General features: G+C 38.2%; 2 protein-coding genes across 2 annotated transcripts in view; one reads left to right on the plus strand and one right to left on the minus strand.

The window, feature by feature from the left end:
* Positions 1-3,794: 3,794 nt before the first annotated feature.
* GOPC (golgi associated PDZ and coiled-coil motif containing) lies at positions 3,795-49,350 on the minus strand. The gene is made up of 9 exons (XM_004613996.2): positions 48,817-49,350; positions 26,471-26,635; positions 25,058-25,081; positions 20,648-20,823; positions 19,302-19,467; positions 17,142-17,237; positions 15,806-15,970; positions 12,282-12,462; positions 3,795-8,526 (listed from the first exon to the last, which is right to left on the minus strand). Exons 1-9 carry the CDS (start codon positions 49,102-49,104, stop codon positions 8,405-8,407), a joined length of 1,383 nt encoding a protein of 460 aa, XP_004614053.1. The 5' UTR covers positions 49,105-49,350; the 3' UTR covers positions 3,795-8,404.
* A 13,677-nt stretch (positions 49,351-63,027) lies between these two features.
* The window catches only part of LOC101547878 (nephrocan-like), a 23,051-nt gene continuing 13,989 nt past the window's right edge, over positions 63,028-72,089 (plus strand). The window contains exon 1 of the mRNA XM_004613995.2: positions 63,028-63,216. Coding sequence (XP_004614052.1) covers positions 63,028-63,216 — 189 coding nt within the window. The remainder of the gene's footprint in view (positions 63,217-72,089) is intronic.

The following is a 72,089-nucleotide window of genomic DNA, read 5'->3' on the forward strand; positions in this document are numbered from 1 at the left end:
TGGGAGAATCTCCATGCAAGGCAAGCACCTTACTTACTTTACTATCTGGCCCTGAATTTTGGTTTTCAAAAACAAATTAGCTTTGGGGTGGGGGGGGGGGGGGAACAAAAAAAAAATTAGCTTTCCTTTTTTTTTTTTTTGGTAGTTCTACTCTTTTTCTGCTTTTGAGTCCTAGGGGGAGGTAAAAGTACTCTAATGTTGAGGATGTAGAAAGATGTCTTATTTACAATGGCTTTTTGAATGACAAAATATTGTTTTACCTTTCCTTCCTAAGGAATACAGGAACAACATTCATATATTTTTTAAAAGGTTCATGTGTGTATGTGGTGGGTGAGGGTAGGGCAGGGGTTTTAAATTACTTTTTTTTTTTTTTTTGGCTTTTTGGATCACACCCGGCAATGCACAGGGTTTACTCCTGGCTCTGCACTCAGGAATTGCTTCTGGCAGTGCTCAGGGGACTATATGGGATGCTGGGAATCGAACCTGGGTCAGCCGCATGCAAGGCAAACGCCCTACCCGCTGAGCTAACACTCCAGCCCCCTAAATTACTTTTTAATATAAGATATAGCTTAAATTTTAATAACCTGGCTTCTTAAACTGTGGGTCCGCAGAATGATATGGGGGTCCTGAAAAATGTCTTAGAACTTATGACTTATGTTTGTGTACCAATTTTATATTCTTAGTTCAAGTCCACACTATCATGTGACTTTAAGAGCTCCCTCATTCGAAGACAGATTCTAAGTTCTTACATTCACATACAGGAAATCATTTAATAGTGTAACTCAGATCCAGTCCAAGGAGACTTTTTTTTGGCTTCGAGCCATATCCAACTATGTTTAGGGGGGGGCTACCTCCACCGTGGTGCTCATGAGACTCCTCCTGGGAGAAACCACGTAACCAAGGGTCACACCCAGGCCTCCCACGCGCACAGCATGTGCTCCAGAACTTTGAACCTTCTCTCTAGTCCCTCAACTAAAAATTAGAAATCCAACCTGTATAAATCTTTAGCTGCGTAAAACCATGCACTATTTAAAAACAAAAGTAATAGAGGGGGTGTGGGAGAGTGTGAGAAAAAAACCTGAAAATCTAAAAAAGCCTTTTATTTTCATTTCCCTTTTCCATTTATTAAATTGTCCTATTAAAGTAGCATGAGGAGGGGAAGAAAGATGTGACCAGAGGTGGCACAGGGCAGAAGGGTTATGGGCACTTCAGTGGAAGTGATGTGTGGTTACTTTTTACTTTAAGATTATAAAGTTTCATTATATTGTACCCATATTTTCTAAACTCTAATTAAAAAAAAAATTAGAGTTAGGAAGGGTGTAAATTTGACTTTTACAATTCATTGACCCTGAAGCTTCCAGCAGCAGAGTATCACACCTGGAATCTGGTGCCCCCTGCTGTTATTTCACGAAACTGCAGTCTATCTTAAAGTATTCAAGTTTTAGTCTTTTTCCTTCAATATATTTGCTCTTTTTATATTCCATTGAACCTATATTCCTAGTTGCAAACCAAAGGCCTTTTAATACAACAAAAACTCCTTTCTAAATGACTTAAAACAGTCATGTTACTTTTGCTTGTTAAGTTTATCTTCTTTCCTGATTTCTCTCAAAGTTTTGCTTTAATTCTATACTGAGAGAGACTTTTATAATTTTCGGGGGGCCTACTGAGTCTCTTAATTGGTACACACAAGATAATAATTTAGCTGTATCTAACTTTTGATTTTGTTTGGGGCCATACCCAGAAGTGCTCAGGATTTTATTACTCCTGACAGCACTCAAAATTCTGGCATGCTCAGACCACATGGGATGCCAGGGACCCAACCTGCACAGGCCACGTGCATGGCAAGAGCCCCACCTGCTATACTATCTCTCCAAATAGCTAATTTAAGAATTGGCAACTTTATCCTTTTCCCCCCCCTTAGAATTTCTATTCTTTCTGATACAAACTTGGACAATCTCAGGTTACTTTTGGAGATGACATGGTTCTGTGTATCTTTTTCTTCTTTTTTCCTACTACAAGAAAACAAGTTTATTCAGAATATAAAGTAGAGATGTGTGCTCAGGAGAGAACATGGGCTTCTCCAAAGAGCAAAAAAGTCCAAGCACACACCCCAAGCAGGGATAAGTTGGTCACTTCCCCAGAAAGTATAAATCCTCAGGCAGATGCAGGCAGACATAAGGCCCTGTGTATCTTTATACTCTCACTTAAGAACTTTTGTGTCCTCATGTTTCAGAAAGAATATTTCTTGTAAATAACTTTTTGCTATAATTTTTTCCCTGACTTTTTTTTGGGGAGGGGGGAACACGAGTTAGTCCTTCAACACACAATCTCAAAATACAATGTCAGCATTCTTCTTTGTTCCTGCCAGTATATATTGATTCTTACACTTTCGGTGTCTACTTGCTTATCAAACCTGGGGCATCTGTAACCAGGATTTGCTAGGATTTATCTTAGTCATAAGCCTGACACCCAAGATAGTACATGGAGGCCACTCAAAAAGATAGTTTTGAGTGACAGAATGAAGTGGGAGGGAGCAGCCTCTGGCATAGTAGAATAGCAGAGGTGTCTTATTAGGGAAGGTGGGGGTGGGGGACGAGAGGGGAACTACTTCTCTGAGACCAGAGGCTGGTAAGGACTGCAGAATCAACTTCCTCATTGGGTGCTCATCCAAGCCGCTGTGCAATTTTTCAGGCTTCTAGGCTTTTCCTACCAGGTCCCCCCAACTTTAACCAAACAGATCTTGCCTACTCAAGTCTCTGAAGCTCTTATGTAAGAGACATTCAGCCTGAAGACCCAGTCTTTCAACCTTCCCACGGCAGCAAAAATGGCTTCTTCTTAAGCTCTGGTGCTCACACTTCAGCCTTAGAGCTTGATAATGGCTTTCTCCTTACTATCCTATTAGCCATCAATACAGCCTAACAGTAACCAGCCAATTCTGCTGCTCTTGTATATACTGATTCATAATTATCAAATGCCAACATCATTCAGTTCATCATTAAGTTCCATGAAGACATTTACCCAAGTTACCACTCAATCTGGGACAACCCTCAGGTTTGCAAGCTCCCTCAGGCTGAGTAACAGGCTAAAAGGATCCCCAGAAAATAAGCATTGAGCTGTACTTTAAAACTCTGGTTTGCTGGAGAAAGAACATCAAGCAGAATTGGCAAAGGAAAAGGCTTATGAGCAAAGTCCAGAGGAAACCATACATAAGCAACAAAATACTTCTCCCAAAGAGGTTATACAGGAAAAGGTTAATTCTTCCACTAGTGATGTCCCCAGGGCATCTATAAATACTGTCCACGAGGAAAACTTTACTGGCCCTCAACAAAGGAGCCCAAGACTTTTATCGAGATTAATCATGTTGCCAACTTGGCACGTACCAATACTTCAGATTCTCAGGGGAAGAAAGGAGGTATTCAACATATACGTTATACATTTTTTTAAACACAGACATTTCCAGAACAGGTAATTACCCGTATTAGTTAAGCAGTTGTGGGATCACTCCCCAAATCCAAATTATGAGACACTAGACAAGGGTGAATTTTGCAAGCAGACCTCTGTAAAGGTTGGAGCTTGCAAAATGAACTTTACTGTATAACAGAAAAGAGGTACCTAAGCTATGACCTTATGCTAAGTTGCACTCTACTCATACCACAATGTCATCATCGTTATCCTTTGGGTGAGAGGAACAGGTTCCTAATTCCAGTCTACTAAGCTGCTGCCTCAGATCTCACTGCTGGTCCACCTATGTTAGTGTTGGTCTCCAAGAAGCAGATACCAAAACCAAGAAGGAATCAGCTGAACTGAAGATTTATTAGGGGGCAATGCTGATAAGGAGGGAGCGGGGACTGGTGGGGGGCTGGGAGGCAACTAGACCTGATGCCGGCATGACCCCACATGAGTGAGAAGATGCAGGAAGGGTGGGTGAATGCACCTTAAATAAGACCAGCAGGGAACCCTGAAGTCAAAGTCCCCGAGTCAGACTCTCCCTGTGATCATCAGTCACAGAAGCTGCAGCACGTGGGAAGTGGAGCATCTGCACGGATGCAGGGCTGGATTTCAGATGACAGCAGCTGGCCTTCAGTCAGTTACGCGCCTTCCCTTCCTTCTGGAGACCTGAGAGGCACTCTCGAGGCAGCCCAAACAGTGATTTGACCTCTCAAAATAAACCTGAAAAAGATTTATTATCACACAAATATTTAGCACCAACAACATGATTCATAATACCATAATTTTTAAAAGCTAGTTATAAAACCAGATAAATACCTAACAGAATAATTAAAAATCAAAGTGCAAATCTTTTTTTTTTTTCATAAACTAAGACCCTATGGAAATAAATGCTGGGGAAAACTTTCTTGTTCGAAACTGGTTGGTAAATAAATTAGGAATTTAAAATGATACATGGCATATATTAATATTGTCAAACTGAAAGTTAATGATGAAAAGTATTTCTAAATCTTCAAGTAGTTTTCTGAAATATAATTACATCAATGTAAATATATTACAAATAATACTCAAGAATCAAGTATGATTTGTAACCACATCTTCCTGTTTGACCTCAAATACCCTTAGCAAAAATAAGGCATCCCTACAATCAACCTTGATCTTATGCTGTAGATGAATATAGAACATGAGGCAAAAGATCTACAAATATCTTTACACATCTATCTAAAAATTACTTTACACATCATTTGAAAATTTACTAAATTATATTATAAGACAGTAAGAGGGAAAGACAGAAAAATACTCTTATATAGTACCTGTTTTGTTTTTTTTTTAGAATCAAGTTCATCCTTATAGATATAATACTGGCTAATCGTGTATAAGGTTAGTTTTTGCCTTCTCAGTTTCAACAGAAAACTGGTCCCACAGTTGCTCTGTAGGTTCTTTTCCATCAATGTGTTTGTAACCAAGTTTGATTAAACAGTTAAGATCAGTTAACTCCTAACACCTGTGCCCCACCCACCGGCGTTCTACCCTAAGTAACTAGATTCAGTCTTTGTTTGTTTGGGGGTCATACCAGGCAGTGCTCAGTATTATTCCAGGCTTTGCAATCAGGGGTCACAGCTGCCAGTTAATGCTCAGGGGACCATCTGTGGTGCCAGGAATCAAACTCAGGTGGGTTGCATGCAAGCAAATACCCTGCCCAATGCACTGTCATTCCTGCACCTCAGTTTAGTCTTTATACGGACTTTAAATGACATATCAGTCTAAATAACAGAAGCTACTAGAAATAAACGAAAATACTTAACGTGAAAGAAACAAACTGTTTATTTTTTAAAAACCCAAGATCAATACTTTTCTTTAATGTAGAAGATGCCATCATTATTTACAGGCTAATAAAAATATTAAACTCAACTAGATATGTATGTCATAAATCCTACAGATTTGTGGCTGACTCTAAGCGGAAGGACTGGATAGGTGGGAAAATTGATTACATAATAATAAAGTCAAATCATGTGTAATTTCAACACAAATCAATAATTTTGCTTCTAAACATGAAAAAAAAGTCAATGTGAATTTAAAAACAGCACCAAGGACAAATTGCTAACTTTCACAATTGTTCATGTATAAGGACCAAGACTCACAAAATTTTCATCCCTAATAAATCTCTTTTAACAAGTCTCAAATAACCCATATATTGCTTTTCTGTCATATTCACATATTAATGCAGAACTTTAGAAACTAAAATGCATAGACAGAATTATCATTCTTGTGAATTTCTTATCAGCTATTCAGTATGCATTTGTGTATCTTTGTTTTTTCTTATTGTCATGGCTAGTAACGGTACTTTCTAATATGGTTCTGGAAATTTGAGTGCTATTTCTCCTATAAATGTGAAAAAATAAAAACTGCTTTTCAGTAAGCCCCTTGGGAAAAGTTTCTCATTCCAAATCCACACCTCAAAGATCATGTAATTGAAAATGAACTTTTACCTGGGGGCTTTCTGACTAGAAGCTCACCATAGCATCTGAGCAACACAGTGCTTTAATTAGGTTTGCAGACCAAAGTGAAGGAGTAGAACAGGAACTGATGTGTGCAATTTTAAACCTATACCTGCGAAGTTTACTTTATTCTATTTATGAGCCCTTAAAAGGGGATTCATATGATAACCATTTCATATCATCTTTCATATTACACAGGAAGCCAATTAAAGATTCTAAAAAATTCCTTATAGACTTTATTAGGCAGTTCTTGAAAATCAAAAGGCTTTTTTTTTGTTTTGGGGGTCACACTGGGCTGTATTCAATGCTGACTCCTGGCTCTACACTCAGGGAACACTCCTGGCAGGGCTCTGCGCAACTGTGGGGTGTCAGGGGTCAAACCCTTGAACAGGGGTTAGCTGTGTGAAAGACAAACACCCTACCCACTGTCCTATTGCTCAGCCCCAGAAGATCAAAAGGTTTTAAACAATATTTTCTAAAGATTCAAAGTAAATAAAGAATATTTTCTTTGATAAAAAATAATAATGCCTTGGTCACCCCATTCCAGGTGGTGTTAAAAAAAAAAAGAATAACGGGGCTGCAGTGATAGCACAGCAGGTAGGGCATTTGCCTTGCACGCGGCCGACCCGGGTTCGAATCCCAGCATCCCATATGGTCCCCCGAGCACCACCAGGAGTAATTCCTGAGTGCATCCGGGAGTGACCCCTGTGCATCGCCGGGTGTGACCCAAAATGCCAAAAAAAAAAAAAAAAAGAATAAAAATTTTAAGACACAACAAAATAGTGTTCAGATATCCTACAATGAAATTTTTTCCAAACTCATTTTTTTTCCAAATGCATACACTGGCTAAGATCCAGTTTACAAATTTTATGTCATGCCCAAAAGTATATATTTAAAACAGAAAATGCATAAGGAAAATAATTCTTTTTTTTTTTTAAAGACCTAGCCTGTCAGGAACAGTAATTAGCTTGCTAATTCAGTTGTACAATCAAACACTTGCTCTGCTTAGAAGCAACACAATACTACAAGGTTTTTCAACATCAATAACAATATACTCTATGAAGTGCATTTTCATTACAAACTAATGTGGTGATACACATATAAAAAAAAAACACCCAAACAAACTATAAACAAGCAATAGTTAAGACACAAAATTTATAAATAACAAAACCACCAAATAAAGTATATACATTTTACAGATTTACCTATGAACAAATATATAGTGCATCTAAGAAAGACAAAAAGTTTTATATGACATAGCATTTGTATATTAAAAATGAAGATAACCATAATATTCTAAAAGTCCTTTATGCTTTCCCCATTTAATATTCCCTTCAATCTATGTATATATCCTTTGAAACAATGATACTGGCAAATTAACACACTTTAAAATTTTTCAAACAAACACTGTCATGTAAAGTCAACCAAACCAATTACTGTATTAAAATGTCTTCAACTCATCTTGTCCACTTGTGCCTCTGCTCTACAGAAGACTGCCAAATCATTTACTTTGAAAGAAAACTGCTGTTTGAATGCACCGTACTTTGTGATAGTCATAAATTCGAGCTGCTTCTGCCAGAAAAATTTACCTTGAAGTGCCAAAATTACTACAAGACAAACTTTATGAACTCAAAGTTTATCTTTTTTGGGATCCCTGAAAAAATGTACTTAAGACTAAACATTAATAATATAATGTTCCAATACCATGCACACAGATCAACATAATTCAGAACAGATATTGTACACTCACATCTGCATTTCTTTTAAAAACCAGGAAGTACAAAGTACAGTAACTTCTCAGAAACTATTTCTAGTGCAGCATTGATTAAGGACTTCTTAAAGAAAACAATTTCATACTGCATTGAATAAAGTTGAAAGGCAAACTCATTATAATCGCCATTAAGGACTGATTTAGATATTGGGATGCACAATAAAAATGTAAAAAAAAAACACCCTGAAATCATTCTTTCAGTTTAAAAAAAAATTTAAGTCTGCATTTCTGCAATTCAAGAAAATTCTGTCCTTTGAAACACCACACTTAACATTTTGGAATATGTAACATGAATCCATTTATTCTCCTGTATTTAAAGGCTATTTCTTATAAAATTCCAGTTAACACTGTCCTACTTGAATGAAAAAGGAACCAAATTTAAACAGTGGTGCTTCGTGTGGTATTTTAAGAGCTTAGTAACATCCCCGTGGGAAACACATGCTTTGGTGCTTTTACAATTTTAAGAAAAGCAAAATCATTTTACATGCAACAGCTAATTAGGGTATACCACAGAAATCAGGAAGTTTTATGCATTTAGAATTGTTCTCACAAAGCCCTGAGGTACCCGCCTTTCATTTAGGCAATAAACAGCCTCCCTTGATATATGTATACAGTCTTTGTCACTGACTTCCCTAGTGCCCCAAATTCAGAATAGTCTCATTAGCAATCTTGTCTGGAGACAGTCAATTTAATAGGATTTTTTATGATAGAGACTGTGCAGATCGTCTAACTTAGAAGCACTGTCTTCTAGTGGAGTTTCACCTAGGTTTCCGTTTTCATGTCCATCAGTTATTGTCTTCTTATTAAATCCTGAAAAAGAGAACAAGACGATAAACTTCTAATCGAAAAAGACTTTTATAGTTTTATTGAGCAAAAACAATGGAATACCCACTATAATTAATAATGAGACAAAAATCAAAGACCCCCTATATCAGGTTTGTCAGAACTTCTGATAAAAGGAATTCTTGTATACCAGATATCAAATAAATTGTTTGTACAGTTTTTTGAATATAATCTAAAATATTTAAGGTATCTAAAAATGCTCATAAGGGCTGGCACGATAGCACAGTGGGTAGGGCAATTCCCAGCATCCCATATGGTCCCCCAGCACCATCAGGAGTAATTCCTGAGAGCACGAGCCAGGAATAACCCCTGTGAATTGCCAGGTGTGACCCAAAAAGGAGGGGGAAAAAAAAAGCTTATAAATTTCTACAAGATGTTCTTTGAAGTTTAGAACTGGTAGACAGAAATCATAAAATCTAGCCAATTGTATACAGGTAAGTAGCAATAGAACTATGAAAAGTATCTTTCTATTTTTCCTCTATGTTTTTTTGCCACATCTGTTGTTCTCAGGGCTTACCTGAGGAACCACATGTGGTACTGGAGATCAAACCAGGATTGACCACAGGTAAGGCAAAGATAAGTACTATCTCTTCAGGCCCCCTTTTTGTTGTTGTTTTGGGGGACTACACCCAGTGTGCTTAAGGGCCACACCTGGACCCTAATTACAACTGCTAACACACAAGTTTACCAAAAGGTAAATAGTTCATCTGTTCACTGTAAAGTTCTGTCAGAAGTTCTCAAACTTCCTGGTTTCAAATCTTCAATGTGCTTTTATTTACATAGATTACTATTATGTGTGTTACTATATTCTTAACCTGAGTCATTAAAACTGATTTAACCCTAAAATGACAATAAATGTTAACAAAAATTTGTTGAGTGAAATAACTTAAAAAAACAAATAAAAACATAATGTGGGACTAGAGTAATAAGGTAAGGCAGCTGCCTTGCACACAGTGAACCCAGGCTTCTGAGACGGTCTCCTAAGCCCCACCAGGAGTAAGCTCTGAGCATAGTCAGTGTAGCCCCAAAACAAAAAGTCAAACAAACAAACAAAAAAAGGTAGTGCTTTTTTTAAAAAACAATTTTGCAACTATCTTCTACATCTAGACCCTGCCATCCCACCCCCTGCCAAAAAATAAAAAATATAAAAGAACTTGATGCTCATATTTTCCTCTGCTCAATTTGGTACCAGCAATGAAAAAAGTTCCCCCACATGCACCTGTTGTTGTAAGAGGGGAAAAATGTATGTGAATGGTCTTTTCAGGAAACTGTCAATATTCTTTGTTATTAAACCAAAATTTAAAATATGGAATTTGACACTGTATCAATGAATCTTCTGCACTCTGTTATATTAAAAAAATTTTTTTAGGGCCAGAGTGATAGTATAGCAGGGAAGGCACTTGCTTTGCATGCAGCCAACCAAGATTTGATCCCCAACGTCCCATATAGTCCCCCTAGTACCACTAGGAATATTTCCTGAGTGCAGTCAGGAATAACCCCTAAACATCACTGAGTGTGCCCAAAAACTACTACTGCTACTACTAATGGACTGGAGCGATAGCACAGTGGGTAGGGCGTTTGCCATGCACGAGGTTGACCCAGGTTCCATTCCTCCATCCCTCTCAGAGAGCCCGGCAAGCTACCGAGAGTATCCCGCCCACACGGCAGAGGCTGGCATGCTACCATGGCGTATTCGATATGCCAATAACAGTAACAAGTCTCACAATGGAGATGTTACTAGTGCCCACTCAAGCAAATCGATTAACAGTGGGACGACAGTGCTACAGTGCAGTGCTACTACTACTAATAAATAATAATAATAGAAAAGGAGGAGGAGGTGAAGAAGCAGATTTAAATAAATTAAATTTCTAATCTTGTATTTTGGTCATTTGAAAAATATTACATCAGTTATATAGCAATCCCCCAAATTTACACTATTTTATTATATAAAAAATTAGATTAATGCTACCACCAATCTCATTAGAAAAATCATTTTCAGTATTGAAAAACTGTCAAACTCTTAGGTATTGATGCATGTTTTACAAAAATCTACTGTTCTCTTGAACGGGCAATAAATATTATCAGTTATGTTACTTGAAATGATGAATTCACTTTTGTTTATTTTAAGAAACTTGCCTGAATCAATCTGAATTACCCATAATCAATAATCAGTTATTCTCTCAACTGAAAACTGTCTTCCATTTAAAAAAAAAAAAAAAAAAGGTAGTTCACCTAGTAACTTAGTCACTTTAGTAGTTTTTCTCCAGGCTACCATCTTATGTGCCAGAGAGACAACCCAAACTGCAGAGCACATGTGCTTCACATGCAGAAGACTCGGCTCCATCCCTAGCATCCCTCAGTCCACCAAGTACCACAAGTGAGGCCTTTCAGCAGAGTCAGGAGTGGCCCCCAAGTATCAATGAAAGCATCTTAGTGTAGCCTGCAGACAATCACGTTCTATATATACTGCTCATCACACAGAACAGTACAAAGTACATGTACTCAAGGGCCCAACTATTTCGTCTAGAATATTTTTTGTCTTGTTTTGCTTTGGGGTGACACAACTTGCCAGTGCTCAAGGCTTTTTGCTGACTCTGTGTCCTTGGGGGAACTCTATGGAGTGTCAGGGTTCAAACCCAGGTCGGTGACATGCAAAGCAAGTGCCTTCCCCACGGCACTATCTCCCTGACACTCATAGATACTGAGAAAAACTGGCATTTCCTTCTGCTTGTTTTTTTACTGAGTATGTGACAAGAAAGAAAACAACAATGACAATGGTGTTACTTCGATGTTTCATACTGTCAACAATAGTTTTACTCCTACTACATTTGAACTATCAGTGTAAATACACCAAAAAACAAAACAAAAACAAGAAACAAAAGAGACATTGTCTTACTATTACGATAAAAAGCTTTCATTTCATGAACCTCTAAAAGGTCAAGAGGAAGCCCAGAAAACCAAGAATCAGAATTTAAGAACCATGACTCCATATGGAAAAAAAGAGAATTTTTCTTAAAATATGTGTACAGGGGCTGGAGCGATAGCACAGCGGGTAGGGCGTTTGCCTTGCACGCGGCCAACCCGGGTTCGAATCCCAGCATCCCATATGGTCCCCTGAGCACCGCCAGGGGTGATTCCTGAGTGCATGAGCCAGGAGTGACCCCTGTGCATCGCTGGGTGTGACCCAAAAAGCAAAAAAAAATAAAAATAAAAATAAAATATGTGTACATATAACAAAGGAACTAAATCAGAAATCCCCAGCTCCCATAGTTTGATGTCTGATGGAGACAAATATATTGTCTGATTATGTTTCATAAGACAAGTGTAACAACTTATTTATATTAAGCCTATACCTCGCTATATTATCAATTTTCATTATAACAGCAAGATGATATTAAAGTACATCTAAAAGCCTAAAAATCATATTGACCATTTCAAAATCTATATTTTTTAAGGATGACATGTAGTTCAGTAACTGGTAATGCCCTTGTCTTAAAAGTTCAAGATATAGAAGAATTTATTTTCTATAAATTCTTTTCATGTAAATAGAAGTTTGGCATAGTTACTAGTGTTCAGTAAAAAGCTATCACAAAGGGAAAGATTTATTCACCTGTTAATGACAGTTTCCCCATCACAAAAGCAATGCTACTGAACATTTGAAACTTTTAAATTTTAAATGTTTACAAGTAATAGCTACATTAATTTTTAGAGCAAATTTTTACCTTGTAGCACTTTGATTTCCCCGCTTGTGTCTTTGCAACTAGCACCAGAATTACTACCTCCCTCTAACTCATCAAGGTACAAACGGTAGCGATGTCCACTCTCATCTTCATACTCGACATTTTCATCATCAGAATCCACTTCGGGAGCCACATATACTACTTCAAACTCAATCTCTCCCCTCTAAAATGAAAAAATGAGGAATTTATTATAATCATAATCTTAAAAAGTGTTTTCAAACTCTCCGGGGTACAGAGCAGGAGTAAGAAATAGTGGAAGTAATCAAATTCCCAATGTCTTCAAGACAATAAAAACAATTTCAGAAGCTAAGGAAGTAGAAGCATCTTAGAAGCCATCATGTCCAGAGCAATGCCATGAAACCTCTCTACAAATAAATTTATTTTAATATTATAGCAGCTCTTGTGCCGATCCCAGTATTTTTGCTAAAAGACCTGAAATTTAAAAAAAAATTAGCAATTCTAAGAATGCTGGAACAAATATTCAGTTTAGTATATTGCCATTTTGTAATTTACACAGAGGTTCAGCAAATCCGTAAAAATATTAAATAAAAGTTACACCTAAGAATATCACACAAGCTGTCAACTAATTCAAAATACAAGGTAAATGTCTTACCCCTATACTCTCTCTCTCTGGACCCTCCTTTGTTTCTTACTGAATCTTTTACCTTTACTTTCATTCAGGGCAGATTTAATATTGATCACGGTATTTTGTTCAGTAATAGTAATTACTATTTTTTTGTATAAAATAAAATATTCTCTTTTCTCTCACATGAATGAGAAAAATGAGTGCGTTCTGGAGAGAACAGATAACTCACCCAGAGTGAAGAATAAGTAAAAGAGAAATAAAAGAGAAAACCAGAAAACCAAATTAAAGAGAAAACCAGAAATCTGACTCAAGTTCCTGCATTCTTATCACTAAGTTAAATGAAACGTATATATCTGCTTTTCTTTTGTCTTTTGATTTGGGGGCCACAACCATTTGTGATCAGGGCTTTCTCCTGGCTCTGTGCTCAATGATCACTCCTGGTGGTGATGCATGCAAGGCAAGCATCTAAACCCCTATACTATCTCTCTGGTCCTATATCTGCACTGTTATTCTTCAATAACTATGCTTGAGTAAGAAGCTACAGATTATTTTATTCTTTGAAAAATTCCAAATGTGGCAGGCGAGATGGCACAGTGGGGAAGGCACTTACCCTGCAAGCAGCTCAACCTACTCAGGGTCTTCCAAGGCCCTGCCAGGGACCTAGGACAGGGCTAGGAGTAAGCTCCGAGCACTGCTGGATGTTACCCTCTCTCCCCCCACCAACTGCTAAATGCCATTAGCAAGAGACTACAACTGGTATATATAGGTCTGGGATTTATAACTCTCTAAAGAAAGCACCTTTCCCCCAGTAGTTTCCTTTAAGCAGTTTGAGATTTTTCATTTATAGACTTCTCTGTGTCTGGGGCCACACCTGGATGCTCATAGGGGCTAGTCCTAGTGCAGTGCTGCAGGATTGCTACTGGCTGTACGTGGGGAACCAGGTAGCACCAGGAATTGAACCCAGACATGCAAAGTGAGGCACATCCCTGAACCACATCCCTGTTTCCTAAGTAGTTTTTCAATCCTACTTCTCTCATAAGTTTGCCTGTTCCCCTCACCCGCACACACACACTGGTTAGCTCATACAGTACTATGCTCCTCTTGTCTGAGACTTAAAAAAATACCCGTGTAGCCTTCTCCCTGCTCCCAGATGGCTTGCACACATGGTGAGGCCCACAATAGTGAGGCCTTGGCAGCTGGTAACTCTTGACTTTCAGTTGTCCCTTCCCCTGTTGACCTGTAGTACATCACTTAACCTTACAAAATCTCAGTCTCATTATAAAACGACTCCCTTGTCAGTGGCTAGGTTAATATTAGAAAACCTATGTTAAATTTACTTACCGTAAACAGCAATTTTTTTTTTTTTTTTTTTGCTTTTTGGGTCACACCTGGCAATGCACAGGGGACCATATGGGATGCTGGGAATCGAACCCGAGTCGGCTGCGTGCAAGGCAAACGCCCTACCCGCTGTGCTATCGCTCCAGCCCCTAAACAGCAAATTTTTTACTGCTATTAAGTTCTCTTTCTCAGAACTTTAAGATTGTGCTTCAGAATTTCAGTATATGTGTTGTACCGCTTAAAATTTTGTATCTGCCTATTTGTATCATCTTACCAATTACCATTCATGCCATTTTTATGTTACTGGAAGACAGGTTGTGGTAAAGTAAGGTTACTTTCTTGGATTTTTCTCATCAGAAAATGCTTTTAAAATATCGTTTTTACAAAAAATAGATAATACCGTAATCTTCAATAAAGTTCTAGATGGCAGAATTAAGTCTTTAGGTAAACTGTCACTGAATCAGTTCTGGGTTTAGCATGAAAAAGAGCTTTCTAAAAATCAGCAGTGGACAACAATGAAACACAGCTTTATCAGCAATAAGTACACCTCTAAAAATGAAGCAATACAGCTGAACTAAATGAACTATAAATTCACCTTCACCTCTGAGAGTCAATTTTACACTGGCAGACTACAGTGATGATTGAAATCTCGATGTACTATCAGTATCTTTAATCCCCTCAGTCCTACTCTTGAAGGGAAAATAACAGTCTCTTAAGTACACTAGACCACAAAAATCACCCCAGATATAAACCCAACTAAACAAACCTCACAAATAAGCCCTCCCAAATCACTTAATCTATAAGGATCTTGGTTTATGCCTTTTGAAATAAGTATAAGGGAGACTGGTACACTGGTGATGAACATGGTGTTGGAATCATGTCCACAAGAAACCATTATTAATAGTACTGTAAACCAAAACTTAACAAAAGAACTTTAAAAATAAGTAAACTGTGCTATATGATTTCTAAAGATCCTTCAGCTCTAAATTCCTTTTTTTATTTTTATTTTATTTATTTATTTATTTATTTATTTGCTTTTTGGGTCACACCTGGCGATGCACAGGGGTTACTCCTGGCTCTGCACTCAGGAATTACTCCTGGCGGTGCTCAGGGGACCATATGGGATGCTGGGGATCAAACCCGGGTCTGCCACGTGCAAGGCAAACGCCCTACCCGCTGTGCTATCGCTCCAGCCCCCTCAGCTCTAAATTCTATGCCTGTAAAAATCAATCTAGTTCTAGCACCTCTTTTTCTCTAATATTTCATATCTGTATATTTTTATCAAGTTATTGCTGATCATTTTGATATATAAATGTGCCAGCTCCTTTTCTGAGCATTTTATATGCATTAACCTATGCAAATAACTCCCTCAAAGTTGTACATGCCTTGCCTTGCATGCAGCCGACTGGGGTTCTATCCCAGCATGCAATATGCTCCTGCTTCTTGCCCCCAGCCCCACTAGGAATGATCCCTGTATGCAGAGCCAGGAGTAAGCCCTGAGCACCACGACTGTGACCCAAAACAAACAGACCAAGAAAGAACCAACTGACAAATCAAATTTAGTTACATAAACAGAATTTACCTGCTGAGAAAGAATAGTTACAGCTTCTTTATGCTTTGTGTCCCTTAGGTTAACTCCATTAACGGCCAAAATAGCATCTCCAACATGTAGCCCCCCACATCTGTCAGCAGGCTGTCCTGGGTGAATCTCAGAAATAAGGATTGGAACACCATGTTCTTTTCCACCCTAACAAAAGGGAAAAAAGGTTAAAAGGCAGGAAATTAGTTTTTCCATAGCTGGATTATTTTAGTAATAAATAATTTCTTTAAGATATTTTTGACTACCCACAGTTTCTATAAATACTGAGTAAAATCAGACTATCTAAATGACAACAAAAGACATCATTTAATATACACAAAAATAGCTCTAAGACTGTGGTGTGAATTTCAATTTCAAAAGGTCAAAATGCAAGAGAACTGCAAGTCTGATAATCTATCCCTTTAGATTATATCATCATTATATATTTTTTCCATTAAAATGTATGCTCTGAGGGCAGTACATTAAAGAGAGTATTCAGTAAATATTCATTGGATAAACTTTTTTGTTACAACAAGCTACATTAAGCAATACCAGAAAGCCAGTGTACTGATGCAATGACTCAATATTACCAAATCAAAGTTAGAATAAAGCCATACTATTCATTCATCTTGCATATAGCACAGAGTAAGAGCAGACTCCCAAGCACTTTAAGACAGATGGTTCTCAGGAATGCTGCCAAAAGCAACTGCTTGGCAAGTCATCAACTTTAAAAAGGAAAAAAATATCTGGCCCCAAGAACTAACCGTGAAATCTGACAATAAAGAAAGGACATAAGAGAGAGCTAATACAGACTCCAAGAGTGCTGCTCAACTTTTCTCCACCCAGGGCCCCCTTCCAGCCTTGTTTCCTTCCTGGGGGCTCCTCCCACCCCCTAGAGTAGAGGTTGGCCCCCTAATCGCATGTCATGGATTGCCATTTACGTGATTTATACCTGTGGTCCTTTCAGAATATCCTAAGGGTCAAAAGTGGGGCCATATGTGTGCGGGGTGTGCCTCCCCCCCCCAGGGTTCTCTCCACAGAAACACTGCAATGATTCCGAGAGGCATACCATAGTATAAGGAAAAGAACTATGACCCGAGTTACAAAGAAAAGGCTATACTATAGTACTACAGATATGCTACTTAAACAGTTATTAAAAAGATTTAAACTAAGAAAATAAAAAGCTGATACAAAAATTCTGGTATGCATGGGAATAAATGTAGTTATTTATAAAACAATGCCCAGAATGTTTTGATTTCCCATGAAGTAGCATAATGGATAACTCGATAACTGGATAATTAGATAATTAGAAAAAGGCACCAGAAGCACTACTTCTTACTGTAATTGAAATGCCAAGGCCTTCATGGTCTTCCTTGAGGAGGAGAACTTTTCTAATGGGGCCAACACCTTGACTTTTCTTTAAAGAGTCTTGATCCTTATTGAGGGAGGAAGAAGATAGATTAGAATTAAATATATCAAATATAGCAACCGTATGTTATGTATGCAATTTCCTTTCAAAAAATCTTTACTAATTTTCTGGAATGGATACAAAGATGTTAAGAACAAAAGTGCTAAGAACATAGATAAAACAAAAGTTATTTTATCAGTATAGGGAAATGTGAAGATGATTCACTCTGATGTAAATATGTTTAATATTAAATCACATTTAAATTTTTAACGTCTTGTTGTTGTACTGTCATTATTATTTTGGTTTGGGAGCAACACCTAGATGTGCTCAAAACTTACTCCGATTCCTGTACGCTAGAATCACTCCTGACAGTAATTAAGGGACCATAAGCAGTACTGGAGATCAAACAAGGGTTGACCTCATGCAAGAAAAAACCCTGTGCTTTCTCTCTGGCTCCCATTATTTTACTTTCTGGAAAATCTCATGATTATTAAAACACCCTGTGCTTTCTTCCTGGCCCCCATTATTTTACTTTCTGGAAAATCTCATGATTATTAACATAAAGTTCAAAGTCCTTTTGTAGTATGAACTATCTTGTCATTTGGCCACTGCCTTGACAAGCAGGAAGCCACTGATTTCCCAAGAGAGCTCTGGCTTAAATGCTTAATGCATTCCCTTCTTCTTTCCAACTAACTTTATGTACATTAACAATTTATACAATATTGCAGAGGCAAAAAAATAAAAACAACAAAAACCCCTATATTAATCATACCCTGTTTTGAGGACACTGTAGCACTGTCATCCCATTGTTCATCGATTTGCTTGAGTGGGTACCAGTAACGTCTCCATTTTGAGACTTGTTATTACTGTTTTGGGCATATTAAATATGTCATGGGTAGCTTGCCTGGCTCTGCCATGTGGGTAGGATACTGTTGGTAGCTTGCTGAGCTCTCCAAAAGGGATGAAGGAATTGAACCTGGGTTGGCCTTGTGCAAGGCAAATGTCCTACCCACTGTGATATCGCTCCACACGGTGTTTTTTAAAAACTTCACATAAGGGTTGTTGCAACCCATGTTTTACCAAGAGAAAAATATCAGTGTAAAATCTGGGCCAGCCTTTTCATGTTCTAAGATGTGTGAGTCACTGGATAAGAGCAGATACATTTTTCATACATTAAGATTGCTATTATCTGGCAACTGTTATAATAAAAGTTAAGGTTTATCCAAACAAAAAGGAAAATATCAGTATAAATATTAATTTAGAAAGTACAATTTATTTGACAGAAATTCCCCAAAGAACTACCTCAATTTATCAATGACTAGTACTTCTTTCTCAGCTTATTAAAAAATTTAAAAAATTTAAATAATTTGATTATCCAGAAAAAATTCTGAAATGAGTTAAAGTAATACCATTATGCATATGCTAGCAATAACTCACAGTCCTCAAAAATATCACTTTCAGTGAATTAGTAAATCTATAGATTTTTTTTAATTTATTTATTTTTAATTAGAGAATCACCGTGAGGGTGATTTATACACTTTTGTGCTTATACTTCCCTCATACAAAGTTCGGGAACCCATCCCTTCACCAGTGCCCATTCTCCACCACCAGTAAACCCAGCGTCCCTCCCACCCTCCCCAATCCCATCTCCCCCCACCCCACCCTGCCACTGTGGCAGGGCATTCCCTTCTGTTCTCTCTCTTTATTTAGCTTCTACGGCCCCCGCAATAAAGGTGTTGAGTGGCCACTGTGCTCAGTCTCTAGCCCTCATTCAGCCCACAACTCCCTTCCCCCGCATGGCCTTCGACTACATTGTAGTTGGTGATCGCTTCTCTGAGTTGCCCTTTCCCCAGAATGTGAGGCCAGCCTCGAAGCCATGGAGTCAACCTCCTGGTACTTATTTCTACAGTTCTTGGGTGTTAGTCTCCCACTCTGTTAGTAAATCTATAGATTTAAGGGTTGTTGAAACTTTATATTTGTTTAATCCCACTTCCACTTTTTAAATAAAGGTGTTAAGAAAAGAATGAAAATAAATGGAAAAGATTTCTGATTAAAGAAAGAAAATAAATAGTGGGTGGCAATCACACATACATGGCCTGGCGGTGCTTGCATTGGCCGTTTTAGGTCATTACGTCCTCTGCAAGCTCTGATAACAGTTTTGTGACGATGCAAATGTATTTCAGCTTCCAACTGGTTCCAAAGCTTATCATGAGCAGGTCCCTTCATATCTCGTCCTAGTAACTGTATTTGCTGGACCCTTCATAGGAAGAAAGATTTAATTCAGTTCACTTTTCACTATACATAATAAACAAATTCAAGAGAATTACTGAACACAAATAGCTTTAAATATATCTAAGTTAATAAAGATTTCAATTTACATAGATATAAAAATTCTAAAAAGATTAAAGGAAACAAATTTTTACATATTTTCAACTATTGTATTATTAAATGTTTGTTTTTTGGGCCACATCTGGCAGTGCTCAGGGTTCATTTCTGGCTGTGTTCACGGATTACTCTAGAGGTCTTCAGAGGACCACATGTGGTGCCAAGGGCGGAACCCAGTCAACTGCCTTACCTACCACACTATTTTTATAACCCAGAAACTAGCTAATAAAAAAAAGAAAGAAAGCTTTTTATTTTTTAAAAGTAGTACTCAGGACTTACTCCTGTATGTGTTACCAGGGATCAAAATGGCATTGGCCACATGCAAGGAAAGTGCCTGAACCCCCATACTATCTCCAGAATCTATTCGTTAATCAAATCCAGACAAATCCAAATATATCTTAAGATAAGTTATGATATTAGTGTTAACTAACACATGCATTTCATGTCTTGCTGTAATCAAGGCAGGCTGAAAAATTAGATACTAGTAAATGCTAGTCTTTAGATAAAGATAACTGCACAAAAACATTTCTTCTGGCAGCTTTTTACAAAATGATCACTTTAAATATGTTAAATTAGAAAACACATACTTCAGGGTGTGGAGCAATAATACAGTGGGTAGGATTTTGTTTTGCATGTGTGACTGGCCTGGGATCAACCCCCAGCATCCCATATGGTCCCCCTAGACCACCACCAGGAGTAATTCCTGAGTGCAGAGCCAGGAGTAACCCCTGAGCATCACCAGGTATGCTCAAAATAAATACATACATACACACATACATACATGGAAAGAAAATGCAAAAATGCATATTTCAAGATAATATAAATTAATTTTTATTTACTGTGCACCAGTTTTTTTGTTTGGGGGTCAAACCTGGCAGTAGTCAGGGCTTACTCCTGGCGCTGTGACTTCTGGTGGGGATCAGTGACCATATTGGGTGCCGGGGATTAAACCCAGGTAAACTGTGTGCAAGACAAGCAACTGACCTGACCAGCTGGTCTATTTTTACGAACACCCCAAGAAAACCCTCCTTTTAATTTTTATTGTTACACACCTTCCTGCAAGTTCCTTGTCCAAATATTTGGCAGCCAGTCTTGCCCCATACACTTCAGCCTGGAGAACAGCTATATGTCTACGAAGGGCTTCGTTTTCTTTTCTCAATAACTTGACTTCAGCTTCAAGTTGAGTTTCTTTCATTTTCTCTTTTTTGTTTGCTTCAAGCTCTTGCTCCTTATTTCATTTTTTAAAAAAATATAATGCAATAAAGGTTATTTTAAGACTCTAGCAACAGACCATGTTCCTTAAAATACAAAAAAAAGCACACAGTCTATGATACCAACAATGAAGGTATACGGTAAATATTACCATTCCATTTGGTGGTGGCAGTGATGAGTGGTACACTTGATGGTACTCAGGGGCTGCACTCAGGAGTGAGCCTTGGAGGTGCTCAAGGAACCATATGTGGTGCCAGGAAGCTGAATCAGGGCTGTGGGTACTACAGCCACATGCAAGGTAAGTGCCTTACCTCCTGTACTATTTCTCCAGTCCATCCCATTTCCTTCCGATAAAATGGAAGACAAAGCTTTAAATGCAATTCTTTTAAATTTGTAGCAGAGGATACTGGAACCAAGTCTAGGTAAGATAAATGCTTGGTGGAAGGGACCTTAAGACTGAGGATACTAAGAGTTCTCTAAATTTAGATTTATCACATAGGAATATGAGTAGTTTCAATGGATAACTGACTCTTGTCTTGACTTTAAGTGTGAAAAGTGATTCAAGAATGAAAACTAAAAAAGAATCATGCTGGAGGCAGGAGTGATAGGGCATTGCGCAGGGCACTTGTCTTGCACAGGCTGACCCCGTTTTGATCCCTGGCATCCCATATGATCCCCTGAGCACTGCCAAGAGTAATTCCTAAGAGCAGAACCAGAAGTAAACCCCTGAGCATAGCCAAGTGTGGCCCACAAATAAGCAAACAAAAAAATAAGGATGATGGCTGAGCTCAAAACATTACATTAACCTTAGCATAGCACATCTGTAAAAGTAAAAACACTGAAATATGCAGATGTTTTATCCTTAAAGGAACAAGAAATTACAATGATAGAATTAAATAGATATTCCAATTGCTTGCTTTTAATTTTATAGGCTAACCCCACTGGTCCTCAGAGGCCCACCAGGGCAACCCCAGTGAGGTGTGGGAGCCACCACAGCTACACACAGTGGTGCTGGGGGATCAAAGTGACTTCACACAAGCTAAGCATGTGATTTACTACTTGAGAAAATTCTTTAATCATCTTTTTTTTTTTTGGTTTCAAATTTTGTTGTAACAGTGATTTACAAAACTGTAAATGTTATGTTTCTAAAGTATAATATTACTATTCCATGTCCAACAAAGTGCAATATTCCTCTGATTAAAACCACGACCAAAGTTCCAATATCCCTCTAATTAAATATATATGTATATGGTCATGAAGAAATGTTGCTAACCCCTGCACTACCTGTAGTATAGAGCTGACCACTGAATTTGGGGATTTGGTTCACCTATTTATATGTGAAAGTGAATGAAAAATTGCTTTCTGAGGGAAATACTGGCCATACTTGCTTACTATGAAATAGAGGAGCCATTTGTTTTTAGTTCTCATAAAAGTATGTTATTCTACTCTCTTCCTGAAAGTACCTTATATGTGTAAACTCAGAGGTGTCAAAGAGTATAACCTCAATATCTTTGTCATCAAACTTTTATCACAACTTAGCTGTGAGAAGAACGCTCAATTTACTTTAAAAATGTGAAAAACAGTATGTAAGATGCCTCCAGGATCAAAGCAGAGTTCAAAAAGGCACATGTGATGGGGCTCTAGCGATAACACAGTAGAGAAGGCGCTCGCTCTGCATGTGACCCACCCAGGTTTCAATCCCCGGCATCCCATATGGTTCCCTGAGGACTGCCAGGAGTGACTCCAGAATGCAGAGCCAGTAGTAACCCCAGAGAACCATAACGTATGGCCCCAAAACCAAAACACACACACACACACACACACACACACACACACGACAAAAATAGAAACAGAAGGTACAAAATTCTGAATGAAAGAGTTAAATTTAAAGAAAAACTGAATTGCCAAACAAAAACTTGACTGCTAAACAAACCACTTCTAAGAACTGAGTAAGGGCTTTAACTTTTTAAGCACCATTTTTGTTTTGGGGCAACACCTGTCGGTGCTCAGGGATCACTCCGAGCACCCCAGTGACATGTGAGGTGTGGGTGATTGAAGCCTGGGTCACCCATTTGTAAGGCAAGCACACTGCATGCTGAAGTATCTCTCTGTCCTACAACTGCCATTGTTGAACTGAGAAAACCATCCAAATATTGAAAAAGTATATTTATCTAAAGTTACCTTTGCTGATTTATTAACTTACAGAATCTACAAATCTTGTGAAAATATGATTAAATTATTGGTAAGATATGGAAGTCACTCATAATATCTTCATTAAAAAACATAAGATCTACCTTAGCACCAGTAAAAATTACAACCCCAGTAGAAATGGCAAATGATACTGCTTTTATTTAAAATGTTAATTAAAATTTAGTTAACCTGCTTTTATTATATGTATAATTGTCTATACCTTATATTCTGGCTACTAATAAGCCGTGAAATTTAAACAAACTTTCAGCAATGTTTCAATACGAAATCTGCTATATGCTTTGGTCTACTATTTTAATATCAATATATTACATGCTTAAATACAAGGGAGTAAATAATATATAAGCTAAAGTGAATCAAGACTGTATCTTGTATCTGATAAATACAAGATTAATAATCAAGACTTTTCAACTTGTGTAAGGAAAAGAACATACTTTTTTTTTTGCTTTGCTTTTCGGGTCACACCGGCGATGCACAGGGGTCATTCCTTGCTCTGCACTCAGGAATTAGCCCTGGTGGTGCTCAGGGGACCATATGGGATGCTGGGAATTGAACCCAGGTTGGCCTTGTGCAAGACAAATGCCCTACCCGCTGTGCTATTACTCCAGCCCCAAGAAAAAGAACATTTTGAATTTGCTTATTACTCTTAAAGAATTTGGGGATATTAATATTATAGAATCCTTTTATAACTTTGATATTATTAAAATTTTAAACTTCTTTAGAACTTATTTCTTTAAAAAGCAGGAATTATTTCTAATATAGGCCACAGTTGGGAGTACAAAAATAAAATATTTATGACAATGTAGTTAAAACTGTTATTTTTTTAAAGTATTCTAGAAACTAAAAATTCTGTGGCGTGATAAACTTTATATTGAGGATTAAGCACTTACAAATATTTTAATGACTTATTCATAGAGTATTTATGAAAGATGAGAGAAAAATATTGTGACTTATTTTAAATGACTTATTTTAATGGTTCAAATCCTTAACACTCTGATAAACTCTCAGGCCTGAAAAAAGAGTGTCAAGAAGAGAACTAAGAATACTTAAGTAGGGGCTGGAGTGATAGCATAGCGGGTAGGGCGTTTGCCTTGCACGCGGCCGACCCAGGTTCAAATCCCAGCATCCCATATGGTCCCCTGAGCACCGCCAGGAGTAATTCCTGAGTGCAGAGCCAGGAGTAACCCCTGTGCATCGCCAGGTGTGACCCAAAAAAACCAAAAAAAAAAAAAAAAAAAAAAAAAAAGAATACTTAAGTCAATCACATTTCAATTTAAAGAGATTTACATCTAAATTTATTTAAATTTTTTATTTAAAATAAATTTTAATTTCTTTAAATTAAAATTTTTAATTATAATTTAACCTGTTTTTAACTATCATCAATAAATTAATATTATATTTAAGAACAGTATATTTTCAGATGAAGCAAAATTATGACAAATTAGAACCAAATTATCAAGTAGGGATAGTGGGAAAAAAAGTTTATATAGTACCATTATTTCTACAATGATTTCTGGTAAAGTTTCCAAAATTCAGTTGTTTTAAGTGCAATATCATTTTAGAATTTATTTTAGAACTTCTTTCTTTAAAAGTTAAAGAAATCTTAAATAAATCTTAAGAGTGCTGAAACATGCAGTGATGAAGAAACCAACATGCATATATTTTTTCCAGAATAAATTCAAACTGAAAAGGAGGTAAAAAACTAGGGCTAATTCTTCAAGACATTTAAGTATGAAAACTAACTGCTCTTTTGGGACAGAAGTTTGAACAAGTTTCAGGTTCAGAAATTGTCAAAAACTGATGGGCTCTGTAGGTAGTAGATATAAATCACAAAGGAAAAATCTTTACCAACATGTAGTAAGGACAGAGCAATGATTGTTTAGTGGTTGTCACTAAACTTTCTCAGTATTGGCGTGTTAAAAAAAATGTTTTTAAATCAGACATCATTTTCAAACAGAAAGTGACAATGCGTGGTATGCAAATAAAACACCAAGAACATTTCTGCATGACACATTAAAGCAAAATAGAAATGGCATACTTACCAGTTCCTCCACAGAGGGGACAGACTTAAGATATAAGAAAGAAGTTTTATAATTAGAAAAACATCATGAATAAATTAGCTAGTGGCATAATCAATGTAAGAAAAATGCTCAAATCAATGCAAGAAAAAAATACTAAAGCACATTTGCAAATCGATAAGGAAAAGTAATTATTAGATTAAAAGAAATTTATCAAAATAAGTTCATGATTTCTGATTCACTGTTTGGCCACTATAGCACCTTGTTTTAAACGTAATGTTAAAACTTAGGTTTTTCTTTCTACTAAAAATGTACAATGTCTCTCAATGTCTTCAAGAAACAGTTACAAATTACTTATTTGCTTAAATAGAACTGAAATTCACAAAACTTTAAATTTAAAAGGACATCAGAAGAATATATTCATTTGAATAAATTCCAATATCTGTATTAGCAACTAATTAAATGTAATTAATGGACTATACGTAAAACTATAAATTATATTACTCTTATCATTATCACCAATGTTAAGATGCTCATTTTCTGCTTCTCCCCAAGCTATCTTAATACTACTTTGCACCTCTACAGTAAACAAAGTACCTAGCACATAGTATATTATACATATGAGGTCAAACTAAAATGAGACTTACTGAGATTAAACAAAAAAACTAACAAGCAGCTAGAGATTGCCAATGAGATGGCTAGAATGGCAAAATGCTGAGGAGAATTTCATAAGGTTACTATAACTGGCAAACAACTTTTTGCTTTTCCTTGGGATCTTCCTTCTTCCTGCAGAAACTGTAGACATAACAATATGACAAAAATGGAAAACCATAATAACAAAAAGAACCTGGATCGCTGTTATCTGTGAGTAATCATTATCATTTCTGAACTGTTTGTGAAACAATCATTTACCCCCAAAATTCTGTTACTTAGAATTTGTTAATTCAAATTAAAATTTAGTCCCTTAATGCAACTGTATTAATCCCAGTGTAATATAGCAATGAATTCTTTGTGTTATGATCACAAAATTTAATATATCTATATGAATACTCCTTTTGATTTGTTTCAAAACTCTTAAATGGGGAAAAGATCACATTTTAAATGACAGCATGTATATTATCACAGATCATTTCTAACAAGTAAGATTGTTGATGATAATGATCTTAACATTTCCTACATTTCTTGTTTTTTCAGGGGGTGGAGGAGAGTCAATGGGTGACAACTCATTGAGTGCTCAGGGAACACTCCTGGCAATCTCAGTGGTACCAGAGAACAAACTATGGTTGGCCAAATACAAAGCAAGTGTCCTACCTGCTGTTACACTATCTCTTTGTTTTTTCTTTAAATTTCCCACAATACACATTCTTCTGTAATTAAAAAGCTTCATTAAAAATTGTTTTCTGCATATTCCAAAACTACATGTAGTAAATTACTTACCAGTTTTGCCTTAATGGTACCAGAGTCAACACTTTGACCAGTTTTGGCATGAAGCTGAAGCTGAACAGAGTGCAACTGTAAGAGCTGATCATGTACTTCTTTCTCCAGTACAACTTTCTCTGCTTGGGTTTCTGTAAGTTCAGATTTCAGGTCCACTAATTGTGCCTTATGAAACAAAAACAAAAAGATTAGGCATAATTTTCATTATTTTGGCTCTGATAATTACTATTTTAAAATAACTAAAGACTATCTTTGAAACGAATCGATGAAAGAGACCATTACTTGACTGAGAATCAAAGTACACGCAAGATACCTGAGTGGCAAGAGAACTTTGCCTTTAACAGTACTCTCTTATAAACATGCTACTCCACACTGCTTATTTTAAGAAGTCTTTTTCTGTTTTCCCTTTATGAACCAAGTTTATGAAAACACACAGGTTATGGAACAGTTCATTTTCCCACAGAAATAATGTTCTAGAGCAGTACACTAGCATTAATAGTACATCAGAGAAGAGACCAACAAGTGGTATTCTGTATTCACCCCACAATATGCTAGCCCCAAACAGCCAAATCACTATCATATATAGCTATTTTAGGTGCTAAAGTATGAGCTACTAGGCTACAGTGGGCCTAAAGATAACAGTTAATTGTAGTCTACAATACAGTAAACTACAGTTAACTATTACAGTAGAGCAGAACTTGTCATCACAACCACTTACCCATTCAATTTGAAGTTTTTCATTTTTCACAAGTGACACACTGTTTTACAGTTTTGCAAAGAATATATCCCTTGTTTGTGTTTGGTCTTCCCAACTAGCCTGTAAAGTTCAAGGCAAGGCCTTAGTTTTGTTTTTGTTTTTTTTAATTACTATTCAATTAAAAATAATTTTTTTAATTACTATCCAATTAAAAATAATTTTATCAAGCATTTAGGAGCCCAGAACTTGGCCAACAAAAAAGAAAAATGGGGGAGAGGGGGCCTTTTATTTGTAGATTTTCTAATACCTTTTTTAACTTTTTATTTCCTTCTACCCTCCATGGAAGTCCCTTCAGTGCTGTGGTTACTGGTTGTTGTTCCTGTCACAAAGACCTGATTTTGCATAAACAACTGGCTCTGAAGCTTACACATTTCAGCACTGGTATAAGCACAAGGATCACATTCTTTAGCTGAAGCCAGCTAGTCATTATGGAGGTGATCACAAAGGATCGCCATAGTGCTCACACACTTCCCCACCAGCAGTCACAGTTCCTGGTGGTAACACACATCCATGTTAGCTCCAGTGCTTGTGGCATATCATACCCCTTTTTTTTGTGCTTACCCACAAGTAGCTGTGGAGAGGCCGAAAATCATAGTAACAGTAAAGTTGCCAGAATCATGCTCAACACATGTGGGACACTAGGGATTTGAATTCTTCACCATGCATTTGCAAGGCAAAGCACTCTATGACCCTGTTCTTCCTCCAGGTCCCAGAAAACAAAACTTTTAATATTATAAATACTTATGCTGTTGAGACACTTTCATATCAATTGCACCAATATGCATGTGAATCAGCAGTATAGCACTGTAGTACTGTCGACCCCTTGTATTTTGTTCAATTTGCTTGAGTGAGAACCAGTAATGTCTCCATTGTGAGACTTGTTACTGTTTTTGGCATATCAAATACGCCACAGAGAGCTTGCCAGGCTCTGCTGTGCTGTGCGGGCAGGATACTCTCGGTAACTTGCCAGGCTCTCCGAGAGGGACGGAGGAATCGAACCCGGGTTGTCCGCGTGCAAGGCAAATGCCCTACCCACTGTACTATTGCTCCAGCCCCCAAAGGCTTTTTTCAATTGTGCCCATGTTACTGAAAAAATAAGCTGCATACATTATATAGTGAAATAGGGCAACTTATCTTTTGCTGCACATGAAACACAACTCTGTTGAGTGTCTGTTGAGACAACACTAGTTTACTAGGTTACAGAGAATATGCTAAATCCCAACAGAAAATGCCACATTATTTCCCAAGTGACTGCCACAAATGACATGCCTACTACATATAAGAACCCTGAGAGCTGCATACCCTGGCCGTTACTTGGCATTATCACTCTAATTTTAGTCACTCTGGTTGCAATGTAATGGCTTTCTGTTGTGATTTGATAAAAGCTTCTTGATTATTAATAAGGCTAATTACCTTTCACATATTTATTAACCAGCTGAATATTCTCTTTTGTGAAATGACTACTGTAAAAGTCTCTTGCCTGTTTCTCTAAAGGAGTTTTTCCTTATTGATTTGCAGTTCTCTCTCTGTCTCTGTCTCTCTCTCTCTCTATATATATATACATATATACACCATACCTATTAGTATGAATGTGAGCTCCTTTATTTTGTATGAATCACAAATATTTTCTTATTTTTGATTGGATTTTCACTTTCATAGTTGTTTTGATGAGAAATCTTTAATTTTTAATACAGTTCTTAAAATATCATTAGCTTTCTCCCCATATTGTATTCTTCCCCTGAATTTTACTTCTTTTTTTATCAATACTGCAGCATCTGCTTCCATTTTACTTGCATTTACTTGTATAATTTTTGTTTATTTATTGTGGTGGGGGTCTTAGGCCATACTCCATTGTTATACTTTTCAAGCTGTAACTGTACATAAGTACACACATCAAATCTCTATTGCTCTCACTACAAGACCTTGAAAAGTACGTTGTTGTTTTGTTTTTTTTTTTGTATTTTGAAAGCTTGGGAAAATATATAAAGAAACACAGTAGAGGAATAGCAAACATTCATAGGCAGCATAAACTGAGACCTGGCTTTCTGTAGTTCAGTGCGAAGCTTACCAGGGGCAGGGGGAACATACTGGACTGGAGCTTGGACTGGAGCAATAGCACAGCAGGTAGGGCATGCAGCCGACTCGGGTTCAATTCCTCTGCCCCTCTCAGAGAGCCCGGCAAGGAACCGAGAGTATCCCACCCGCACAACAGAGTCTGGCAAGCTCCCCGTGGCGTATTTGATATGCCAAAAACAGTAACAAGTCTCACAATGGAGATGTTACTGGTGTCCGCTCGAGCAAATCTATGAACAAGGGGCCAACAGTGCTACAATACAGTGCTATTTTGAAAGCTTTGAGTCTTCTTTTACCTAATTCCTACTTCTAATACTTTTAATTTCTGATTTCTATTTTATTTTTAAAATCTGTTCAAAACAGCCATGAAATTGGCCAGCAATGTTACCCTTTCCTTCACTATTCTCTGGCATTTACTAAAGTGTTACCTATTTCTAGCTAATAACTATGAGCAGTAGTTAACTCTACAAACTGCAGAAAGAAAGGTTTAGAGAACTTTCATTCTTTTTTCCCATTATAGATCACTGCACACTCATCCTATATTTAAATATTTATATTTATTACTTTTCCTGCACAGCAGAGCCTGGCAAGCTATCTGTAGCGTATTCGATATGCCAAAAACAGTAAAACCAAGTCTCACAATAGACATGTTACTGGTGCCCGCTTGAGCAAATTGATGAACAACAGGGACAATGACAGTGCTATTTATTACTTTTAAATTCAGAAATTGTTTTTTAAAAATTAATTTCAGGCACTGTAGGATAACATGGGGTTTGTCCTTTCAGCCTTGCCTCAGCGAACTTAGTTTACCTTAAAGCAATGTCCTTTCTGTATGGACACAGGAAGACAGTTAATAGTATGCTTTGTAACTTGGGAGTTGATTGACTCCAACAATATTTACTACTGGGCATTTGCTTTCTTGACTCAGTTGCTCTTAGTTCCTAGCACCCCCAAAACAGGGTCCCGACAAGGGACAGAATGGACCCAGGGCAAGCTGTGAGCTACCCTGGCATCGAAATGGGCCAGGCCAAAGCACCACAATACTCAATTATAAGTTGAGAGCATCATCATAGACAAATGCTGTCATGATCCAAAGATAACGAGGAGACTAGGACTCTGCTCAGGTTAGGACGACTAACTTGACCTGAGGGCTGTGGTCTAGAAAATATAGTGAGATGTCCCAGAAAGAACCAAACTTTAAGCTTATTATCTCTTACTGTGCTCATACAGAATGACATTGCTAGAAATATTTGAAGTAGATTTACTACAACTATTTAAGTGGATTACTAGCTGAGGAAGGAAGAAAACAACACACCCTTGTTTGGATCCCACCCTTAAGTGGATCTCCTTAAATGGATCTGGAGTAATCTCCTTAGATGAGATTTTGTTAATCTCCTGGAGGAGTGGTTTTTACCCCTCTTTGTTGATTTGTTAATGTTCAACCCACCTTTGTGTCACTACCCTAGTGACTGCTATATAAACTAAGTCTTTAGGAAGAAGACAAAGAGACCGAAGACACAGAAGCAACAGAGAAGACACAGAAGCAGAACACAGAGCAAAAGAGAATCATCAGAGCCAGAAGCAGGGGAAAGAAAGAGCACAAAGCGAGTGAGAATCAGAGTCAGAGTAAGAGTCAGAGTCAGAAGTGAGAGCGAGTGGGGCTCCAAAGACTAAAGCAGAAGGGCTCCAGAGAGAGAGATCAGAAGAAGAGAGGTCAGAAGAGAACAGAGGAGAGACTATAGAGATAGTCAGAGATAGAGAGACAGACAGATGAGAGCACAGTGGCACACACAGAAGCAAAGCACAAGGAGGAGCCATACACAGCGACTCGAGAGCACCGAACATGAGCAGCGAGAGGGGGAAAGAGCACCGCCCGGAAATCCCGAGAACAACACACATCATATCACCTCTTTCGTGCCCGTGCGCATTTGTATTTTTTATAAGGCACCATGGTCCACCTACTGTTAATGGTAGGGTTTTATGCCTAGAACATTCCAGAACCACATCCTTCATCAGTGTCCACTTCCCTCCACCACTGTCCAATATGTTTCCCCTGCCCCTGGTAAGCTTCGCACTGAACTATAGAAAGCCAGGTCTCAGTTTCTGCTGCCTATGAATGTTTGTTATTCCTCTACTATGTTTCTTTACATCACACATATCAGACAGATCTTCTGACTTTGCAGAGCAGGATACTCTCCCAGATCTGTCCATGTAGCAGCAAATTGCATGATTTCATCTTTTCTCCAATAATTTTGGCTCCATGAATAATGTATTTTATATCCAGCCCTTCTTACCAAAGCATGCTAATAATTTCAATGTTTCTTTAGTTCCTGGCTTCTTAAGTTGTGGATCCCATAAATAAATGTAGGATCACATAATTGAATATGTGGTTATGAAAATCTTATTTTAAAATAAATTTATAATTTATGCGCAGTAACTATTTGTGTACCTATCTTATATACCTGGATTGTGCGAAAATTTCTCAGGACAGAAGGAGTTGCATGTAGGAAAAGTTTAAGAATCCTTGCACTGATCTAGTAGATTTCTCAGAAGGGTCATATGACATTCATAATTTCTGGAGTATAAGCCCAAAGAATTACTGAGTCATATGATAATTCGATATGTAATTTAAAGCATCAAACAGTTTTTCCATTGTGGCTGAATCATTAACATTACCAGAACTATAGGAGAGAGCTTATTGATAGTAATGTAATTAAATGTAAATAAATGTAAATAAATTTTTTATTTTTGCTTCTAATTACTTATTTTTGCTTCTAATGCTTACTAATTACTGTTACAATATTTATAATCTGTACTTTTCTCACAAATCTTTTTTCTCTCATAAATCCTTTTTTCTTGTTCTACTTACTCTATTGCCAATCTAATAACACAGATTCCATCCTTCTAACTTAGATTCCATTCTGAAATAAGTTTTCCGTTTTCTCCAGATGTCTAAGTTACTTGCTATTCAATTATTTGAGTTTTCCTTTTACTTATGAATTAAACTGTTTACTTATAGTCATATATTATTCTTTTCCCTTAGCTTATTAAGTTTCCAGTTTTTCTCTGCTTTATGATTGTGTTTTTCTCATGTAACTTCATTATATATATTGTTATATCATTCTAATAATGTTCATCTACGTTCATTACAGTATATCCTTATGGGATTTAAGTCCTTTTCTATTTCTTTTATTTTAGTCACCACGGTTTGGTTTCTAATGCTGTGAATGGCAGGCTTTCATGTGTAACACATTCCAGCACCACACCCTCCACCACAGTATCTAATTCCCTCCACTGTTGTCTCACCCCTCCTGGCCCGTCCTATTCCTCCTTCTATCTCCTGTGGTATGCTTACTACTTAAGACCAGTTCAATTTTTGTTGTCTGTGGGCATGTTATGTCCCTACTTTGATTCTTTATATCCCACGCATGAGAGAGCTCACTCTGTGTCTGCCCCCTCCTCCTGACCACCTTCACGCAGCATGATACTCCCCAGATCCTCCTCGCCTCAGAAGCAAGCTGTATTATTCCATCTTTTCCTATATCCAAGTAGCATTCCTTATTTTCTGTTTCTGCCTCCTTTGCTATTTCTGACAAACAGGTGCTTCCCTACAATAAGAACCTTCTGTGTGGTTTCTACTGCCCCAATCCACCCATATTCTGTGGTTTTGTTTTGTTTTGTTTTGGGGTCACACCCAGTAGTGCTGGGGGTTACTCCCAGCTCTGGGCCCTGGGTTTGCCCCCCCACAGTATTGGAGACTGAAACAGGCTGAACCTGGCCTCCCACAAGAAACACATGCCTTCAACTCCAGTGAGCTATCGCTATCCTCATGCCTGCCTTATTTAGTTTTGCTAAAAAGGCTATCACTGACTTTTTCCAATTTTTCTGAGTTCAGTCTATTTGGGGAAAAGATGTTTTTAACTTTAAACAGCAATTGTGGATAAGTTTCTCAGACCAGAACTGTTCAGATCACATTTTATTGTGACTGAAAAGTTGTGATAGTCAAGTAATTTAAATATAAGTCACTGTCACTGTCACTGTCATCCCGTTGCTCATCGATTTGTTCGAGCGGGCACCAGTAAAGTCTCTCATTGAAAGACTTATTGTTACTGTTTTTGGCATACCCAATACGTCATGAGTAGCTTGCAAGGCTCTGCCATGCAGACTCAATACTCTCGGTAGCTTTCCGGGCTCTCCGAGGGGGATGGAGGAATCGAACACGAGTCAGCCGTGTGAAAGACGAACACCCTACTGCTGTGCTATCGCTCCAGCCCCCCAAATACCCAAATATAAGTCACATATTAAAATTTTTCTAGTATCTAAATTAGAGAAATGCAAATAGATACTTTTGTAACTCTACTTAACCAAATATACATAAACAGTACCAGAGAGATAGCATAGTGGGTAAGGCACTTGCCTTGCATGCGACTGGCCCAGTTCAACCCCCAAGTGTGCATAGGGTCAAAAGTGATGAGAGGGGCTGAAGTGATAGCACAGCGGGTAGGGCGTTTGCCTTGCACGCGGCCAACCCGGGTTCGATTCCCAGCATCCCATATGGTCCCCCACCACCACCAAAAGTAATTCCTGAGTGTAGAGCCAGGGAAAAAACCCTGTGCATCGCTGGGTGTGACCCAAAAAGCAAAAAAAAAAAAAAAAAAAGGTGATGAGAGCACAGAGCCAGGAGAAAGCCCTGAATACCACTAGGTCTGGCCTAAGACCCTTCCCGTATGTGTGTGTGTGTGTCTACACAAACATATATAATGCTATTATTTTATATATACAAAACCAACTATATCACAATATATAAGAATTACTAAAATGCTGCATTTAAAAAATTTTTCATTAAGACCTCACAATCTAGGATGTATATTACACTTACACCACATCATAATTTTGTTTACAAGTACTCGATAGTTAAATCAGACTAATAGGTAGCTAATATACTGAATCTGTATCTGTATCTTTTATGAATTTTAAGAAGTGAAAAATTTCATTAAGACTACTAACAAGGCTAGAGACATAGTAGAGCAGGTAAAGTGCTTGCCTTGTATGCAATTAATACAAATTTGATGCACCCCATATGGTCCCCGAGCTCCCCAGGGTAAGCCCTCAGCACAACCAGGTATGGCCCCAAACAAAAAAGAAACAAAAAGATTAATTACTAAAATAAATATTACTAGTAGGTGACTCTATTGTTTAATTGATTGTATAACTTTTTGTATAAGCATTGTATAACAAAAGATTAAGTAAACAAAGCTTCATTTCCACTGTTTTCTAGAAAAGAATACAAGATTTTATGCATTTCCATAAATAATCCCAACTCAATAAATTTAGGTAGAGAAACTGACATGATTAAAAAAGTGTCTTACAGATTTTTTTCACCCCTTTAACAAATTCAACAGCAAAAAAAAAAAAAAAAAAAGTCAAAGCATTTGGATTCACCTATTACTAGACAAGGTTCTGTATACTGAGAACTTTAAAGCACAAGTAAGCCTGTACCAAAAAGCAGGGCCACCAGGATCAAAGATCATGATCAATACATATTGAACAATGGCAATTTGAACTCATAAGCCTTGGTTTTTAAGGTTGCGAGGAAGGCATTCAAAGTCGCTATACTATTCCTCTGAATGCTGGTTGGTTTGGTTTTTTGTGGAGTCAGGAATCAAACCCAGGGCTTCACAGATCCCAAAGTGCTCTACCACAGAACTACATCCACAACCTAGTCTTGATTTTTAAAAAGAATCAAAAATAAAATATCTGAATAAACAATGCCCCCTTTTTGAGCAATAGCAGTTTATGCTAACATTTCTAAAAATAGTTTACAAGTCATTATCTATAACAGCCCTCACATCCTTTTCCATTTTATTGACTTTGATTTTGTACTTGTCTTAATTGTAATATTGTTCAATAGAGTCCTCCATCATTTACTACAAACTGGAAATGAATCTAAATATTTAATTATTCACTGAAACCCTGTGTTAAAAATAAAAAAATGAAAGCTTCACCAACGTGTACATACTGCCTTGTTATTTCACTGCCATTTATTTTCAAAACTGAAAATCAAAGGGCATTAAAAACTGAGTAAAGCTTCTATACCATTAGTCATTAATTTGGCAAACCAATATTCACATCAAGAATAACTATTTTACGGGCTGGAGCGATAGCACAACGGTAGGGCGTTTGTCTTGCATGCAGCCGACCTGGGGTAATTCCTGAGTGCAAAGCCAAGAGACCCCTGTGTATCGCCGGGCATGACCCAAAAAGCAACATCAAGATTAGACATTTTCATATTTTAATGGCTATAACTTGTTTATTGGAGCGATAGCACAGCGGGTTGGGTGTTTGCCTTGCACGTGGCAACCCAGGTTTGATTCCTCCGTCCCTCTCGGAGAGCCTGGCAAGCTACCAAGAGTATCCTGCCCGAACGGCAGAGTCTGGCAAACTACCCGTGGCGTATTCAATATGCCAAAAACAGTAACAACAAGTCTCACAATGGAGAAGTTAATGGTGCCCGCTCAAGAAAATCGATGAACAACAGGACAACAGTGCTACAGTGCTATACCTTGCTAGTGTCATACAATTTTAGAATGCAAAGAGATCTTAGAGAACATTAAGACTATAATTATGCCACTGGTATTTAGAGAATAAAACCAAGACCTATAAAGGCTGTATTTCTTCCTAGTCTTATCTCACTGGTAAAGAAACTAAACAGCACAGACGCCCTGCGTGTATTATGCTAGGAGCCACAAGAAGAAATGTGTTCCTATACTACACCACGTATGTTTAACTTACTATATATTTACAGCCACCAAAGCAAGCATTTATACGTCTGCCATATGGCATGTACATCACATCCATTATCTCTAATTCTTATCATGCTCTCCATATTTTAATTAAGGAAACTTTAAAAAAAGAGTTTAAGCAATATCCCCTAAGATCACACAGCTAGATGGTTAACACTCAAAACCAATTTGACCATAAAAAAATAATTAAGAAAAAGTCTGGAACTATTTCATCTCACTGTCTCACTGCAGCCATAACCTAACTAGTCTGAAATAAAAGCTGGGGCCGGAGAGAGAGTACAGTGAGCAAAGCACTTACTTGCACACGGACAACCCAGGTTTGCTCCCCATCACCCCATATGATGCCCTAAGCCTGCCAGGAGTGATCTCTCGGGGTGCAGAGCCAGAACAAGTCCTAAGGAACATCAGATGTGCCCCCCCCAAGTCCCTGAAAATAGTGAAACCTATTAGCAAAAACAGCTAATTTCAATCTTCAACTTTTTAATTTTCATGACACTGCCCCCCCCCCACACACACACAAAATCTGTTTAAGGCTTAATAAAGAATGTTAAAGGTAGTTGGGATACACTGTTATCACTTCACATTTTATCTTAAAGATCCATTTACAGAAGAAATGCAACAAAACTGGGTTCAGGGATAAGCAGCACAAGTGCGAAAGCTCCTGCTTACACATTTGGGCTCACCAAGTCTGAGTCCCAGTGCCATATGCTATTTACATTTACAATCTCTCATGCCAGATAACCACAGCAAAAGGAGGGCTGGGGGTGGGATGAATATCTATTTTGTGTGTTAAAAAGAAAAAGAAAAAGGAACCTAAAGGAACCTATCAAGATACTCTTTCCCTGAAAATAATTAAGGGCAAAATTTCAGTCTGGATGGTCTCTGAACTATCAAATCTGAGATTTTTCTAGGCAGTGATTCAAGATGTGGTTCCTGTATCACAACTATCAGCTGACATGGAATTGGGAGGCAGATGAAAATTAAGAGCATACTGTGCAAAACAGGAATAAAAAAGAGAAACAGTTAATCTAAATAATATCATAAAATCATCATTTATGCTTAATAATCTATTTTATTATTCTATTGTTATTCTATCCCTATCTCACACCCTCTCAAAACAACAAAATTTTCCCTTCAAGAACATCCTTTCCTATTGTAATTTTCCTTTTTTCTTCATTTTCTGGCAGTGCTCAGGGCTTACTTAAGAATGTGCTCAGGGAACTATATCTAATAAAATCCTTAATTATGGGTTCCACTGTGGCAACAAAATCAAAGTAACCTTTTAATTCTGTTTCCTATTACTCCACTTTGTCTAGATCTTAATCATTTGTCAATATAATCTAAAGATACACAACAGTTACACTTTGCTAAATCTTAGTTCATTTTGATATTATTAACTGTCTTATAAATTAAAATGCCAATTATTCTACCTTAAGCTCCCTTCGAAAACTTAGTTGGTGGGGTGAATAAAATTAAGACAAGAAATTAGTGATCAAGTTGTACAGCAAAGGATTTTCAACCCGTTCATTAGTTTCAACATGCTTGCTGATCTTGTAGTAAAATTCACAGAAATTCCAAGCTAAGAACCTAAAATTATCTCACAAAGTCTTTAGTTTAAGCAAGAAGAAACTGAGGCCCCCAATTTTTTGCACACTGATGCCAACAGTGCAATTTGTGTTAATTAAATCACACTCAGTATGAGCCACTGGCGGTATGCGCTGTTAATGTGTTAAAGATCAGAAGGCAAAAAAAATTAAGTGCCAAAATATACAAATTACAGATGGCAAGATATCATTATAAAAGTATATTCAAATATGTTGGAGGACTAAAGCTGAACTGAGTTCCTTGTTATCAGAATCTTATTATATAGTTCTCCTTGTTTCATTAAGAAAGGAAATGCCAGCGAACTAAAGAGCTAGTAGAGTGGGTAGGGTGCCTGCTGTGCATGCAGCCAGCTGAACCCTGGTTTGATGCCCAGCGCCACAGAGTTCCCCCATGCCTGCCAGGAGATAAGCCTGAGCACAGCCAGGAGGACATTCTGAGAACAACCAGATGTAACCCAAACACAAATGCAAAAGCAAAAAACAAAAATCCCCACTTTGTCTGTTAGGTTTCCCAGCCTCACCCCCTACCACTGGAACTAAACTTTTAAAAGAATGTTAGCAGACATTCTTAGACAAAGGATCCTAAATAAGTGACAGCAAAAGCAGAAACACTTTTCACAGGGCCTTTTCTCCTGTGACACCGTTAATGGGATAATGAAATGAATAAGAAAACATACTTGATTTATTCTTTCTCTCCTTCTCCTACAAAATAGAATAAACTCGTTTTGATTTTGGGTAACACCCAGCAGTGCTCAGCACTTAACTCCTGGCTCTGCATTAATGGATCACTCGTGGTGGGGCTGGAAGACCATAATGGGGTACTGAGGATCAAAACTGGTCGGCAGCATGCAAAGCAGTCACCTTCACTTGCTGCTCTCCTACAAGCCCTCCAAGAGCACATTCTCAGAGATAATTTGATTTAATCTATCCCTTTCCTAAAGAACATTCCCTGTTTTCTCTTTTCCCCCTCTACCTGAGAAGCACTGCTCCTATTACCTAAAATTTAGAGAAGCCCACTGAATCCTTACTCCTCCCCCAGATCCTATCCTACCTAACAAAGGTGCTCTGGCCCAAGGCTCCCTCCCAGTGTTCATAGCCAAAAGGGGCCATGGTTCAAGGCAAGGACCCAAGGACTAGTATAAAAGAAATGAAAAGCAGTTGGTGGGTTAGGAGTGCATGGCTATCTTTCACACAAGTATCTCAATTATTATCTCAAAAGTGTGTGGAAACTTTCAGGAAATTTACAAGTTCTTAGTCACTTACTTCAATTAGTAAGAAAACATTAGTTGCATTTTTCTCACAGTGTTGATATCTGCACTAAACGTGCAAAAGTGATCAGTAAAATTTTTAGTATTTTATACAAAATAATGCAGTGGCATCAAATTATACTTCTCTATTGTAAACATTACAATTTTTTTCATTTATGAACATCCCTGATGGCGCAGGCAAATAGCCCAACAGGTATATTATACCCTAGCATGTGTGATGCCCTGAGTTTGCTCTCTAGCACAAGCCCTCCCCAAAAGCCCCTCAGTAAACTTGTGACACTCCCCATGCCCCCAGTATCACTGGACTGGCCCCTTAAAAATAATAATAATAAAATAAATGAATGAATGAATAAATAAATAAAGGAGGCCTGGATGCTAGACACTATTTATTTATTTTAAAAAATCACCCCTGAGCCAGAGAGATGGTACAAGGGTTAGGGTATTTGCCTTGCATGCAGCTGATCCCACTTTAATTCCCAGCACCACATATGGTACCTCAAATACTGCCAGAAATAACTCCTGAGCATTGAGCCAAGAGTAAGCCGTGAGGACTGTGAATGTGGCACCACGGAAAATTAAAAAAGCAGAAACAAAAAGTTTCTATCATTAGTACACATCACTTTAATATTCTGTGTAACTAAAGAGGATGCATGAAATATTTCTACCAAATAGCAAGTTATGTTGTTTCAAGGGAAAAAAATATAAGTACTTGAGTTGCCAGGCTTATCATATTTAATAGAGCTCCATGAATTTCAAAGGAAAGCGGGAGGTGGAGGTGTGTGAGACTCTAGCATTAGGTGGCCGAGAACCGGCCCAAGGCTACGGAGAACAAAGAGCCAGGGAAAGGAGAAACAGGGACCCAGGCTGGCTGGTAGGCAGTTTATTTCTGTCTTCCTGTATCTATACAAAAAGGATATTGCTAAATAAACCATGCCAAGGACATAAAGGAAAAAGAAAGACAATATAAGATTACTAGTAATAGATGGAATTGGGTGTGCCTCAGGGGCACTGTTGTGGGAGTAACTCAATAAATCTAAACTCCCTACAGGAGGAGCAAAGACAACCCAATGTTATCCAACAGAGCACCACCTGTATCTAAATGAAGGACAAATTAAACTAAGATTACTAGATGGTGTATATGTTCTTGAGAATAAATTAAGTGAATCTGCTATTTCAAGGAAAACAACTGACCACATTTATCGACAAAGATAAAAATGTGCTTTCAAGTGCAAATTAGAATATTAAATATTTTAACTCTTGTCATTATATGAGCTTTATTTTTCACTCTGCTGTTTTTGTGGGACTTCCAAGAAGTGCCCAGAGGCCAGCTGGCCAGTGATTCAGTGCAATCACTGAATGCAGTGCCACTTGTGATAGTGGTTATGGGAGCTACCAAGACACCATTTGGTGGTGCCCAGGGGCCAGAACTACACCTTGGCAATATCTGGGTAGCCACGCAATCAATGCCAGGGATTGAACCTGGACTATAGGATATACAGGGTGGGCACTCCAGACCTTTAACTATCTCCTAGCACCACCACCACAAGCTTCCCATCACCTACAAACGTTTTCTGAAACTAGTTATACTGATAAATATGCCAATATTCGGAAGGGTTACAAAAACTCAGAACCAATAATTTTAGATTGATGGACTGATGATATTAAAATCATGCCTCAAACTCAAAGACTACATAGAGGGACCAATGCACCCTCATATAACTGTATGAAAAGTCCACTGAAACAGTTTCAGACTCCATATTACTTAACTTTCAAGAAACAATGCAAAAAATAATATCCACAATGATCTAAAAATATTTCTTCCTAATTCAAATATTTACCTGTGAGGTCAAATCCTACTCTATAACTAAGAACCCTATCACAAACAACGCCAGAAGCAGATGCAAGAATACAACCAGATAATCTGAAAACCTGCAAAGATGCAAAACATTGCCACTCTTCTAATTTTTTTAAAAAGAGCTATTTTTCACTTCAAAAATATTTATATTAATACAAAGCCTTATTCTTACATTTTGCTTTCATTTCAATATACACAGAAAAAAAAACATATTTTTTAAAGTTTTGGGGATATCTTAACTTTAAAGACTATAAAGTGTTCCTTAGACCAAAAAATATGAGAAGCTAAAGTTTCTGAAAGAAGCTCCACATTCCTGACCCATATAGAATAAGAGAAAACAATGACAATACATTATGTCACTGGAGAGACATCCTGCCATAAGGAGTGTGAATTTCATTTAAATTGTAGTTGGGGAATCTTAAACAGCAAACATTTCAGCTGTGTGTAATATAAAAAACAACATGACTCAACTCAAACTGGAAGGGTTGAAATGGAGACTCCGGTAGATAAATCTCTGATGCCTTTTTCCAGGGTTAAAGTATTTGTGAACCTCAAAATGAAATTCCAAACAATGTAAAACGTTCAGTTTTCATTCTAATATTCAAAAACTCGGTTGCTATGAGCAAAATGAAGGTGGAGTGAGGAGAATCAGCCTACCCAATATATTTCAATTGTCACAATGATGCCAAACTCAAACTCAGCATCCTTATATAATAATATTTAGTTATTTTTAACTAGCTTCAATTTTTCTTAAAATGAAATACTATTAAATATTAACTCAGGGCTGGAGCAATAGCACAGAGGGTAAGGCATTTGTCTTGCACGTGGCCAACCTGGGTTCGATCCTCTACATCCCATATGGTCCCCCAGCATCACCAGGAGTATTTCCTGAGTGCAGAGCCAGGAGCAATCCCTAAGCATCGCTGGGTGTGACCCAAAAAGCAAAAAAACAAAACAAACAAAAAACAAAAACTCTTAAGTTAAATCCCTGTGAATTACATACCAAGGTAACAGATAAACCTGCACATCCAGTCACTGAATGAGAAAGCAAGCACTGAGTTCATCACTGTGGACACAGCAAAATAAATAATCCTGGCTGTCATGAAAATGCTACTACAGAATTAGTCTTAGCAATTTTTGAAGACTCATAACAGAGCATTAGGAAGTTTTTTTTTCAATTACTCAAATGAGTATGTTAAGTATACACTGTATGCTAGGATCCAGAGACTGAAAGATAAGACATGGACTCTGCACTTCAAATTTTCAGTCTAGTAGAAAGATATTAAAAATTTCCAGTTATGAAATAAGAGTGTCATTAAGTCCTATTCTGGAGCACATGGAAATGCACCAATTAAAAAAAATAGTTTCGGTGCTGTAGCAATAGCACAGCAGGTAGGGTGTTTGCCTTGCACGCGGCTGACCCGGGTTTGATTCCCAGAATTCCATATGGTCCCCTGAGCACTGCCAGGAGTAATTCCTGAGTGCATGAGCCAGGAGTAACCCCTTTGCATCGCCAGGTATGACCCAAAAGGAAAAAAAAAAGTTTCTAAAAGTGGGTACACCTAAAAGTGGGATGGAGATCAACAAATTATTATGTAGACTGGGAGAAGGGGAGGATCTGAGACATGAAAACCACCAGCAAGTGAGAGAAGGATATATACAGTTCAGAAAGCCTGATATTTAATGTGTAAGCTCCAAATTTCCCATTTTAATCAGGGTCCATGTGCCAATTCTATAACTGACATAAATCAACCTGATATCTATACTCAAAGAAATTACTCTCAACGCAAATTGATTTAGGAGTACTAAAGTAGGTTAAAATAAAACCTTAAAGTAGGTTAAAATGAGTTCATCAAGAAAAATGCTACTCCCTTGGGTCAGCTTTCACAAACATTTGACAGTTCAGATTATTTCACCTAAGTCATGGTCCACCAAAGAACACACCTTATACCAACAGAGGTGCAGCAATGACTAATTATAGTTCAATATAATAAACTTAAAGAGTCCAGTGGAGTTCAAAGTGTTAACACAAACTCTGCAAGAGAAGATTCATAAAGAAGTGACATGAAGAAAAGCCTTCACAAGATGGTGATGTAAGTGATGCCTTGGAAGAGTGGATTTTTGATACTACAGACAAAGGGACAGAGAAACCATGGTACAAAAAAGCCTATGCCAAAGTAGAAATGCCATGAAAAGCAAGGCCTATTTAGAGAACTGCAAACAGATGAGTTTTACTGAGGCAAAAAGCAAGTGAAAAAGGGTGATAAGAAAAGTAAGAACAGGCTGGGTTCTATCTCTATACTGCAATTTGAATTTCAGCCCATATAGAAACAGTGAAAAAATCAGGGGTCTTTTAGATGTCAATCATAAAAAAGGAATTATTTGGGGGGGTCAGAGAGAGTACAGGGGGTAGGGTACATGCCATGCATATGGCCAACCTAGGTTCAATCCCATCATTATAAAAAGTCTCCTGAGCTCCTCTAGGAGTTATCCCTGAGCACAGAACCAGGAGTATGCCTTGTGCACAACCGGATGTGGCCCAAAACCAAAAAGATGATTTTCTAATTATTTTGGTAATGAAAGATTTGCAGAGTTAAGAAGCAACTCAGAGACTACGTTAAGAAACATACAAGGAAGAATTAGGATATAACTGTACAACCTTCTAAACTCAACTCACTGTCATTTGACAAGATCTGCTTCTTCTAGTTTCCTTACTTCAACAAATGATCTGAGTATCCTAGCATTGTCATAACAAATTACCAGAAACTTAGGAGCATAAAAGAAGAGAAATGTATTCTCCTACAACTCAGGATGTATGGTATCAGGGTGTTGGGACACTGAGAAACTGCCCTAAGCCTATTACCTACTGCTTAGTGGCTGCCAAAATGCTATTCTTATTCCCTCCCCCCTTAAAAAAGGAAACAAAACAAAACATTATTTTGGGGGTGGGGTGACACACATGGCAGTGCTTACTCCTGGTTCTGTGTCAGGGATCACTCCTGGTAGGGCTCAGGGAACCATATGTGGTGCTACCAGGGATCAAACCTGGGTCAGCTGTGTACAAGGCAAGTGCCCTACCCACTATACTATCACTCTCTTGTTCTCTCTCACTCTCTTAAAAAAAAAAAAAAAAAACAGTGGTGCTCTGTGCCGACTCCTGGCTTAATGCTCAGGGGTTGCTACCATGAGGAGTCAGGGATCAAAACTGAGCCTCCTACATGCAAAATATATTCTTAATCCTTTGAGCTATCTTTGTGGCTCTTCTTGGCATTTCTTGAAGACATCACTCCAATCTGCTTTCTTTCCTAGATCTTTATAGGACCACGCATTAGATTTAGGGTCCACTCAAACCCACTGTGATTTTATCACCATCCTTATATTAATTTCACGTGCAAAGACACTATTTCCAAGTAAAGTCACACTCTGAGTGAAAGTGAATTGCAAGGGCACATTAGTCAACCCATTACAGGTATCAATCATGTCTTCTGCTCTCATAGCACAAACCAACTTCCTTTCACCTTCTCAAATGTAGTATGAACATGCCCACTACAAGTGCGTTCCATTTCCTATTGAATGCCATACAGTTCTGTTTCTCTTAGCCTACTTAATATAAGCTTTTTGTTTGTTTGGGGTTTCTTGAGGTCCCCCAAGTGCTGCTCAGAAGGTCTGGGAAGATCCCGACAATTCTTGGCAAATGTACCAGTGATTCAATGCGACGACCTGAGCATGAAGTGCTATGGGGGCCCAGCGGTACTGGGAATTACCTGGGGTGACGCCAGCAGTGACTAGATGCCTCCAGAGTCATGTTGGAGGGCATCCAGGGCAATAATAGCAATATCAAGCAACCATGCAGTGCCAAGATAGAAGAGTGGCTCGGCTACATGCAAGGCAGGCATCTTAAGCTCTGTACCATCTCTCCAGCACTCCGCCTTTTTCTTAACTCAAGAGTCACTTCTTCAAGGACGCTTTTCTTGGGGCTGGAGCGATAGCACAGAAGGTAGGGTGTTTGCTTTGCATGCGGCCAATCCAGATTCAATTCCCAGCATCCCATATGGTCCCCTGAGCACTGCCAGGAGTAATTCCTGAGTGCATGAGCCAGGAGTAACCCCTGTGCATCACCAGGTGTGACCCAAAAAGCAAAAAAAAAAAGAAGAAGAAGAAAGGAAGCTTTTCTTAATCTCTCAGAACAGGCTCTCAATTCTCTCAATGCATCTTTCATAATATTGATCAAAGTTGCAATTTTACATTTCTATAAATATTCCATCAAATTTCCCAATGGAATCCAAGCTTCAGAACATCAATTTCTGTTAGTTTTTGCTCTCCACTATTAGTTTAAGTACTCAAAAGTCCAGGTCAATGCCATACAGTAGCGTCGCTGCTTTAAATCAACATAGCAACTGATTATGAGTGGCATAAGTCTAGACCAGTGTTTCTCAATTTTTTTTCTAACCACGCCCCTCTTCGTTCTTGTCCTACAGGTTGCACCCTAGTCTTGAACAATGACACCTCCCTCTCCGCCCCCATTTATGTGGCTTTTCACTTGTGGCTCTTTGGAATACCCTGTGAGTCCTCACAGAGCCACATGGCCGCCAGCTGAGAAATGCTGGAAAAGTTTCCCCACTGACTACTGAAAACATCAAATGATATTTAAAAAGAGATTAACTGAGGGGCCAGGGAGACAGCTGAGGCCACAGGCATGTGCAAGTCCCTGAGTTCAACTCTTCACACCATATATGGTCCTCCAAACACCAAGCACTGCAGGATGTGGTCCTGGTGACCCCTAAGCACTGTGAGGCAGAGGGAGGAAAGGAATGGAAATAGGAAGGAAGCAACAAAACAAGGGAGATTTAAGGCTTTTACTGAGGAAAAAGAATGTGATAGTAGGTGTGTTTAGCTCTTGTTTTAAAGAAGGGGTCAACTAAAGAAAGCAGTAAATTATTTCAAGGTACTTTTTCAAAAATACTGGTTCTCCGGGCTGGAGAGATAGCACAGCGGGTAGGGTGTTTGCCTTGCACGAGGCCAGGGGTAATTCCTGAGTGCAGAGCCAGGAGTGACCCCTGTGCATCATCAGGTGTGACCCAAAAAGAAAAAAAAAATACTGGTTCTCAACCTTCACTCTATTCCAAATGCCTTTATTACTACTATTACTACAGCCATTCCAGCCAGTGCCTGTGACCTTAGCACAGACAAGTTTGTAACTTGTAACATGAATTCTAAAGCAGCTAGAATGTACAAAAGTGATGATTAAAATGGCACCTCAAAATATTCTGATACACTATCCCTACCCATTTCCTTTTGGGTATCCCTCTCTCCCAAATATAATGGCAAGAAAACATTATATGGTTGCCATTTGTATTTAATTTTACTATGTAAACTGAGATTTATTTACAAAAAGTTATGTTTTCCTAATTACTACATTAATAACAAATGTGGTTTGGTATTTCCTAAAGATATGATGACAAGGGTCAACCCAGAAGAATACTCATGACCAATTTAAATAACCTATGTGTTAGTAATGGAATTTAAGTATTTATGCTGTGAATCTGTTACATGAAACTTTACAAATACCTTTAAATATTTGTCTCAATGTGCATATCCTTAAAACAGTAACATTTGTCCAATCCATTTACCAAGACACAAAACAGAAATAGAAAATATGGAAATATTTCCTAAGACTTTAAAATCTAAAAAAAATGACAATATATAGAACTATCTCTGGAATTCTGTAGATAATAGCATATTTATTCTAAGAGGGACTCATGATAAATACCCTCTCTCCTCAACTTATTCCATGAAAACCCTAAAAACTGCTAATGTTCAAAGTTTAATCTACTGTTAATAGCAAACTGTAAAAAATTAAACTGATATAAAAAATTGATCTCCCCCATTTTCTACAATCTTTAAATTAAGAGTATGAAGCATGTTGAAGAAACATGTCCATATCTAATTATCTGGCAATTTTTATTTTGAGAACACTACCACCTAAGAAAGGACATGGAGTCAGAATATATTAATATAATTTCTGGGGGGGTGTACAATTTATAAAGCTCATCATATTGATGTTCAATATTTAAAGATGAAAAAACTAAGCACCTCCTACTGACAAAATGGTCCTGCCTACAAAATTAATTTTATATCTGGCATTAAAAGATCAGTTTTAAGGTTTCCTTAAGTCACATAAAAAATGAATTCGATACTGTTTCACTTTCAAAAGCTACATATCATGGAAGATACTTCCATTTATCAATTATATCAAAACTCCCATACACGCAGAAAAGCTACTTTTGCTGTTATTTAAAGCTAGAGCACTCATTATAAAAACCAAACATAATTTCCCTACCTAAAAAAACCCGGCAGGGCGTTTGCCTTGCACACGGCCGACCCAGGTTCAATTCCTCTGTCCCTCTCAGAGAGCACAGCAAGCTACCAAGAGTATCCCGCCCACATGACAGAGCCTGGCAAGGTACCCGTGGCATATTTCATATGCCAAAAACAGTAACAACAAGTCTCACAATGGAGACGTTACTAGTGCCTGCTTGAGCAAATCGATGAGCCACAGGATGACAGTGGTACAGTGATACAGTGAAAAAAACTTTTAGAAATTATCATTAATCAAGAAAACAAGGCATTGTCATAAACTTAAACAAGGCGTGATCATTTTTATCAGTACTTCCATTCCAATCTTTTCAAAAAGAATGAATGAAATTAACAACTCTTTTGGAGAAGAATCACAAAATCTTAGACATAAAAATAACAAATTAACAATTAATTACATCACCTTTTTTATGGCTAAGAGGAAGGAGACAGAAAGAATACTAACCACTAAACAAAGACAAGATGCAAATCTGATAATTCATATAGATTTGGGTCCAAAGGGTACTCAATTTTTTTTTTGAGATTTTGTGGCTTACAACACCATTAATAATGGTTTTTCATGCACATAGAACACTCAATTATTACAAGTGATTAACAATAATTTCTTTGGAGAGCCAATATTTAAAGAGTTTTCCACAATGATCCATTTTTATCTACCCAAAAAAAGACCCAACTCCTACTTATCCAGTTAAAAAAATGATCTTGCATAATAAAATTGATCATGATTTCTAAAAATTGTAATACGCTCACCTAATTTTCTGGACAATGTGGTAGGCTTGTTTTTTTTGTTTGTTTGGTTTGCCTTATTTTGTTTCAGTTTTTACAAACACCTCCATTCCCTCCCTAGATCAAGATTAGAGACTAAAGCAAATGCTCTTCCTTCACATGCTCTCTACAAAAAAAAAAAACCCAGCCTTTGGTAAAGACAGCATAGCATAAACAAAATCTCAGTGTTAGAAGTCATTTTTCTGCAGGCTAATTCTGGAGATACCTGTAATTTAAGAACCAAATGTAAAACCGAAGAGGATACTGACATAATCGTGTCTATCCCACTACATTTTCCTAAGAGCGTTGATCAAATTCCCCTAAATAGTTCATGCGTACAGTAGGAATAGCATGTCTCTGGGCAACAATGGACGTTTATCTGAAATAGTTCCGGATAATCAAGATGCTATCTGTCCAGGCTATATACAAAAACCTCGTTTGTCAATATCAAGTCTATCTAAAAACTCAAAGGTTAAGAGGTAAAACTTGGTCTTAGGACAAACACCTCCGAGCACAAGTCTTGGTTGGCTAATGCAATATGTATGAGCAGGCTGGTGGAATGAGCCAGTTTCCTTCTCATAGATACTAGGAATGTGACTGACTGGTATGGATGTGAATGATGGTACTCCGGAGACATACGTGCAGACCTATACCCTACTTTCTACTCCAACCTCACCTCACCCCTTCCCTGCAAACACAAGTATTACACTCCCCCCGTCACCTTTCAAGCCCGGATGCCGCAGAAGGTAGATTTCTAGGATTGTTTCACGGATGCGTCTAATGGGAGCTGATGACACCGGGCTGCCTGTGCGTTGAATGTCACCCACCTCGGTGCCCACCGCTCACCTCTAGCTTGTGGTTGATCTGGGACACGGTCTGGGCTTTGTGGCAAAGCTGCGCAAAGCAGGAGCTCAGGCTGGTCATCTTCTGTCGCCCCTCGTAAGTGATGTCCGCCTGATCCGGATCGATCTCGCCCAGGAGCAGATCCACATCTACAAAGGCCTTGTCGAACTCCTTCTCCAGCACCTCCAGCCACCGGAACATGGAGACCCCGCCGGGGGAGACCCCCACCGCGCAGGAGGCACCCCCGGGGCCCCCTCCGGCTCCAGCCGGGCACGGGCCGCCCGCCGACATGGCGCCGTCTAGGGCCTCCTTCGACTGCTGCTGACCCCCCGCACCGCCCAGCAGGCGCGAGAAGAACTGCTGGAACTGCGGGGACCCCGCGCACGCACGCTCCGACGGTGCCCTCCTTTCCCCTCGCGCGGCTAACGCCGGCAATGCAAGAACCCAGCGGCAAGAGCAGCGCGGCAGAGGCGGCAGCGGTGGCACACGGAAGACACGGCCATCCCACCTCCCGGCCCGCCCCCGCTGCGCATGCGTAGCAGAGACCTGGGCGGGCGCGGCCCGGAGGTATGAAATGGGCGGGGCTAGGATGCCGCACTAGCCTATGAGAGGCGTCTGCTTGGAGCCAGCCGGCCAGCGGCCATATTGATAACTGGCAAACTCCTGGCTGGAGCCTTAGGGAACCCAGGGGCATGCCGTCGGCTTCCTAGCTGGGAAGACCGTAGAAGACCGGGGTGTCCACGTAGCAAGGAGGAAGGGCTTCCGCCCGTTTGACTTCATAGTGGGAGGGGAGCCGTTCTGGAGTTCTACAGGGAAAGTTACTCCTCTGACGTCCGGGGACTCGAGAAAGGTGGTCTGGGCATGCGCAATGTCCACGTTTTCCCTTTTCCATGTAGTTCCTGTTTAGGATGCGATGGGTGGGGTGAGTGGACGCCCCCCAGGGCCTCTTGGTTAACTCTTTAGGGCATGGGCTCGAAGTTCCAGGGAACCAGCTTAGTGCTACACATTGAAGTACAGCAGCAGATCAAATTTTGCTGAATGAACAAGTGACCTTTTGTGTGAATAAGTCTGGGAGACCTTGGGTTCAAATCTTACACCTTCACATATTAGCAGTGCCAATTTACTTATTCTTTGTAGCCTCACTTAGTGTTCAAAATTTACGTTACTGATGGCAGGAGAGACAGCTCAATTGGGCAAGAGTGTGTGCATTGCATGGAGGAGGACTGGGTTGCTCTCTGGCACAGCGTATGGTACCCTGAGCACTGCCAGGACAGACGCCCAAGCACCAAGCTGGGAGAAGTCTCTGAGCACTGTAGGGTTGGCCCCCAAACAAAAAAGGTAGAAAGAGTATGGGCAAATTGTCTGCCATAGAGACAGGGATGGGGCGTAGGTGGGGGGAAGGGAAATACTGGGGACATTGGGGATGGAAAATGTGCACTGGTGGAGGGGGTGGGTGTTTGACCATTGTTTGAAACTCAAACATGAAAGCTTTATAACCATCTCATCTCACGGTGATTCAATAAAAAATTTGTTTTAAAGAAAAGGGAAAAAATGGTGTTTTGGTTTTGTTGTGGAGGGGGTTGTTGTGGATTTTTTTTAGCTTTCGAGTTTTTGAACTTTGAGATGCTTACTTTCAGTGCTTGTCATTAGGGATTCCTTATCACACAGCACAGGTCATACCGTTTGAAAGGCATTCCTAACTTCAGAAACAGTATTCTGGTAGAAGTTTAAATGAGCAATATAGTTGTATCCACGGAATGTCGAATGCAGAGCCTTCTTTGAGGGAGACAATGAATGAGACATGGCACTGAAGCAGTGTCTGTGGGCAAAATGACGAGCTCTCATAGCTACAACTTAATTTGCGGTACCTTTGAGAGTGTTTAGCAACTGCACTTTGCACTTCTGCCCACTTTAAGAGAGTAGCTCAGTCTTGGAAACGGATGGAGAAACCAATCTGATTATAACAGAGACGGCTGGTAGGAACTGTGTGTCCTCCATTGCCTAAGAGGATATTTGACAGTCAATTATATATTCTTGCAATCAGTTCATGACACAGTCATTGTGAGCCCCTTACCAAAGCAGTACTACAGGGCACACTGATAAATATCAGTTACTAAAGTTCTTTGACTTTAGCTAACAGAGCTAAGCAAGATTAATCATGAGAGCCTCACCTTAAGCATGAATGGACATCTGAACACAGCTTAGGTTACACAATAAATCATAAAAAAGTAGATTCACATCTTTCTCCATTTCTTTCCAGACTAATTTTCATATGCAGTGTTTGCAAAGACATTACTAAAGCCACCAAATTTTCACCCCTTGCTCTGCATATAATAGTTATTAGTGCATTTTCAGGAACTTAAAGTAAATTTTAAATTGGGAGGGAGTACATATATGGAATCAGGATAATAATAATAATAATAATGGTATGCAAGTATTGAGTATATACTGTTTCAAGCATTGTATTTTTTACTCCTTTAGCCCTCACAAAATCCTGTGAGGTGTTATAACTGCTTTAATTATTTATTAATTTGTTTTTTATGCAGTGCTGGCAATTGAACCCAGGACCTCCCTCACACAGGGCATAACACATTCACAGTTGTCACTTTTTTAATACATGAGCTAGAAAATTTAAATATCTTAGTAAACTCAATGAAGTGAAAGTGGGTATAGATGAGATTTCAATCTATGTATCTTTTTCTCAAATTTCTTGGCTGATCACTGTCATATAAAAAGATAAGGGAATCTATACCTTCTTTGTAAAAATTACTAGTCTAATGAGTTGGCTAAAGTCTAAAAATATTTTTCAAGAAAATCCTTCTGGTTATACTCCATAAAGTAGTCTTAACATGCAAGAAATGTTACCCCAAATGTAAGTCATTTTCTTTTACTACTCTTTGTGTTTTATACTAAAAAATTAATTTTATTTAAACATATTTAACTTTTTGTGTGGATTGAAATGCCTTGAAGTATTTATATGTTTTGAATCATCTGATCCTTGGTGATTACACCCCATTTTTAGGCTACAGAAACCAGCTCCATTTCTGTTCACAATCTTAGGACTTCAAATCACACACAGCTTTCTGTCTCAGAATTATTTAATCTCAAGCTGTCCTTTCTCATTACCACCTGGTCTAGCCAGAGCCACATCCTGTGCTTGCCAAAGTGCTCAGGAGATACTGTCTAGGTAGACACTATCTTTTGTCCACATCCCTTAGGGTTGTATTTTTCTGCAAGTCACATACTAACAGGAAAGTGAAAAGCAAAGATGGCTGTTCAAGTGCTGCCATCTGTTGTTAGTGTGTTGTACCTACAGTTCCTGCAACTAGTTTGAAATTTGAGATTGTGTGTAGCACTGTTATGTTATCCCATTGTTCATTGATTTGCTCGATTGGGCACCAGTACCGTCTCCATTGTGAGACTTGTTGTTACTGTTTTTGGCATATCGAATACGCCACGGGGAGCTTGTCAGCTCTGCCTGGTAGCTTGCTGGGCTCTCGAAGAGGGATGGAGGAATTGAACCCAGGTCTACCACAAGCAAGGCTAACGCCCTATCCGCTGTGCTCCAATCCTATCCGCTGGACTCCAGTCCAAGATTGTGTGTCATCTCCATGATTTGCCGGACTTATTTTCTCAGAGATAATGAATTCTTAATATATCTATTTACAACATAATTGGAAGAAACCTATAAATTCTCCTTGAATAAAGCTTATGTGATAAAAATTATCTAATATAACTTAAATGTGAATCTTTTACAGGAATATTTACCTATAGTTTCTCAAGATTTTACTAAGAATATATAAAGTTGGGACTAAGGAAATAGGAAACGGGAAGATGTTAAAGACTTCTATGGCTTGATGCCAGTGTATCACTGTCACTGTCACTGTCACTGTCATCCCGTTGCTCATCGATTTGTTCGAGCAGGCACCAGTAACATCTCTCATTGAGAGATTTATTGTTACTGTTTTTGGCATATCCAATACGCACGGGTAGCTTGCCAGGCTCTGCCGCACGGGCTCGATATTCTCGGTAGCTTGCCGGGCTCTCCAAGAGGGGGATGCCAGTGTATGAAAATATTTAATAGAGCCTCATTAATTGGAAATGCACTGTGGTGAATAGACATAGAAAATCCACCATGGATTAGAAAAGGAGACTACCAAGTATTGAAGTATAGTTTGTGCAAAGTCCTATACTAAGCTTCGTGTGTTTCATTTAATTTCTGCTAAGTTCTAGAAGGGAAAGTTTAAGGACTGACCTTACATGATTTTGGTTACTGTAAACAACTGTATGATGAATAAAGGGAAGTCTACTACCATTTCACCTGAACAAGGTAGAGAAAGTCTTAGAATATTATATTAATAAGTATTATTTGAATCTATTATGGTATTTATGATTACTAACAAGTTTTTAAGTGAGTCACCATGAGGTAGTTACAAAGTTGTTCATGATTGGATTTTAGTCATAGAATGTTCCATCACAATACCTTCACCAATGTATATTTCCCAACACCAATGTCCCCAGTTTCCCTCACACCACTCTCCTGACCTGCCCCCACCCCCCTACTGCCTTAGCTGCATCTATGGCAGGAACTTTTTCCCTATCCCTCTATCTGTCACTTTCTCTCTTTCCTTCTGGGTATTATGGTTTGCAATACAGGTACTGAGAGGTTCTCATGTATATCCCTTTACCTACTTTTAAGACTCAATTCTTTCCCAGAGTGATCATTTCCAACTATCATTGTCATAGTCCCTTCTCTATCCTAATGATCTCTCCCCACACTAACAATTTGAACTTTTATAATTAAAAATTTTTTGGCTTAGTTTTCTTTGGCTATACCCAGCAGTTCTTGGGGCTTACTCTGACTCTGAGCACAGAGCTGATTTCTGGTAGGGCTTGAGGGACCAAATGTGATGCTGGGAATCAAACTGGGATCAACCATGTGCAAGGTAAGTGCCCAACCCACTATACTATTCTTATGGCCCCAGTTTGAAATTTTAAAATACTCATGTTAAACAAGTAAATTTGGACATTCCAAAATAATGTATTGGATACATTCTTTTTTTTTTTTTTTTGCTTTTTGGGTCACACCTGGCGATGCACAGGGGTAACTCCTGGCTCTGCACTCAGAAATCACCCCTGGCGGTGCTCAGGGGACCATATGGAATGCTGGGAATAGAACCCGGGTCGGCTGTGTGCAAGGCAAACGCCCTACCCGCTGTGCTATTGCTCCAGCCCCCTGGATACATTCTTCTTATCATCTTTTTATACAAACCTATTAAAAATAACTGTAATATGCCTCAGTAATAATTGTTTCTAAAGTTTGTTTCATGTTTGTTTTGGTGGCCACACATGGTGGTGCTCAGGACTTAGTCCTGACTCTGTGCTCAGGAATCACAATTGGAGGGCTCAAGGGATCATATGGGGTGCTGGGGATTGAACCCAGGTCACCTGCCTGCAAAGCAAGAGTCCTGCCTGCTATGCTATTGTTTCTTCTTTTAATTTCTGGTCATGACACAGAAATTGAGTGTGCTGTAAACATGTGGAATAAGTTCAAAAATGAAGTTATTACAATTGTCACTTAGAAAATTCGAAAAATTTGAGAACTGCTGGACAGCATGGCTGTCTACTTATGTAAATTAGGAATTTCTATAAAAATAGTGAATACACCATAGAGATACTTCCAGATTCCACGCCAGGCTGTTTCATCAGGGGCAACCAGGAGGCTGTGGCGGGGGCGGGGGGCAGGGGAGGGCGGTTGAGTGCCTCTACCCACCCCAGTGGAGCCATCCCTGTAAGCCGAAAACCTCCAGAACTCAATCACCACCCTGCTCAAGGCCGCTCTCCACACACTCGGGCTGAGTCTCACCCATGAGTGAACCTATTCTCGGACACCTAATATTTTATACCACGGATATACCAAGAATAGCACACTATATTTGATAGGGTTTAGAGTAGAAGGCAGCCAATCTTAGGGAAAATACATACATATATATATATATATATATATATATATACTATATATACATAAGTACATAAGGCTCAACCTTTAATAACATGTTAGTCACTGCTTATAGAAGGGCATGATGGCTCCTGGGTGAAATGTAACAATCTTCACACACTATCCCCTTAGAAACCTCTTTTGGATCATTGTTAGTGGATTATTTATAATAAGCACTACAAAATAAATTACTTCAGTTCTGCCTTGGGGGCAGAGTTTGGAGTTTGGGATGGAAACACTCAAATTATGGTGGTGGGAAGTGTAATGGGGGGTGGAATTTGTGTTTGAATATTAAATGTAATAAACAAATAAATAAATGTCTTTAAATCCAAGGAATATTATTCCTAAATTATTTAGGAATAAATTATTTAGGAATAAATTATTATTCCTAAAGATAAAGTTTCAATTAACATGACCTGGTTGATTTGATAAATATAGTATATTTTCAGGCTTTGAAAATTATTTTACCTTGGAGACTGGAGAGATACTATAGTAGACAAGGCTCTTGCATGCAATTGCACAAGTTCAATCCTTGCCACCACATATGGTTCCTGAGCACCACCAATAGTGATCCCTGAGTGCAGAAACAGGCCTAAGTCCTGAGCACTGCAATGAGTGTGGCCCAAACCGTCTCCTCTCCATAAAAGAAGGGAATTATTATGCCCTTTCTAAAGTAAATAAAACTTCTCAAGATACTATCTGTATATGGTGTTCCTAAACCTTAAAATGGAAAAATAACCAAAAGCAATTAAAGATAACTTTAACTGTGTTTATTTCTTTCAACTCTCAAAGACTTACTTAAACTGCTTTTCTCGTATTACCTGATCTGCATTCCTCATTTACCCTTTCCCACAGCTCCAAATTTAGTTCAGCATTATCTAAAACCACCATTTATCAATGATATCAGAGTTTACTAATCATTAATTATGCTTCTTTCATCCACTGTCAACTCACTGTTTATTTTTCAGATTGTCAGTCTCTACAGATCAAACATAGACTGCCCTCATCAGCCTCTGTCATTTATGTTCTTATAGATTAGTTCTAAGAGGGGACAAAACTATTGTATTCCAAGTGCCCTTTAATGTTATCTTTTCTTTCACTTAGATTAAAAAGTATAATACTTTGATCTAATTAGAATTTTCAGTATTTCAAATGAATGAGTCAAAATAGTATAGTAGAACGAATAATTACACAGTCAAATCATAACAGTTACTTGAAACTGGTTTCAAAAAAATTGTTTCAAGAAAGCTGGTTTCAAAAACAACGCAACCTCTAAGTGAGTTATAGGGTATAACTCACTCAAAACTCTAATAATTAGGGGAGTAAGGATAAAATGACTTCAATCGTGGACACTTGACACTACAAATGGGGAATTGCTTATATTTGAATCCTTTTTCTCTGGAATTCTCTACCTTATGCAAATAAGGGGGGTTCCTTCTTCCATAATGATTTGAAAATGTCTGTTGATCATTCTGTGACAGCTAGTGAAGAAAATATTCAGCAAATTAACATTATCCATCTGGAGGATTTTAGTGGAGATAATGAGTCTGCGATTGAAGTGGAAAAAGGAGTATAGATACTGTCATTCTTCTCAATTACAAGAAGTATCAGCAACCGTATAGGATTTCTGGTTCAGTGATGAGACCAGGATATCCATGTTCTGAAGTGACACTAAATGAAGTGTGGTCACGCCTGCCTGTAGCTTTTCTTTATTCTTGATCCATATCTAAATCTAGTTTCTAGGCTTTCCTACAATACTTTGCATACCCAATTTTCATTCGATAATTTCTGTAGGTCATCCAGAGTGTGTTTCCATTGCCTGCAACTAATAATCCAAACAGATACAATTAACATTTAGTAATTAGTTCATCTAATCTATTCCTTTCTGTTACATGCAAGTTATTTTTACCCATTTTTCTTCATTCTAGAGAAGAAAAATTGATGTTTTCAGATGTTAAAGAAGTCAACACATTCTATTTTGGATTTGACTAAAAGTGTGTCCTGTCATAAAACTCTCCAGAAAAGTCAAACAAGCTAAAAGCAATCATGTCACATTTTTAATTCTTAAAAATTGTTTTTCTTTTACCTCAGAATTTTATAAGTCAAAGTATTCTGTTTGGTTCTTGTATGAACATTTTTATAATAGAAATCATAAGCCAATGTTTCTAGAGCTAATACAGAGATAATTTGGGTTGATCAGTTTCTTCTCTAGAATTCAGTTTTCTATCTATAATGGGAACTTGTTATTGCTTTTTAATAAGTCAAGAAAGGCATAGAGGCACTCAGGGATCACTCCTAGACTGGGATAGGGGAAGGGGACGGCATATGTGGTACCCAGGATCAAACCCAGATCAGCCACATGCAACACAAACACTATATCTGCTGTACTATTGTTCTGGCCCAGTCATTAGGTTTTTATACTTGAGATAAGTATCTATGTTCTGTTACTAGATTTTCCTTACCCAAAGAAACCAAGTATATTAAATCCTTACTCAGACCTCTCTAGGTTATGGGAAATTGATTTTAAGTGAACCTATACACACACACACACACACACACACACATAAAGTTCCTGTGGCATATCTGCAATCAGAAAAAATATCTTCAAGTCTCAAAATGAAGATCCAGAAAATTTCCATTATTAAAGTCATTTTTCCAAGTCATTTATTTATTTCAGTTTGGAGTCACAGGTGGACAGAGCCTGTCCTGATGGTTTAGTGTACAAGCAGGAATCAACCCTAAAAGATGCTCTTCCAACACATTCACACCCACACTCATTTAGACAGCAATAATTTAGACACACCAATGAATCTAATGTTTGCCTCTTTGGAATGTGGGAAGAAAGCAAGGTACTGGACAAGGTACTCTATATACAACCAGAGGATTAATTATTTTCCTCATCAATGTTGCAGTGAAATCACATTTAAAAAATCTTATTTGAAGACCTGCTTTAATGATCAGATATGGTATTAAGTTCTTTTAGATCAAAGTACAGAATACTTAGCCTAATGGAGCTAGAGGCACAAGTCCTAAAATCTTAAGCCCCCCAAAATACTGTATGTTTAGTCTACATAATATATATACATATAGAAAAGTCTAAAACATTACCAAAACAAAACTAATTACAATAAAACTTAGAACTAAAAAAAGAAAAAAAAACAAAAAAAAACCCTTAGAACTAAGAACAAAACTTCAGAAAGTGATATCTAAAAGCAATCCCACTTAAAATTGCACTAAAGGATAAAATACAAATAAATTTAATCAGAAATGAAAGAACTATCAACACTAAAAGCTATAATATTAATTTAAGGAAATGGAATGACAGGGGCCGGAGCGATAGCACAGCGGGTAAGGCGTTTGCCTTGCACTCGGCCGACCCGGGTTCGATCCCCGGCATCCCATATGGTCCCCCAAGCACCGCCAGGAGTAATTTCTGAGTGCAAAGCCAGGAGTAACCCCTGAGCATCCCTGGGTGTGACCCAAAAAGCAAAAAAAAAAAAAAAAAAAGAAATGAAATGACAGTCCCCTACATGGTTTAGAAGAATAAATCATCATCATCATCAGCAGCAGCAGCAGCAGCAGCAGCAGCAGCAGCAGCATCCCATTGATCATCGAATTTCTCCAGCGGTCTCAGTAACATCTCCATTTGTCCAAGCCCTGAGATTTCAGAAGCCTCTCTCTACTCATCCTTCCAACGATGCCGTACTGGAGGCTCTTTCAGGGTCAGAGGAATGAGACCCCGCTTGTTACTGGTTTTGGCATATTAATACACCATGGGGACCTTGCCAGGCTCTCCCATGTGGGCAGGAAACTCCCAGTAGTTTGCCAGGTTCTCCCAGAGGGAGAAGTAGGCTATAAGATATAAGATATAAGGTTCCGGGAACTGGCTTTTAAGTCTCTATGTTGGCCGTTGACAGGATTACATAGCCTAGCTACTGGGAGATGGGAAATCTGGGCGGAGGAGGCCCAGTCCCGATCCGAGCAGCCTTGGAGGTCTCAGCCCAGGGTCCTACACACATAGAAGAATAAATATTGGGAAAAAATGAAAACTCAAGCTAAAAGTAGGGAACTTACCATAAAGGACCCTTTATGTAAAACTACAAAAGTTAAAAGGAAGCAAAAGTGGTAGCTTCTGTGACTGCATCCTGGACCAGTATAACTGTCATGACTGCCTTTTACCTTCAGGGCAGACATAAGAGAACATGCATGTCCTTCAAGCACTCAGGCTTCAAGTTATACATTTGTATTATACTTTCTAGTTTATAGTATCATCAAGACTGCCTGGGGGAAAGAAAAGAGCTTCTCAGTTTAACTCAAACGAGTATGGTCTGGGGGACAGATGAAACTTTTTTTCCTCAGAACATTCTTCTGCATATTTATCCAGAGAAAATAAGAATATTAATAAAAAAGATATTATGAACCCCTGGTTCATAATATTATGAATATTATAATATTCACAACATATCAGATATGGAAACAATCCATTTATGGTAAACTATATATATTCATGTGTCACTTAAAGGTGAAGATATTTCCACATGGTGATTCAATAAAAAAAACAAAACAACAACAACAAAAAGAATTCAAAATATAAAGGTAAAAAAAGAGGTGAAGATAGATTCTGAGAAATGTGGGTAGGTGATTTTGTCATTGTTAAAATATATAGATTATAGTTAAACAAATAGTTCAAAGTGCTCACCATCATATACATAATTCATCGTTGATTAAAATGTGGTTAAGTAAGGGTTTACAGTGTATGTATGCAATGGACTTATTCAATCATAAAAAAAGAAGGAAACTCATTTTCACCTACATGAATGAAACTTTGAAAGCATTATGCTAAATTACATCAGGTCACAGAGAGATAAATAATATCATATTGTATCATTACAGTCCCGTTGCTCATCGATTTGCTTGAATGGGCACCGGTAACGTCTCCATTCATCCCTGTTGCGTGCAGGGTCAGGGGAATGGGGGCCATTATTGTTACTGTTTTTGGCATATCAAATATGCCACAGGTAGATGCCAGGCTCTGCCGTGCAAGATTCTGCATCACTCTCTTCCGGGAGTTTTGTTTTATAGTCTCTGGATCTTGGCCGTTGATGCGATTACATGGCAGGGAGGGGGGGGGGGGGAGGCGCAGTTTGTGGGTGTGACTGCCAAGCTACTGCAAAACTGGGGATCTGGGTGGAGGAGGCCCAGCCACAATCTGAGCAGGCTTGGAGATCTCAGCCATGGGTTCTGCATACCTGGGTTCCTCTGCTGGTTCCTTCAGGCATGAGGCTTGTCTGAGTGTGTGGAAAGTGGCCTTGAAATGGCTGTGGTTGGGTTCTGGAGGTTTTCGGCTGCTGGAGTTCTGCTTGGGGTGGGGAGGGAGATTCAACCTGCCCCCCTCCGAGGGAGCCCCCGTGAAGACATCCTGGTGCAGGGGCAGGAGATTCTGCCTTCACCATATATAGAGTCTAATTAAAACCAGAACTAAATCCAAGCTCATAGACATAGGTAGACATATTGGTGGTTGCCAAAGATGGGTATTAAGTTAAATTGGGTCACTAGAATAAGTAGGGTTGAAATGTATAAACTTCCCATTAAAAAATAAAACAATTCATGATTCTAAATTACAGCATGGTTATTATACATTGTATTGCACATCTAAACATTTCTAATATAGCAGATCTCAAATATTCTCACTTTTAAAATGATAAATAATGGTGATAGAAGCTAGCTAGATTTATTTATGTGGTCATCATTTCAGAATATATTCAAATATCAGAGTATTATGTCATGTCCCCAAATTATATTGTTATACATCAATGTAGCTTAAATAATTAAAAAGTACATTCTCAAACTTTTTGAGATTACAGCTCTTCACATTTATAAGAATAGATTCAGGAAGTAATCCTAAAATAAAACACTCATATGGTAGATAAGGGCAAGAGAGAACGCTCAATGAAATGGAGAACATGCATTGTTTATAGGAGGCCTGGATTCAATCCCAACTATCACATAGCACCCTGAGCACTGCAGGAAGAAACCCATAAGCCAGTACCTCTGGGTTGACCCCAAACAAAAAACCAAATGAATTATAAAGAAATTAAATCTGAAGAATATGCTTGATAAACAATTATGTATACATTAAAACGCTTATATATTGGAATTATGAAATAATATAGACTAATATTCAGGCTGGAGCATTAGCAGAGCAGGTAGGGCATTTGCCTTGCACACAGCCGACCGGGGTTTGATTCATTCGTCCCCCTCGGAGAGCCCGACAAGCTACCAAGAGTATCTCGCCTGCATGGCAAAGCCTGACAAGATACCTGTGGCGTATTCAATATGCCAAAAACAGTAACAAGTCTCACAATGGAAACGTTACTGGTCCCTGCTTGAGCAAATCGATGAACAATGGGATGACAGTGCTACAGTGCTATAGACTAATAATATAATAATGAAAAGTATACTATAAAATTGCTTTTGAATGTTTACATCTTGATAAAATAATTCACTGATACAAATATACTTAATATACTTAAGATAATATTTCAAAATATGAGGACAACCATAAGAATACAATGGTAAAGAGAAATATATATTTGTACTTATATATATTTCTACTTACATGTATATAGATATATTTTTCTTTTACACACGCACAAAAAAAAGTGGAATTTTAATACTAAATCAAAGAAAAGGGAATTCTGTGGCCAGAAGATGATAAAAATGAAGCTCATTGCTATTTGCATCACAGAGAAAAACAGCTGTCATAAAAGGCAGAGTAAAGAAAAAGCATTTAAAGTCATTTTGTTTCAAATAACTGAAAGTAAATTTACCTTTTTAGTAACACTGTTATTCAATAAGCATTTTTCTCTTCTACAAAGTTCAGGCAAAGAAACAGATGGAACATGTTTGATTTCTTAAGAGAGCTTAAGCTGAACTTTTCCCCTTCCTGCTCTTCCCCCTTGCATTTTTTAAATTTAGAATTACTTTGATTTTTTAATTTCTCAAAATTAAAAAAAGCATCAAGAGATGAGAGAAATACATAATAAGGTTTGTTAAAAATCAGAATATTGACAGAAAGAAAAATCACTATCATGCCTAGTCTCTGACAATAAAAGAAAACAGAGGAAAAATAGAAGAGCAGAGAAATTTTGGGGGAAAAGTACACAAAAATCCTGACTTTGGAAATGAAGCAGTTAGTAAATATTAGCAACTTGTGGCTCCAAAATGAAAATTGTAACTGAGAGAGGCAAGATGGAAGAGATGACAAAAGCTTTTCTGTATTAGAAAGAATTTACTCAGAGCCACCATCTAACGTAAAGCAGCTATGGGGAAGTTTAGGTCTCTCACTTGTGGGGAAAGAGCTTCTCTGTGAAGTTTCTTGCTTAAATGACTTCCAAGTTCCTTTGCAATGAAGATCATAGGAAACAAAAGGCAGCTACAAACGGGCATCCAAGTAAAGTGAAGTTTTTCTGTTTTGTCTTTGAGAGCTTAGAACTCACATATTTCCCCAAAAGAAACTGCAGGGTTTTTGGGTTTTTTTTTCATTCTTACAAAGAGATGACTACCTAAGACCCATTTCAATGGTTTATTTGAGTCAACAATATTTTTGAGGCACAAAAATGTTTTCTGAGTGTACTATTGAGTGGGTCAAGTGATTGATGACTAGAACCAGTTATCGGTGTCTCTATCTCTTCATTGCTCCCCATTGTTTCATCTGACAATAGAATGTTATTAGAACAACAATAATAAATAGAAAACCTGCCGATTTTCCTTCACTAGTTAATGTGAGAAGAAAACACCTGCTCACAGTCTCACAAAAAAATGGTTTTAATAAAGGGTCACTGAAAATTCAAAGGTTTTATAGCCTACTATAAAACAGCCCTTTGTCTTTTCCCACTAATTCCCTAGTGTCACATTTAACAAAACAAGGAAACTGCAGATAATAGAGGTGTTTGCAGATTAGCTTTCCAAGCCATAAATAACAGAAGGTTTTGCTCACCTACAAATATTAAGGCAGCTTATCAATGTTTAAGCCCCCTTCTTTGTCACGGTTGCTAACATTTTAACCCAGGTAAATTGAGAATTTTTTCTTGCCTGTCTTCTTCCATCGACAGAGTACACATTCATTAGATTCTATTATCAGATTTCATGGTATAAAGAGTGAGCTAGCCCCCAACGGCCCCACTAGCCTGCTACCCTCGGCACCGCTTGGGAAGATGTATCTGCTTTGCGCTCTCCTAGGTCTGCTCTCGCTTAGCGATGGTTTCCAGCCTAACTGTCCTGGAAGATGCAGCTGTGATTCAGGGCCGTCCGTGCAATGCTACAGGCTAACAGAGGTGCCTTCCGGTATTCCTGCCGACACCAAGAAGCTGTACATCAGCCACAGCAAAATTCAACACCTCCAGGTAACCCTCTAGCCGCTGCAGTTTTTACTTGGTGTAAAACGGGCAATCGAGGAGTTGTTAAACTTGATTTATGGGATCAAAACTTAAAAGCAATGGCTGTCAAGTTTGGTAGGCACACCAGCTCCCTGCTGTTCTGAACTTCTCAGATGGGTGTATATGCCGCTGGAGGCTTCTTTTTGAGGAAAGCAGCCAAGAAAGGGTTGACTCTCATTGATAGTATGTTGGTTTAGTTTTTATTTTAAAACTTTAAAAAGTGGTGGTGCGAAGTAGAAGTAAAGAACTGCTGCTTTCCTAGCAGAAATAATCTGAGAGAATACGACCACTTTATATCCCCAGGATTAAAAACCAAGTACTTATGGGGGCGGGGGCGGGAAATAGTTTTGTTTATGCTACAGAAAGCAGGTGATTCTTAGAACATTATAAGACTATCAAGATGAACCCAAAATAGAAAAATTATTCATACAAACTTTACATAGCAGTGAAGTATTAGCATCTACATGGAATCTTAGGTGAATGAAATGTGTTTTGTCTGACCATGTTACCGCAGCTTTTGTTTATGTATTTTTAATTATAACTTGTATTTTCAGGCTGACCTCTTCAGAGGCACAAAAAAAAAAAAGGTGCAGAGATTTTTACAGCCTTTTATAACATGAGTAATTTTCATTTGGACCATTGGAATTTTAAAAGCTATCAACAGACTAGTACTCTTATCCCAGTGTCTTCACTAGACTGGTAACCATCTTTGGAAAGTTAAAAAAGTTCTGGGTCTCGGTTTTTAGCTTGGGAAAGTGAGAAGGCTGGATCAGATAAGCTCTGCCAGAACCCCAAGAGACAGAAAATTCTATGGCTCTCTGATTTTCCCTTTACAGGCGGCTGCTTCTGCCTAACTGATCCAAACTCCAAGATAAGGAAATGGCTCTCTGCCATCCAGGTGCAGAGAAGCAGTGGGCCAGAGTATTTCCCCCTCTTTCTGGGTTAAGAAATTTTAATGCAGGTGCTACATAAGCACAGAGGGTTTAAAGTATGTGGCATGGCATTTATTCTGAGGCTCAATGAGCACAATAGCTCAGACTTATGTCTAGTATGTTTACTTTCCTCTTCTAATCTAACAGTACCTAATGCCAGACAACAAGTGTGACACCTACTAGGTCTCAGCATTCAAGGAACACACCTGGTTAAATGACAAGATGCTCAAATATTTATCCTGAGGATGTGAGATGTCTAGAGTTGGAGTGTCAGCTAAGCCTGCTAATGATCTCATGCTGCTGCTTTGCAGCTAATACGATGAAATTATATGTTTCATCAAACTCACTTGTTGAGTGAAGAGCATATTTTTGCTCTTTGTTTTTACTCAGTTAATTGTCTCTTGGAGGGTAGGTCAATGGAAGGCTAGGAATTTTATGAAGGAAATAAAAAACTGAGCAAAAGTATTTCTCATTTTAAAGCCTATTTTCAATGACTATGTCTTGCTTGGGTTTAGTGAATACAATGTATGATTTTGTTTATTTCATCTGAAATATAAACCAGGTATCTATATTTTAATTAAAAGTAATGGCATTTACTTACACATATAAAATATATTATATGATATATAAAATACAAATGTGCATCATGATATATAACACATATGTATGTCAATTATAATTTAATATATTTTAATGACTTGTTCATATAATTAAATTTTGTTTGACCCTGTAAGTGCTGTTTGATAAACGATGAAAAATTCTTAGCTCTGGTCTTCAAGAAAAAAGGAACAGTATCAATTTATTTAAAAGGAAAATGCTACTTCCCATCAGGCTCTATTGCTATTAGCCTTTCAGCCGGTCCTGTACTGCACTGCTGGTCTCCCTTTTCTCCTGGATCCCAACCTTTGTCCCCACCCTGAGTCCTGCATCTTCCTGGGGGTACTTCTATCCAATACCCTTAAACCTACAAAAATAGATACATGCCTACATTTCCATATCATCTTAGTTATCTGCTCTCTTGGTTATATCATAATCCTCACTATCCCTCCAACTTCCTCAGCAAAAATTCTGACTTCCTTTACCCCTTCCTGGTTGTTATCTCTTTTCCTTTTTAGCTCCCAGACTCTAATGTTATCTTTACACCTTATGAAGACTTCTAGTTATGTACCTACCCGCAGAATCTCAGCTTCCTCCTATTTATTTATTTATTTATTTATTTTGCTTAGGGGGCATATTTGGCAGTGCTCAAGTGCTAGTCCTGGCTCTGTGATCAGGGGTTCCTTCTAGCAGTGCTGGGGAGCATGCACATCTGTGGATCCCTCTGCATGCACTTGGCCCATTGAGCCATCTCTCCAGTCCCATTTATTTATTTATTTATTTATTTATTTATTTATTTATTTATTTATTTTTAAAATGTCTTTAAATAAATAAATAAATAAATAATTTAAATAAATAAATGATTTAAATAAATAAATAAATAAATCATCGTGAGATACAATTACAGATTTACAAATATTCGTGATTACATTTCAAACAATGTTTGAGCACCCCCTCCTTCCACCCGTCCGGCCCTCCTTCTTATCTATCTTCTTTCCTTACTCCTTTTGTTTTATTTTTTTTTAATTTCATAATTATCTTAATACTTACCTAAGCAAAGTCTCAATTTTACATTAGGGTCATAGTTTCCCTTTTTTATTCCTATACTATACAGCTAGGTGCTATCGGAGAGGACAACACAATCCCATCATAAACATCTAGATGTGTGTATGATTCGGAATAACCACAAATTTGTGAAGTTACTCCAAACTAAAGGTTTTCAGTATCATCTAGGTGTTCATTTTCACTTTCCTATCCTTTTGTTTCTTTGTGATCAAGTTCTACAGTTTTTTGATACTCTTTTCAAAGCTTCAGTTCAGTTTTAGATTGTCTTTGTAATCTCTGCCTTCTTTATATTCACAAACAACTGTTTGGTCTCCTATTTTACTGACAAATTGTGACACAGCTGAGGTGTTTGGACATTTCTTCCTTCAATTCCTGTTCACTGTGTCCTCCAGACAGAGGATGCGCCATTCCCTGTTCTAAGTCAAAGTATTCTTTCTTGCTTGCCCTTGATTCCGTGTTTCTCAGTTCACTTCAGACCCTGTTCCAACATTCTCTCTTCCTTGCATTTTCAGTTATTCTTTCATTGCTACTCTTATGTACTTCCCCCCTAAACATGTGGGGTAAAATGATAGTCTTCTTTCACTTAAAATAATGTTTTCAAAGTTAATCTATGTTGTAGCACCCTGTTAAAGCCCCTTCATCTTAAAGGCTGAAAGGCTAAACATCTTAAAGGTTTATACATGTTTCTTTTATTACAATAGAAAGAAAATTCTTTAAATTCCATCTTGGTAATTATTTCCCTGTAGTTGTAACTTTCTGTGAAAGAGTTATCTGCACTTCTCTCTAATTTTCCATCTATTTATTCTTTTCTTCACTGGTTTTTACTCAACCTGAAGAAATTATTCTAAGACAGTGGTGTACTTCTGTTTTTCTAAAATTCTTCATCTCTTGCCTTCATCAGAAATACCATATTTAGATGTCTTCAGTATTCCTCTAGGATATTTCTTTCCAGTAATCTTTTTTAGTTTCTTTTTCAATCACTTTCTCCTTGTTTTGAGGTGTTTTCTAGGAACTTTAAATACCATTCATTTCGTTCATTTACTAAAAAATTTATTCTTTGGTATATCCATTTCACTTAAGTTGTGATTGCTCTCATACAGAATATCCGTAACCTTTCCCCTATGTTTCAGACATATCCAGCTGCCCATTAAAACTTTCCATTAAAACATACATGTAAAGGGTCACAAAATATCATTCCCCAATGAGAATAAACTTTCCCCCCTAAACATGTGGGGTAATATGATAGTCTTCTTTCACTTAAAATAATGTTTTCAAAGTTAATCTATGTTGTAGCACCTGTTAAAGACCCTTCATCTTAAAGGCTGAAAGAAATTTTCCATTGTATAAATGTGTACTACTTTACTTATTCTTTCATCACTGTCACTGTCACTGTCATCCCGTTGCTCACTGATTTGTTCAAACAGGCACCAGTAACGTCTCACATTGTGAGACTTATTGTTACTGTTTTTGGCATATCAAATATGCCACGGGTAGCTTGCCAGTCAATTAATAAAATTTTGATGTTGTTTCATCCTTTGAGCTATAATAAATAATACTAATGTGAATATTCATGAAGAACATTTTATATAGACATAGTTTCATTTTTCTTGGGTAAATATCTAGTCATGGAATTTTGTGGGTAATACGTTTAACATTTTAAAAAATAGACTGTTTTCCAAAGTGACTGCATCATTTTCACTTTCCCATAGCAATATATGACAGTTTCAATTTCTCCCCAAGTTTTTATTTCATTCATAGCTACCCTAGTGGTGTCAGGTGGTATTTCACTGTAGTTTGATCTGCTTATCACTAATAGCTAATGATGTTGCGCATAGGCTTACTGTCAATCCTCTCTTTTGTTTTTGGGCCACACTTGGACAAGCTCAGGGCTTACTTCTGGTAGTGCTCAGGGGACCATATGTGGTGCCAGGACTTGAATTAAATTGTCAAGAGCCTTAAACCCTGTCTCTCAGCCACTCTGCCCTTTTTAAAATTGGGCTTTTCCTTCTTATTGGAGTGATAGCACAGCGGGTAGGGCATTTGCCTTACATAGGGCCAACCTGGGTTTGATTCCACTATCCCTCTCAGAGAGCCTGGCAAGCTACCGAGAGTATCCCGCCCGCAAGGCAGAACCTGGCAAGATACCCGTGGCATATTCAATATGCCGAAAATAGTAAAAGTTTCACAATGGAGACATTATGGGTGCCCTCTCCAGCAAATCGATGAACAATGGGACAACAGTGCAATTATTGAATCATAAGAGATATTTACTCTAAACACATCTTCTATCAGATATATTATTTACAATGTTTTAATTTTTTATTCTGTCTTTTCACTTTATTTTCCTTTGAAATACAAACGTTTTTTAACATTGACAAATCTGAATTGTTTTTGCTTTTTCTTTTGGTATCACATGTAAAATACTTTTACCAAACTCCAGTCCATAAAAGTCTATGACTATTTTTTTTTCTTTTTGGGTCACACCTGGCGATGCACAGGGGTCACTCCTGGCTCTGCACTCAGGAATTACCCCTTGTGGTGCTCAGGGGAACATATGGGATGCTGGGAATCGAACCCAGGTCAGCCGTGTGCAAGGCAAATGCCCTACCTGCTGTGCTATCGCTCCAGCGCCGACTATTATTTTCTTTCAAGAAATCCATACTTGCAGCTCTTAGATTCATGCCTATGATCCATTATGAGCTCATTTATTGTGTATAATGTGAGGAAGGAGTCTAACTCCATTCTCGGGTGCCCTCCATTCACAGCTATTGTTACAAACAGACCCCATGCTAAGTGACCTAGTTGACAGCTATTTTGAAGAGTGTAGGTTTATTTCAGCTCATATGTGCTCACATAGACAAAGTATAATTAAAGTAATAAATTAATAATAAATAATAAATTGATTGATTTATTCACAAAAATTAATTTAATAAACAATTAAATTAATCTCAGTGCTGTTATTTATATTGCTACATGTCAAAGTGATGTGCTTTCAAAGGCAGAGAACAAATGGGAATATTATTACAGTGGCAGTCAATTGAAATGATTGTGGCCATCCCAAGCCACCTCAAATTCCTAACTTCCTCCTCATTATGATATATATAAGCTGATCATCAAAGAGATGGATTATGGTTTATTTTTATACTCTCTCCATACTCTCGAGAAATTTTAAATTAATTGTTTACAGAAAATAAATGTTGCTTTGATTATGAGGGGGAAAATTAAAAAAAAAATTTTTTAAAGTCATCTTCTTGGTTTGGTTCAGGCAAGTCTGAAACAGTCAGAATCTGTGGGTGTTATCAGAGCCCAGGAAAGATGTGAGGCCCTATACTGTTTGGAGCAGGGATAGACTGCATTTGAAATCAGAAACAAAGTATGTTCATGGAAAGCCAGCAGGAGTTATCACTGAGCTTTGCTTTACTCCGTTTGTCTTTTTTAAAAACTTGCAGCTTGTTTCCATATATATTAGGCACACCAAGCTATGTAACTATGGTAGTAGGAGTGATACTTAGCTCAGAGTAATAATAAACATTTTATGCCTAATTGTTAACACCATTTCAGATTTCCTGTACTTTGAAAACAACATTAAAAACTGCCAATAGCTCCAAGGTTAGCTCTTGGGCAAAAACATCTCTTGCCGCAGGCATTGAGAAAATGGCAAACTGGTCTAGCAGATTTTTTCCTCCCCTGCAAGCTCTATTAAACTCAACTGAGAAGTTGAAAACCAGTGGGTACCTTCCTCACCATCTGTCACCTAACTTCATGTTCTTCAGCTAAATGCTTTTGGTAGCTACAATGCTAAAAATATGTATGTTGGAATTAGACAAACCTGTGGTTTAAAGCTTAATTTATTTACTTGTTAGCCAAACGTACTTGAATAGTGACCTTTGTGAAAGTAATAGCTTGCTTAAATTTAGGACTTTTAAAGGATCAAACACAGTGAATTCTTAGATAATGGTACTCATTTTAGGTTTAATAATAATTAGACATATCTGAATGACTCTGACAAAACTGTAGCACTATAGCACTGTCGTCCCACTGTTCATCGATTTGCTTGAGTGGACACCAGTAACGTCTCCAATGTGAGATTTGTTGTTACTATTTTTGACATACGAATATGCCACAGGTAGCTAAAATGAAATAAAAACCTTCTCTCTGGAACTTAACAGGACAATTAGCCAGTGGATTCAATTAAGATTATGAACTGTATGTCTTATTTAGGCCATTCCCTAAGGGCCAATGAGAAATGAAAATGAAATGGAAGCTCTGATATCATCCTTTGTCTGGCCCCCAATAAATTCCGTATTTTGATCTGTGTCATCTCTGAGACCTGTCAGATACTCAGCAATCTTGGGCTCTGTGGAATCCCAGACAAAAGTGAAAATATTAGAATCACAAAGTTCCTGGGGGAGGAGAACAACTGTTTAAGTGAAGATCTATGTATAAAGTTTTTCTGGCTTCACATTTCAAAAGCCTAAAAGGGGGCACCAGAGCACTTTAAAATTAAGAGTAGGTTAAGAATACTGAGCCATGGGCAAGTCATTAATTTTATTTGGGAGGGGGAATCTAAAATTCTTCATCCTTTAAATTGGAGATTTGGTCTAGATAATCTTTTTTTTTTTTCTTTTTGGGTCACACCCGGTGATGCACAGGGGTTACTCCTGGCTCTTCACTCAGGAATTACTCCTGGCGGTGCTCAGGGGACCATATGGGATGCTGGGATTCAAACCCAGGTCGGCCACGTGCAAGGCAAACACCCTACCCACTGTGTTATTGCTCCAGCCTTGGTCTAGATAATCTTTAAAACCTCTCTTTCTAAGACTCTATTACTAGTTTCCATATTTTGGTTTTCTTTTGAAAAACATTAATTGTGGGCCAATAGCAATGGAAAATGCATTAGAAAATGGTAGAAGAAAGGGCCATGGAATCTAAAAATATGTTGAAATTCTCAACTTTCAAGTTTGATAATAGAAAATATATTGAATAATTCACAGTCACAGTCATCCCATTGCTCATTGATTTGTTCGAGTGGGCACCAGTAACGTTTCATTGTGAGACTTATTGTTACTGTTTTTGGCATATCAAATACAACATGGGTAGCTTGCTAGGCTCTGCTGTGCTGGTGGAATACTCTTGGTAGCTTTCAGGGCTCTCCAAAAGGAGCGGAGGAATCGAACTCGGGTCGGCTGCGCGCAAGGCGAACACCCTATTGCCCTATAGCCCTATTGTGCTATTGCTCCAGTCCATTGAATAATTAAGAAAATTAATAATAGAGGGTTTTTTTTTCTTTTTGGGTCACACCCAGCGATGCACAAGAGTTACTTCTGGCTCATGCACTCAGAAATTACTCCTGGCAGTACTTCCTGGGACCATATGGGATACTGGGATTCGAACTCGGCTTGGCTGCGTTCAAGGCAAACGCCCTACCCTCTGTGCTATTGCTCCAGCCCTAATAATAAAGTTTTTAAAAACTTTTGAGCCCAACAAGTTCAAGAACAAAAAGGGGCATGAGAGATAGTACAGTGGATAGGGCTCTTTCCTTACATGTGGCTAACCCAGTTTTGATCCCGGAACCTCACTTTGTCACGCACGCCTCACCAGGAGTGATCCCTGAGTGAAGAATCAGGAGTAAGCCCTGGACACTGGCTGGGTGTGGCCAAAGCAAAACAAACAAAAGTACAAAATGATATTATTATTAAAACTAGATCTAATCAATTTAACCAATTAACCACCAAAAACATGAAATGTTAGCAGCAGTATATAGTCCAAAGAAGATAAAAAAAATTATTATTATAAATATCTTGGGCTGGAGTGATAGCACAGTGGGTCGGGCGTTTGCCTTGCATGTGGCCGACCTGGGTTCAATTCCATCGCCCCTCTCGGAGAGCTCGGCAAGCTACCGAGAGTGTCTAGCCCCCACGGCAAAGCCTGGCAAGCTACCCATGGTGTATTCAATATGCCACAAACAGTAACAACAAGTCTCACAATGGAGACATTGCTGGTGCCCACTTGAGCAAATCGATGAGCAACAGGATGACGGTGACAGTGATAAATATCTTAGTAGCACTGTCATCCCAGGCGGGATACTCTGGGTTGGCCGGGTTGGCCGCGTGCAAGGCAAATGCCCTACCCGCAATCCACTTTGAAATCGTATGGATCTACTTTGGCCTCAGCTACTGGCAGTCACCCTCGTGAACCAACTCCAGCACCACCATGTAAGCCTGCTTCAGAGACCCATAAATAAAT

Source organism: Sorex araneus, chromosome 4, assembly GCF_027595985.1.
Source record: "Sorex araneus isolate mSorAra2 chromosome 4, mSorAra2.pri, whole genome shotgun sequence".
Taxonomy (NCBI): domain Eukaryota; kingdom Metazoa; phylum Chordata; class Mammalia; order Eulipotyphla; family Soricidae; genus Sorex; species Sorex araneus.

Excerpts from the sequence above, each read along its gene's own strand:
- GOPC (XM_004613996.2), bottom strand. The coding sequence starts at position 49,104 with ATGTCGGCGGGCGGCCCGTGCCCGGCTGGAGCCGGAGGGGGCCCCGGG. Across the intron at positions 15,971-17,141 it reads GCCTTGGCATTTCAATTACA|GGTGGAAAAGAACATGGTGT; the intron begins GTAAGAAGTAGT and ends CCCTTTTGTTAG. Across the intron at positions 8,527-12,281 it reads GGAAATCAAAGTGCTACAAG|GATTTAATAAGAAGACAATA; the intron begins GTAAAAATTTGC and ends TCTCTTTTTCAG.